The sequence below is a fragment of the Cornus florida genome, unplaced genomic scaffold (genome assembly GCF_030987335.1).
Source record: "Cornus florida cultivar Cherokee Brave unplaced genomic scaffold, ASM3098733v1 CherokeeBrave_3.0.0_Hap2_Chr06, whole genome shotgun sequence".
Classification (NCBI taxonomy): Eukaryota; Viridiplantae; Streptophyta; class Magnoliopsida; order Cornales; family Cornaceae; genus Cornus; species Cornus florida.
Genome location: NW_026775576.1, coordinates 47844358 through 47916446, shown reverse-complemented (window position 1 = coordinate 47916446; position 72089 = coordinate 47844358). Strand labels below are relative to the sequence as shown.

Sequence of the window (72089 nt, the reverse complement as noted above, 5' to 3'; positions counted from 1 at the left end):
GAGTTGTTTCTGAAAGATTCACCTCAAAGTTCGACAGGCACTTATAGGATGCGTGGTGGCTTGATAGAAGATACAGAAATTGGGGCTGGCACGATCCTGCGCGATTGGTTCCTTGTGAGGGATGGGTAACGCGACCACACCGTGTTTAACCCACTGCTCGAGGGTGTTGCCAAGTTCCTCCATTTGCACTGGGCCTGGTTCCTTGGGTGCTCGAGGGTTGGTCCCTCGAGGCTTGGTGGGCCTGGTGCGATACCAGGGCTTGGAGTGCTCGAGGGTTGGTCCCTCGAGGCTTGGTAGGCCTGGTGTGATGCCAGGGCTTAGGGTTTTCGAGGGCTAGTCCCTCGAAGCTTTTGACTTTTCAACTTGCCACGGGGACCTTGGTTAGGATTGTATTGACTTGTCAACGTGCTATATCAGCGTTTGATAAGTGACACCCACACACTTTAGTGACCTTAAATTGAACATGACCTCAAAACATTTTTTTAAATACAAGGGTTAATTACAGCGACACCCCCTGAGGTTTGACATAATAACAGCTATATATAAGTTGGGCTATTTTTTAACGATGACACCCCCTTAGGTTTGATAAAGTTATCAAAGACACCCCAATGGTCTTGAATCACGGTGAATTGGCAATATTGCCCTTTGACACATTCAATTACTAATTTATCCAATTCAATTATTTCTTATTGACTAAAATACCCTACTCATAATAGGACCAAAATACCCTACCCAAACCAACAACCACCACACCCACCACGACTTGTTCACGCCCACCGCTACCATTTTACAGCCCTACCTTAGCCACCATCGCAGTCGCCACCAACGCCCACCAATACTGCCCACCATTTTCGTTCTCTCTCTCCACCCACCACTGCAACCTATGCCACCACAACCAAAACCCTTTAATTGAACCCATGAAAAACCCACAAAAAATCCCAATTAAACCGACCATCATCGTTGCCGCTACTATTGGTTTCCATCAACGACTCTTGAGCTTGACAGTGTTGACAAAAACCCACCACCATCGAACAAAACCACCAAAATCTCTTCTCAACCCAAGTTTTGTAGCAAACCCAAGGACCCATCCATCGTATTATCAGAAAGATTCAGAATAACCAAAACAAAAGCTTTCTTGATATATGGAGAAATAAATTTGTATATGATTTTAGATAAAATAAACCTTGCCGAGATCATAAGCTATTTATATAGGAAATGAGTGAAATTGTAATTAGATTTCTGATTATGTGACAATGATTATGAATAAGGTGTTCAGAGACCCCTGCAACTTCGCCGGCATCTATTGCGATGACAAAGGTGATTGCATTGAATCCCGGTGATTCGAGGGCCGGTGCGCCCGGTCTCACCGAATGGCTTAATCCCGCCATCAGTAAGCTCTCCACTCTCGCTGAATTCATCGTTGTACCAAGTCGCATCTTCGGTTCGGTCCCTCCGTTGGTGTCCAAAACCCTAACTCGGCTCAACCTCAAGTATAACGAACCCTCCAGTTCTTTCTCACCGACCTTACTCCCTCTTTCACTCCAATACCTTTCTCTTGTCCTGCTCAGCTTTCTCCACAACAAACTTGGCCCTTTCAGCTTCTTGTGCTGCGATTGGTGTTGCCTCAAGCTTCTTGTGCCGCGATTTGCTCGCGCCTGCCATTTGTTATGGGTCAGATCAAGATCGAGCTCCATGGTCGTGTCCTCAGGCTTTGCGCCACCAGTCGACTAGTTTGGTGAGGATTGAAAGGTTATGGGTATAGGGTTGATAATGAAGGCGATTGAGAGTGATATGGTGTTGGCTCGGTGGATGGAATTTAGTGATTGGGTATTGGAGTAAATCAACAGTGAAACCCCTTGGCGGGTGATGGTGGGTGGTAGTGGTGGCGATGGCAGGTGATGATGGGTGTAGTGGTGGCGATGCCGCTGCTCTACACTCTGCTCTTCCATATATATATATATATATTGGCAATAGTGTATATATATAAGGACAAATTTGACTTTTCATGACTTCTGATATTTTACAATAAAAATGAATTAAACATTGAAGGGCAATCTCATCTTTTCTAATGTTTTAAGGGTTTGTTTAGATCAAAATGAATTAAACATTGAAGGGCAATCTCATCTTTTCTAATGTTTTAAGGGTTTGTTTAGATCAAAATTATCACAGGGGGTGTCTTTATCCAAAAAACAGCTAAGTTGTATATGGCTGTCAATATATCAAACCTCAAGGGGTGTCTTTATAATTAACCCTAAATACAATATATGAAAAAGGAGTGGATACTGCATATTTGTATTTCCTAGAGAGAGAGAGAGAGAGAGAGGTGCGGAGATTAAATTCGCGGGTCAAAGTGAAAAACTTTTGAAGCTTCGGTCTAAATAAAATACCTGAATAGAGTAATTGACTTGGAGACGAGTAGGACCAGTCATCTCCTCAATTGTGAATATAAAGGTTCAAGAGGGGTGTATATTGTATAACATTTAAATATGTGTGTGTGTGTTTCCTCGACTCTTCTCTATTGCTATATTCTGTATGCCAATCAATAAACCTTTCATGGCTGCAATATTGCTCCTTCATGGCTGCAATATTGCTCCTTGCGCTATTAATGGCTAGCCTAGAAACAAAAATAACAGGTTTCTCTCTCTCTTTACCTAATTACTATCTCTATATCTTTATATATAAATATGATTATCTATGTACTGGAAATGTTGCATGCTAGTTTAGTTAAATATTTTGTTTCATTACCATTTTTACCAATGCACATCAACTCGATCTAACAGTATGATCTTTCCTTCCTAAGAGAGAGAGTGTGTGTGTTTTGAGTTAATTTGTTATAAGCACCCAACATAGGTAATATTTTCATTTTATATCTTAATTTTTTAAAATTTTATGAAGATGCTCCACTAAAATTTCAATTCGTCCTCACTGATTTTTTTTTTTTTTTTTTTCATTTAATACTTCAAATTTTTGAGAATTTATGAAGATGCCCTCACTAAAATTACAATTTGCCCCATTGAATTTTTTTTTTTTTTTTTGTGCATTTTATACTTTAAATTTTTGAAATTTTATGAAGAAATCCCTATTGAAATTACAAAAATGGACCAACTATATAAGTTCCCCCCCCCCCCCAAAAAGAAATTTTCTGTTGTGAGTTTGTGCTCATGCAATCTTGGAATCTCACAGATCATGAAGCCAAAGTTGATTGTGTTTCTTGCCTTCTGTTGCTATTTTTGTAGTATTCATCTTTGGCCCTTTTAGAATTCTAAGCAAAAGGAGAATGTACCCAAAAAAAAAAAGTGGGAGAGACACACACAGAAAAAATTTCTTCCACATGAATTAATCAAATTGACATATGAAGTAGTGAACAATGTACAAGCTGTTAGAAAAGACTTTCAGTACATGTCCTACTTACTTTTATTGTAGAATGTACAACTCTAAGGCCATTGGGATTGCTTTGTCCTTTCCTTTTAAGTCCAATGTACTCAACGCTCAATTTCAACTGTAGGTGCCCAATCTATAGGGGCTATGGTGGGAATGGCAACAATTTGCCAACCAAATCAGATGTTGTCCAGCTCTATAAATCCAACAACATTGGAAGGATGAGAATCTATGACCCTGATCCAACAGCAGCCCTCCAGGCTCTTAGAGGATCAAACATAGAACTCATCCTCGGCATCATTAACCAAGACCTTCAGGCCTTCGCAACCAACAATGCAGCAGCAGTTGAATGGGTCGCGAAGAACGTCAGAGATTATGCTTCTGATGTCAAGATCCGGTACGTCGCTGTTGGAAATGAAGTCCAACCTGGTGAAGAAACAGCTCCATTCCTTCTTCCAGCTATGCAAAACATCTATAGTGCAATAGAATCACTTGGGCTACAAAACCAGATCAAAGTGTCAACAGCAACAGACATAAGACTCCTTGGCAATACCTTTCCACCCTCAAATGGCTCATTTAGTGAGAGTGCTAGGTCATACATGGAACCCATTGTTGGCTTCTTGGTGAACATTGGGTCACCACTCCTAGCCAATGTGTACCCATACTTCATCTATATGTACAACACAAATGATATTGGGCTTCCCTATGCTTTATTCAATGCACCAGGGGTTGTGGTACAAGATGGTCAGTTCGGGTACCAGAATCTCTTTGATGCCTTGTTAGATGCTTTCTACTTTGCTGTGGAGAAGGTGGGCGGACAGAGCTTAGAGATTATTGTATCGGAAACTGGCTGGCCATCGGAAGGGGGTGCTGCATCAAGTGTTGATAATGCAGGGACTTATTATAGGAATTTGATTAACCATGTGAAGGGAGGGACTCCAAAGAGGTCTGGGAAGGCCATAGAGACTTATTTGTTTGCCATGTTTGATGAGAACCTGAAGGGTCCGGAAGAAATTGGGAAACATTTTGGCCTCTTCTACCCTAATCAACAGCCCAAATATCAGCTTAATTTCAACTGAAATTGATAAAGGGGACTAGAAAATATCTATATGTAGTACATATATCTACAGTAATAAAGAAGAGCATGTACTGCTCCCCCTTGTTTTAGAAATAACTGCTCATATTTTGCTTGTGTAAACTGCAGTTTTCAACGAAATGACAATATTATCTACACCAATATGCTTTAATTTCAGGGTCTTCTCACAAAAATGAAAAACTTCTAACCTGACTCAGCATATCAGCTCAAATTAAGACATACTCAACACAGTCGATACATTCATCAACAACATTCCTAATGGTATACGCAAGGTACTCTTGCTCTTGCCTATTTTGATATAAGTAAAAAAACATGCAAGCAAATTAAAGAAAACAACTTTTCTTTATTCATTCACGTACTTAAATAAGTGACTTAACTCTTCTTTAATTTATAGGAAAATGATTCTTGCACCGAATATTTGCAGTGAATTGTTAGACCAACTACTTTTAATTGATCATTTATGTAATAAATGAGAAAGTAGGGCCCTTCGGTTACACAATTCACTATAAGTGTTCGGTGTAAGTATCACTGTTCTTATATATAAGTAACATTATTTTTTTTATTATACTAGTAAAACTTCCAACCCCGAAATTCAGATAGAAACTCTTATCAGCTAATCTAATCTTAACCACGTACCCAACAAACTTGACCCTCAAATTTTGAATTTTATTCTTCTGATATTAGTAAAGAACGTAACATTCCCTTCCCCTTAAACATTTCCCTTGTCCTCGGGGAAAAAACAGGAAACTGATTCTTATTAAAATCACAATCTTCCCAAGTCGCATATATCCGTCTGTCTAGAATTGCTTGTGCGTTCGGAAACATCTACTCATCTTCTATGCTTATTGAAGGTAGTTGAAATTGAATGGGAATGTTGGACACAATCCTCTTCTTAAGCAAGGAAACGTGAAATAGTGGGTGGATGTGAGCCATATATGGCATTTCCAATTTATAAGACACACATCTCCAATCTGTTGTAGTACCTTAAACGGACCAAAATATTTAGGAGAGAGTTTTAGATTCGTTCTCATAAATATAGACATTTGCCTATGCGGTTGCAACTTCAGATAAACCCAATCACCAATTTCAATACAGCCTATATTTTTTTTTGTAAGATCAACTGATATTCTATCCTTTGTGATCATATGGCCTAGAAATGATACATTTTCCCAAGTCAAAATTCACACTTTATGTGGCATACAACTTCTTCTCTTTATCTTTGCTAACGTTAGACTTTGAGAGTACGTAGACTGTGATTCATAGATGAACAGAGAAAGAAATTGTCAAGAACAGTGTAGACACTAAAATTTCAGTGAGCTTTGATTTTGACAAATGGACCCATTAAATATGAGACTAATGTTTAATTAAATTATTTAATTGGCCCAAGCTTGGTCCACTTAAATTATTTAATTAGCCCAGCCCAGATGGTTAAATAAAATAATTATTCCTAATAAAATATATTTAGAATAATTATTTTTAAGGATAATTATCATAATATAACTGGCCCGGCCCAGTTATAATTTTATCCTTATAAGGAGATGACACGTGTCATCATCCTATCAACCCAAGAAGTCTATAAATAGAGGCCTGGAGGAATAAGGAGGGACACAAATTCAAAGTCCAGAGACTCAGAAGTCCAGAAGGTCCAGAAATTGAGAGAATCAGAAATCCAGAGGGCCAGAAATCCCGAGGGCAAACTTGAAGGCAAAGAACACCAAGCACATCCAAAATCGTGCCATTCTTCATCAAATTCAACAAATCATCTCTGAAGACGAAGTACAACAAACACATCCAAAGACGTGCCGTTCTTCCTCAAATTCAACAAAGGACACAAATTCAGAATTCAGAAGTCCAAAAATTTAGACACGAATTCAGAAGTCCAGAAATTCAGACACAAATTCAGAATTCAGAACTCTAGAAATTCAGACACGAATTCAGAAGTCCAGAAATTCAAACACACAAATTCAGAATTCAGAAGTCCAGAAATTTAGAGACTTAGAAATCCAGAAGGTCCAAAAATTAAGGGAATCAGAAATCTAGAGGGCAAACCTAAAGGCGAAGAACACCAAGCACATCCAAAGTCGTGCCGTTCTTCACCAAATTTAACAAATCCTCTCTGAAGACGAAGAACAACAAGCACAACAAATCGTGTCGTTCTTTATCCAAATTCCACGGTGATCAATAACAAGCACAATCAAAGACATGTCATTCTTCATCCAAATTCCACGGTGATTCAAGATCAAGCTCATGCAGCCCTTGGATCCAACCAACCAAAAAAGAGATCGAATCGGAGGACCTTATTCTTTGGAATATTATTATAGAGGATTATACTCCATCTTTATAAATTAATAAAATATTCTATTTGCTCCATATTTTGTTTCTATTTCAGATATACAAAATTTGTGTGTACAAATTTCTGGCACGCCCGGTAGAACATCCTCTGCCTCTTATCTCTCTCCTACATCAAATCCTCAACAAATTCATCATCAAATTCTATGATTTCCAACAAGATTCAAACGAAGAGTAAAAATACCCCCAAAGACATCGCCGTCATGATGGACAACATCAACACTACCACAAAAGGTGGCAAGAAGGTTGCAACTTCGTCAAGTGGTACAAATAACTCTGCACATTTAATGATGTGAAGCATAGTCAAATCATCCGTTCCTGCTAAAAAATAGCACGATACGATAAGAGTCAATTCCGCCAAATCTGTCATAAGTAACAACTCAAACTCATACCGCCTTCACCTCACTGGGGACAAGAAGGAAGGTTCCTATAACCTTAAAGGTTGCTCAAGTCACAAGTTCAAGTTCCACCTCACTGGGGGCAAGAAGGAAGGTTCCTACAACTTCAAAGGTTACTCTAGTCACAAGTTCAAGTTCAAGGCTGGTCCACCCAAAGCCAAAGATTTTTTCTGACTCTATCACTATGCCAGTCATGATGACGAGTACTAACTCGTACGAAGAGCAATTGACGACTATGGCCCATGCAATTGAAAGATTACAACACTCCCTCAAGGAGCAAGATCTGAAAATTGCCTCACTGACAAAAAAGTTAAAATTGCGTGACGACGATGTTAAGTCAAGCAAAGACCGAATTCCTCATTCTAATTTTATGCCAGAGAACACTCCAATTGATAATCAAAATGACGTGTCCGCCAATCCAATAATTGAAGCTGCCTCCATCACCTCACTTTCTGTCCAACAACTTCAAGACATGATAGTGAATCGCATAAGAGAATAATACAGTGGCGTTCCTCAAAGTGCTCGCATGTACTCAAAGCCTTACACAGAAAGAATAGACATTTTAACAATGCCGGTGGGGTATCAACCTCCAAAGCTTCAACAATTTGACGAAAAAGGCAATCCCAAGCAACATGTTACACACTTTGTTGAGACTTGCAGCAATGCTGGTATAGACGGAGATCTCCTTGTCAAGCAATTCGTTCGTTCCGTCAAAGGGAATGCATTTGATTGGTACATAGACCTCAAAACTGGAGGTATTGACAGTTGGGAGCAAATAGAATGAGAATTTCTTAACCATTTCTACAGCACTCGTCGTACTGTTAGTATGTTGGAGCTTACAAATACAAAACAAATGAAGAGGGAACCCGTGGTCAACTACATTAACCGTTGGCGAGCTCTAAGTCTTGACTGCAAGGATCGTTTATCTGAAATTTCTACAGTTGAAGCATGTATGTAAGGCATGCGCTGGGAGCTTCTTTACATCCTACAAGGGATTGAGCCTCACACATTAAAGAGCTTGTTACTCAAGCCTACGACATGGAGTTTAACATGGAAAATCATGGTGCTAGAGAAGATGTTCCTGATATATCCAATAACCTTCAAGAAGGTGAGAGAAGTGAGTCCGAAGAAGAAGACAATATACTTCCTAACTCGAATGACGAAATAGCTTCATCTTTCATTATAAGCATCATCTCGAAAGACTTGCATCAAGAAACACACCATGCTATAACAATGACTTCAACTGAAAGTGCTAAATCACAGGGGGCATTAAGTCAAGGAAACCAAGAAAAAAATCCTCAAAGTGACGACGAGATAGTCCATACACTTCAGCATAGGTTTGGATTGCCGTCTAATTCTTGCAAAGTTGAAGAATAATAAAAATTAAAGTGCTCCCAGATACGAGCTTAAACTGTCGATGATGCTCCCAGATACGAGCCTAAACTGTCGATGACACTCCCTGACATGAGCTTAAATTGTCTACCTGGAAAAAAAATCAAGAACTCCTTAATACAAGTTTAAACTGTCTCCCAAACAAAAAAATGACACGAGCTTAAACTGTCTACCTGAAAAAAAAAAAAAAAAAAAAAAAAAAAAAAAAAAAAAAAAAATCAAGAACTCCTTGATACGAGTTTAAACTATCTCCAAAAAAAAAAAAATAACACTCCTTGACACGAGTTTAAATTGTCTACCTGAAGAAAAAAAAAAAAAAATCAAGCACTCCTTGACAAGAGCTTAAACTGTCTACTTGGAAAAAAAATCAAGAACTCCTTGATACGAGTTTAAACTATCTCCCAAAAAAAAATAACACTCCTTGACACAAGTTTAAATTGTCTACCTGAAAAAAATAAAAAAATAAAAAAAAATTCAAGAACTCCTTGATACGAGTTTAAACTGTCTCCAAAAAAAACAAAAAAAAACTCTTTGATACGAGTATAAACTGTCTGAAAGAAGAAAAAAATTGAACTACGTGATGACTTGATTCCTGTTCAGGGTACGTAGGCATCTTGGAGGCCTGTTCCAAGTTCAGTCCACCATTTAAAAAAAAAAAAAAAAAAAGCCTCCTCAAAGTTGCAAAATGGTAAAGTCACTCATCATGCGATATCAAAAAGTGCTCGTCACACTTGTCAACTTAGCACACCACCAAAGTATAGCTGCAAGGAAGAAATTTTGGCCCGCCGCCAAAGTGTAGCTGCAAAGAAGAATTTTGGTATGTCGTCATAGTTGTAGCTACAAAAGAAATTTTGATCCGGCAAAGTGTAGCTGCGAAGAAATAAATTGGTTCGCCGCCAAACTGTAGCTGCCTAGAAAAATTCTGCTCGCTGCCGAGGTATTGCTGAAAGAGAAATTTAGCTTTCCGTTAAGGTGTCGTTGAAGAAAAATTCTGCTTACCGCTGAGGTATTGCTGAAAAAGATCTTTGGCTTTCTACTGAGGTGTCAAAGAAAAAATTTCGCTCGCCGATAGAACCATGAGGAATTTTAGTGGCTGGGCACCAACATTCGAGGAATGCTTTGAATACATCTCCATGGTGATCATATGAATATAGCTCACTGATAGAACCATGAAAAATATTAGTAGCTGGGCACCAACATTCAAGGAATGTTTTGAATACATCTTTATGGCGATCATATGAAAATAAGGAGGCGAATAGAGCATTATATAGTTATTGTTTTGATATAAAGTCGTAGAAACGCGCCAAAACATCTTCTAACCACTCCCAATATAGTTCGGTGTGTGGCAATTCAGCAGAAAGTATACAGGAATACTCCATGATACTTTTTTCGCTTGAATGTTGAGACCCAAGAGTGAAAACTGGTTTTCCTCAACTATTCTCTCATGAAGTGGAGAATTTAATATCAAGGCTTCCGAGACAATAGATTCTTCATTAATCTGATCAAGACCAAAGTTGGTGAGATCGCCTATAGCCTTGCGTGTCCAGTAAGAAGAACAATGTTCATTGTCGGGATCAGGCATTTGAATGCGTGTCCAAAGAGAAGAACAATGTTCATTGTCAGGATCAGGCATATGAATGGCATTGCGACCAAGAAGTGAGTTGGAGTTGGCGTTGACTGCATGGAACAACTTCTATGTCGTTTTTAGATTCGTAACAAGAGAACTGATTCTTAGGAAGTCCTGCATTAAAAAAAAAAAAAAAAAAAAAAAAAAAAAAAAAAAAAAAAAGGAAAGAAAGAAAGAACGAAGTTCACGTCGGGGTAGTGCGTAAATCAGTGATAGCACTGAAGAACTCCATCAACGAAGACCGGCGAAACCCAGAAGTTTAGACACCATGAACCCCGGCGAGCTTCAGTTCAGAATAGATTAACCACCATTAACAGACCCAAAAGATCCAGCGGACTCCGTTTAGGCAACTCAGTTTCGGCGAAAAAAATCTGGCGAGAAGATCCGGCGAGTTTCAGAGATAAAACAAGTCCGACGAAGCTTTAATCTGTTAGACCCAACTGCAGCTGCCAGAAACTTCAACAACTTGAGCTCCATGGGTGTGAGTTGTGGTGTCCTTTTAGTAGGAAAAAAAAAGCGTGAACAAGGAAGAAAAAAAAAAGAGAGAGAGAAATCACACCGATTATTCAAGCAGAGACCGCAATCTAATAAGTCTTCAGAGACTTTAGAATTGATGGCAAAACTTATAACATTGGTGGTATATATAGGCAACAAAATATCTCCTGTTTGTACTGGGATTTGTATAATTCAGTTCAAATAAGAAAATAAAATTCCAATCCAAAGTTGGATAGAAAGGCAAAAGAGGAAATCTTACAATCCAAAGTTTGATTAAAAAAAAAAAAAAAGAAAAGGGAAAGTTCAACACTTCAAGTCCCATTTGAAAAAGAAAACAAGTCCTGTCAAACTTGGGACTCGAAGTGGGGGTAATTTGTAGACGCTAAAATTTTAGTGGGCTTTGATTTTGACAAATGGACCCATTAAATATGGGCCTAATGTTAAATTAAGTTATTTAATTGACCCAAGCTTGGTCCACTTAAATTATTTAATTAGTCCAGCCCAGATGGTTAAATAAACAGATAATTATTCCTAATAAAATATATTTGGAATAATTATTTTTAAGGATAATTATCATAATATAACCGGCCCGGCCCAGTTATAATTTTATCCTTAAAAGGAGATGACACGTGTCATCATCCTATCAACCCAAGAAGCCTATAAATAGAGGCCTGGAGGAATAAGGAGGAACACAAATTCATAGTCCAAAGACTCAGAAGTCCAGAAGGTCCAGAAATTGAGAGAATCAGAAATCCCGAGGGCAAACTTGAAGGCAAAGAACACCAAGCACATCCAAAGTCGTGTCGTTCTTCATCAAATTCAACAAATCATCTCTGAAGACGAAGAACAACAAATACATCCAAAGACGTACCGTTCTTCCTCAAATTCAACAAAGGACACAAATTCATAATTCAGAAGTCTAGAAATTCAGACACCAATTCAGAAGTCCAGAAATTCAGACACACAAATTCAGAATTCAGAAGTCTAAAATCTAGAAACTTAGAAATCCAGAAGGTCCAGAAATTGAGGGAATCAGAAATCCAGAAGGCAAACCTGAAGGCGAAGAACACCAAGCACATCCAAAGTCGTGCCGTTCTTCACCAAATTCAACAAATCCTCTCTGAAGACGAAGAACAACAAGCACAACAAATCATGCCGTTCTTCATCCAAATTTCACGGTGATCAACAACAAGCACAACCAAAAACGTGTCGTTCTTCATCCAAATTTCACGGTGATTCATGATCAAGCTCATGCAGCCCTTGGATCCAACCAACCAAAAAGGAGATCGAATCAGAGGACCTTAGTCTTTGGAATATTATTACAGAGGATTGTACTCCATCTTTATAAATTAATAAAACATTCTATTTGCTCCATATTTTGTTTCTATTTGTAGATATACAAAATTTGTTTGTACAAACAGGATTAAAAATTCGGTTAATAAAATTCATCAATCACTTCTTTCTCTTCAACTGAAAATGCATCACTGGGAATTCATAATGGCAATATTCTATCCAGAAATCTTTCTCAGGGAAACTGATCCTAAAAAATTAAATTTAATAAATTAAAATAAATAAATAAATAAATCTATCCTTGGTGGTGGATATTTGTTTTTTTCAGTTACTTTCTTCAGTTGTCTATATGGTTATAAAGCCCCCAAGAATTTGAACTTTCTGGTTAACCGATAACACTGAACCACCATAAGGAGATACACTACACCAATAGAAACTCTTAATTAGCTAATCCTTCTTCCCAATATATGCATGAAGATGATAAATATGTTCAATAAAAATTCTTCCTCAAGCTCAGATTGATCAAAATCCGTGTATCTGATTGTGTTAGTGATGAAGATGATAAACGGTTAACAGGATACGCGTGTCATTTTATTCATAGATTGAGTAGCATATATCATCATAAGGCTTGTATCTATGTCCTACTTTCCTTACTCTAAATGGTAAGAGGTATGCGTGATTTCGACCTTAATTTGGAGCTAGAGCTGCTAATTTAATAGCTCATGTGGTCAAAAACCAAAACTACAAGAGAAAAATATAAAAAAAATCTTATAATGGGAATATTGTCACTTATAATGTACATGATCTGAACTTTAGTAATTATTTGAACTCCAACTTAAAATGACTTCACAAGCTGATAAGTACTGATAGTTTGATGTGTTGATAGTTTGATTTGTTGTTTTACTTAAAGGACAACTGAGTTGTTGAACTTAAGTGTTTGATTAGAGACTCTTTGTCTTAAACAAGCATGAGCAAATGCCGCAATTGACATATATAATAGAATTTTCTTAATTTCAAATTATACAAAAATTATAAACCTTTGACATGTTAAGGTTCTACAACATTTAGAGATAAATGCAATCATATATTAAATGTTGAGAGCAAAGTGTGATAAAATTCATTCGGGAAAGCAAAGCATATTACAATGCAACATCTATTGGCTACCAGAAACCAGTCCCCAGAATATATTATCATGCATAATGTCTGGAAAGATGGAGTAATCAATGTCAGGGATAACATCTGGGATAATGTCTAGGATATAGCTGAATCAAGGTGCAAGAACATGTCCTCCTCTTGATCACCGATTTCATCTTTAGGCCCATTGCTCCCAGTTGTGGGATGAACAAGGTCTGCCATTAACATGTTGTAGGTGGGATGATGAACCGGGAAAACATCTGGGATAGTGTCTGGGATAGCCGAAACAAGGTGCAAGAACATGTCCTCCTCTTGATCACGCATTTCATCTTCAGGCCATTGCTCTCAATTGTGGGATGAACGTGGTCTGCCATCAACATGTTGTGGGTGGGATGATGAACCGGGATAACATCTGGGACAATGTCTGGGATAGCTGAATCAAGGTGCAAGAACATGTCCTCCTCTTGATCACACCTTCCATCTTTAGGTCCATTGCTCTCAGTTGTGGAATTAACATGGTCTAAAGGCTTATTTATATTGTCGGTGGGATGATGAACAGTAGGCATGGAAAGAACTGATGGCGCTCTAGGAGATCCAACCACCTCACATATCACACCCTGTCGTCCATTTTTTGATTTTTCTCCATGCATGTATAGCTTACACAAAACGCAATCATCCAACTACAAAAGATAAATTGAATAGATTAATTCGTGAGAACGATACACTTGTGCATTGTAAGCTCAATTGATGAAAATTAATTAAGGACTTGTAGGACATACCTTCATGTCATTTGGTCCCTCGCTGATTCTTGGAGCATTCAGTAATGTAAATTCTTGCATCATCCAATTGGTCTTGTGCCAGGATGTTTTCCTTTATAGAAAACAAGTTTCTTCTTATGTCCGACAATACGCCCCTTGTAGCTCACATCCTTGTCACCAGCACTGGCCTCCCAGAATCCATCAATGGCTGTTTGGTTTGGTAGCTTTCCATTTTGACACCTCCGATCCCTAGTGCAGAAGTACCATTCCTTCGTCCCTAGTGCAGGCTGCATCGCTGTAGATTACAATCAACCAATTAGAATTTTTAGGCATCTCATAATATACTATATATGGTCAACATTTACACTGACAAAATTGTACCCCTAAGTTCTTGCAGTTTGATGTACATTGCACACACACAATCATATTCAATGATCTGATTACAAATGTCATATGAATATCTATTACTTAAAAAGTTTTAGGTGGTTGCAGTCACTCTTGGTCCATAAATGCATGTGTAAAGAGAAAAAGATGAACATTGTTGTCCTTTGATTGATAGTGTACATGTATGCTCAATTGAAACCCTAAGTTAGTGATAAACATTTTGAGGGTTTAATTAATCTTTCAATAACCAAACCAACCCTAGAAGGACATTGCTCACACACAGCCATATATATCAGAAAAACCATCATTCTATATAGCACATGCGTGCCTATTTTATCCCTAAGTTCTTGATGTACGTACATTGCACACATACTAAGACACAGGGACACAATCATATTATATAGAGTAGATGCCAATTTAAACGCCCAAGTTCTTGACGAATATTGTACACGCACTCAACCATGTACCACTTGGGCAATATATTATTGTGAATTCTCATAACTTTATAAAAAATAAAAAAAATAAAAAATAAATTAAAAAAATGCATATTTTTTTGGCAAGTAGATTGAAAATGCATGCTAAAGATATAGAGAAAAGTTTCAATTGTTAATGAAAAAGGCAGATAAATACAGACATAGAATGAAAGCCTTGGAAGCAAGAGTTCACCAAATTTCCGTACATGGGACGAACATTGTGGAGATGGGTCTCTAGAGTTGAGATGAAAAGGAAAGTTTGTAATGAAAATAAGGATCAAATAGGAGTTTATGAGAACAAGAGAAAAATAAATGACAAGAAAATAAAAATAGTGCACACACAAACGAGACAAGGATTTACATAGTTCGGCTGTGCCTACATCCAAGGGGAGAAGACAGAACAATATTTCACTATAAAAATATAGAGATACAAGGCTAAGTGTCTCACACCTAAAACAAAACCCAATTACACCTAAGACTCTTACACACTTTGTTTTGCTTGATATTGAACAAAACACACTCAAATTTTGGATGCCTTAAACCAAGAAGAGTCAAGGCTATTTATAGCCAAAATGGGTTATCAATGAATGCTTGTAGAAGCTTGCTTCAACTTGGTGCCCAAAAAAAATTGCTTCAACTTGGTGCCCAAGAAAAATGCTTGGTTACCAAGTATAATGCTTAGTGAATACACAACTTAGCTCCCAAGCATAATGATGTCATGGGTGATGTTTGAGCCACAATATTCAACAAATTTTCACCTTAGCGAAAAAATTTAAATGAGCCACTGTATCTCTGCAAAACAAACTGTTTTCTCCACTAAGCCCCTAAGGGCAATTTCAACATTTGAGAATACCAACCAAGTCCAAGCAATGCTTGAACTTGAGAGCCGGAATGGACTTTGTCATCATATCCACTGAATTTTCAGCTTTGCCAATTTTCTTCAATGTAGTAATTCCTTCTGATATGATATCCCGAATAAAATGATATCTAACATCAATGTGTTTGGTTCTCTCGTGATACATTTGATTTTTGGTCAAATATATCGCACTTAGACTGTCACAATAAATAACAGTTGAGCTCTGCTGCAAACCCAAAACACTAACCAAACCTCTCAACCAAATGGCTTCCTTCACTGCTTCAATGGCCGCCATATATTTTGCTTCTGTAGTAGAGAGAGCAACTGTAGATTGCAAAGTTGTTTTCCAACTAACTGCACAATTAACATGAGAGAGTAAAGACGTATCCTGTCAAAGATCTTCTTCTATCCAAATCACCAGCATAATCGGAGTCCACAAAACCAACAACACTGCCAAAATCATCACTGCTCTTCTGATAAACTAAGCCAATATCTGCAGTACCTTTCAAATACCGAAAATCCACTTCACGGCTAGCCAATGCTCTTTTCCCGGATTATCCATATATCTCTTAATTACACTGACTGCATGTGAAATATCAGGGCGAGTGCAAACCATTGCATACATCAAGCTACCAACTGCACTAGCATGAAGAACACGTGACATGTGCTCCTTCTCCTCTTCGAACTGCAGTGATAAAGCTGCAGAAAGACGAAAATGAGCAGCAAGTGGTGTGCTCACAGGCTTAGAATTCTGTATATTGAACCGCTCAAGCACTTTCTCAATATAACTCTTCTGAAACAAACTCAATCTGCCAGTTTGGTGATCCCTCTGAATTTCCATGCCCAAAATCTTCTTCGCTACACCGAGATCTTTCATCTCGAATTCAATATTCAATTGAGATTTTAACTTGTTGATTTCTGACATGTTTTTTGCAGCAATAAGCATTTCATCAACATAACAAGTATTTAAAAGAACCATCTGAGAGCTTCCGGTAGTAGACACAACTGTCATAGATACTTATCAAATAGCCATGTCCAACCATAAAAGTGTCGAACCTCTTGTACCATTGCCTTAGAGATTGCTTCAACCCATACAAGGATTTCTTCAACAAACAAACGTGGTCTTCCTTTCCCTGAACAATGAACCCCTCTGGCTGATGCATATAAATTTCTTCTTCAAGCTCACCATGTAGAAAAGTTATTTTGACATCAAGTTACTCAAGCTCCAAGTCAAATAGAGCAACCTTGGCAAGTAACACGCGGATAGAGGTGTGTTTCACAACTGGTGAGAATACTTCATTGAAATCCACACCTTCTCTCTAACTCTAACCTTTTGCCACCAAACGTGCTTTGTACCTTGCATCTTCAACACCTGGAGTTCCTTCCTTTTTCTTGAAAACCCATTTGCAACCAATAATCTTCTGGCCTTTAGGAGGTTTCACCAACTCCCATGTCTGATTCTTGCGAAAAGATTCAATCTCCTCAGTCATAGCAACAATCCACTTGGCAGATTCATTTCCTGTAACAGCTTCTTGGTAGGTAGAAGGCTATTTATCCTCAATATTTTCTGCCATAGATAAAGCATAAGTAACTAAATTTGCATAAGCATACCTCTTAGGAGGTTTAATCTGCCTTTTCTGTCTCCCTGTAGCAATATTGTACTGTTGCTCATCTGGTACTTGATCATCCTGCATGTGACGACCCCGGTTTTTAGGCCAGCGTGTCTTGTGATGAACCGAAGATTGACCCGATAACGGATCCGATATGCGGAAGTAAAAACAGAAAACAAGACTCTAAGAAGTTAAAATGACCTTCCATGAGGTCATAAAACTTAATGAGAATTGACGCGAAAGCAAAAGTCCAAAAATATGACAAATAAGCCCCCAGGGGCAAAATAGTCATTTTTAAAAACTGTGGACTCGGGTGCCACCGAGCACACCGCTGAAAGGACAACAAAAAACTAATCAGGATGGACTCAAGAATCACTTGATTCGGAGTCCGGATGAAGAAAATATGAAACTCCAAAGTTTCATAAAATCAAACTTTTGGTTTTGAAATCAATGCGGCAAGGGTAGTTTACATGGGTTGAAATGGTCCTTTTAGACTAAACTAGATGCAACTGAGCATACCATTAGATAGACCAGGAAAAATTAATGAATCTAGACTCAAGAATCACTTGATTCGAAATCCGGAAGAAGAAGATATGAAACGTCAAAATTTCAAAAAAACCATCTTTTGGGTTTAAAAATAGTGCGGCATGGGTATTTAACAAGGGCTAAAATGGTCTTTTCAGATATAATTGGATGCAACCGTGCAACCGTTGGATAGACAAGCAAAATTTAATAAACTTAGACTCAAAAATCACTTGATTTGGAGTCCGAATGATGAAGATATGAAGTCTCAAAGTTTCAAAAAAATACTCACTTTTCGGGTCAAAAATCTGGGTATGAATAGTGTTGTAACAGCAAGCCACATTTGATTTTTTTCCCAGAACTGAGGCTATGAACGGACCCTTAAACGAGTTTTTCTGGAAAAACACGAAGAAGAAACCCCCCTTAAAATCATGTTTTCTACCCGACAATATGGAAGAAACCAAAAAAAAAACATGATGTAAAGCCCCTAAAATGCCCATTAAACAGCATAGGTCAAGATGGACACAAAAAACTGCTACATGAAATTTTTCAGAATCTTCCCACAACTGAGAGCAAAAACGAGCTAGAAGATGAATTTTTCTAGAAAAATACAAAAAAGAAACCCCCATCAAAATTGAGTTTTCTAAGTGACTCGCAAGAGAATTAAAAAAAAAAATAACTTAGAATACCCGAAATGCCCCTCCATGAAATCTGGTCATGGAGGTCCAAAAAGCTGCTAAAAAAAAACAGAAAGCGGAACTTTGCCATCAATTTCCAGCTCCAAGACGAGTTTTTCTGGAAAAACACGAAAAATAAACCCCCCCTAAAATCATGTTTTCTAAGTGACCATGTCAAAAGAAGAAAATAAAAAAGATGTGAAAGGTCCAGAATGCCCCTAGATCAGATTATGCAAAAAAAATGCGAAATGAATTCACAAGAGGCTCAAAACACAAACGATAAGGTTTTGCCCGGAAACGACCATACACGCAAACGTAACTTACCTATTTGGACGTGCTACAATGATCCACGACTTAAAAATACCACCGATACAAAATTCGACCCCCCAACGGACAAAAAGGCAAAAATGGAACTTGGAATGAAAACTAGGAATCCAAAAATACAAAACGGGATCAAATGACCGTTTGGCCTTGGCCACACTTCAAACATGATTTATAAGACCCTATGAGAGAATGAAAACGGAATTCCCACACCCGATGCAACCATGGTGAGACAATGACTTGGCATTTTTTCCATATTTTCCTAACATTTCAAGAAGTTAGAAGTTACAAAAAATTCAATATACATGTCAATAGCCTCCGGCCTCATTTCATACATGTTGAATACATTGAAATGAGTGCACTTAAGTACACATTACATACATGGAATCAAAGAATACAAGTTTTACATATAAGTCTACAAAATGACATTTCATGCTAACATTTGCATGAAATGGAAACTTGAAAACTACACGACATCCAAGGAATGCTGAGTGTCACGAACCAAGTCTTCGTACCTGAAATATGCCCCAGTAACGTAAGGGTGAGCAACGTAAAGCTACTCGTAGGAGATAAGCATGCATCGACCTATCATTTTACAATTTCATCACCTTAAGGCGAAACATGTCAAAGGGGCTCATGCCACCTAATGTCTATGTCACAGTGAGACTCAGGGCGCATCCTAAGCTATCATGGAGCATAAGCAATAAGAATCATGATACATATACACATATAAAACAAGTCAAGTTTGGGATAATCTAAAGAACACGATAAGAATTATACACGGAATCAAGAATAAAGCATAATATCTATGCAAGTATACAAGGATGGAACATTCCATATAACATGACAATAAGTATGCTCAGACATATGTTAACAAGAATTACATTATCGATACAATTAACATGACAAGGAGTATACTTGAAATCATGAATGGGACATAATATCTATGTTCCAATTGAATCTATAGGATCAATCCTAAACTACATTAGAACATCAAAACACAAATTACAATTTCAATGCCATCTAACCAACATTAGAACTTCTAATACAACGCGTAAAGCATGATTTCTCTAAGTTAACATCTTGCAACTTAAAATGGGAAATCAACAAAGAAACAACAAGTCACAACATCATCTAGTTATCAACTTGAAATGAAATGTGAAATCAACTAAAGTGGATACTTAGACGTCACGCCGGTTCAAGCCGACAATGTGGTTACTTTAGCGTTACTAGCTCACGGGTAACCTCCCTATGTGCGCACTAGACTATATAGAGGGATTATCCCCCGTACTAGAACCACGTCCTAGCCGTAGCCAAACAACGACATCCCCAAGTTTCTAAAATCAACAAGTTGTGCAACAACGTATATATCAGCATATATATAATAGATAATCAACTATCTACCATGCACAACCAAATTTGGAAACCTATACAATACATGCTCTAAGTCCACAACTAATATGATATGATAGATGTCGAATCTTCAGCGTGCAATTCGTTACACGCTATGCATGAAAGATATTAAATACGAAATGTGCAAATCATTACACAAGGCAACAATATATTCGATAAGGAAAACATATTCTCATGAGTATAAACATAGCAACTATGTTATCCAATGCTCAAAACATAACCAAATGAATATACAACAAGTCCAAGTCCATGATTTGAATATAGTAACCACTTCTAAAACACAACTAGATCGTGGAGCAAATTGATAGAATTTAAATAGATAAACACAATTAAATTCTCTAGATTCCGATTCAATTCTAAATAACCTCAATTTAATACATGTTAAAGGACATGGCATGGTCATCACCTATATCCATTCTAAAACTCAATTAGGTTGTTAGAACAACAAAGTAGAACTTTAATTAAATCATGCTAATTTAAATCCCAAGGTTCTAAAACAACTTCTAATAGTCCCAAATTAATATATGCTAGTAAACAAGTCATGATCAATACAATTATCAAGTTAAAAACTTAATTAAGCTAAGGAGACCATTAAATAGATTTTAATTAATTCTTTTAATTAAAATCCCAAGACTTTCAAACTTAACCAAATATTCTCAATTTAACATATCTTAGAGATCATGCGAAGGACTAATGTAATATCACATTACAAGTTTATTTCATTTAATTTACGATCATGTGAATTAAACTTTCACTAAAGTTAAATATAAAATAAAAGTTGCAATTCTCATGCAATTAATCCCAATTTAATGTACGTGAACAACCATACCAAAGCCTAATTTTCTAGCATGCCACAAATCAATTCCAAGTTGTATATCACCATGAGGATTAAATCTTTAAAAAGGAAATTAATTAAATGAAAGGTTTCAAAACCTCACCGAATATTCTAAATCAAAAATATGTGAAGCTATATGGCATGTAGATCAAGAATATCAAGTCGGAATTCAAATGGAGTGAATAGTGCACTCGGGGCAAATTAATTAATCAAGTTAATTAATAATTACTAATTTTTAAAAACAATTCCAATTTCTCTCAATTTAATCTATGTTGAAGAGCATACTAGGGCCTAATATAATATGCTAACACTTATTGATTTCAAGCTAGTTAAGGCCATGTGAATTAATCTTTCACCTAAGATAAATATTAAATAAAAGCTTTAGTACTTATTTAAATGCTCTAATTTTAATACACAACAATGAGCATATCATGGGGCAATAAAATATCATGCTACATGTTTAAACCAAGTCACGAGCAACCGGGAAAATTAGATCCCATACAAGAAAAATAAATAATAAAATCTCTAATTTTATACTTAATCATGCAAACAAGTAGTATAAGCATCACAAGCATGCTATATAACAAGAATTTAAACCTATAACATCCCCTACCTCAATTTGAGATAAAAATCTCAAATCCCCACTGAAACGAAAGTGCTCCGAATCTGACGATACCAAGAGGTTTTATCGGGGAAAATACTGTGAACAAGAATCCGCAAGAAGCCCCATAAAAATCCCAACTTGACTCCAAACCCGAACTTGAAAAATCGTCGAAAATGGATTCTAATAAGGGCATAAGATGCGCGGCGTCAAGACAAGCATTAAACGTTAAGGCCGAAGACTTTTCATCAAAGAAAAGTGAACCAAAAGAGGAGAGAGAAGATGGCAGCCATGGAAGGCTGTAGGATCTGGTCCAGAACGTGTGGGGAAGAAGAGGAAAATTATGTTTTAATTTTTCAAACCCCCTATTTATAGGAAATCACAAAAAGTGCCCCGAAAGGACCCCGCCAGGTCTGGAAAAGTGGATTTTGAGCAGAAGCGCTCAAACGGCAAAACTCTATGAACGAAAAAGATTCAAAATCAGAAAATATGAATAATGGGAGAAACAGCGTCGAAATTTGAGTCCCGAACAGAAAGTTATGCCCCGAACAAGTTCGGCGGCAACCGAGGCCAGAAATCCCTAAAACTGGGGAAAACGACCAGAAAGAAATTCTCAGAGTCCACGACTCGACAAAATGTGAAAATGAATCCCGTACGAGGATCTAGGCTCTAGACGAGACATTTTGCGATAACTTTCGTTAATTGCACAATGACCCCTACAAAAAGGGTTAACTGCAAAACTGCCCCAGAATGAAAATATCTTCCAAAAGATATTTTCTTAGATACCCCTGAAATAAAATATCTTCAAAAGATATTTACGAAAAATACCCCAAGAAATGAAAAAGATTCTAAAAAATTGTGCATCCATGCCCCTGTGGGCACCGGGAGCAACCAGAGTACTTTCTTACAAAAGTAAAGATACGTATTTCGAGAAAACCACTCAAGATGAAGGCACGTGAAGTCAAAAACCAACTCTGAGCATGAGAAGTGAGGTTGTGCCAAAAACTGATAAACAGAGATAAGACAGAATAGGGAAAAGGACGAAATAGCGCATAGTGTCGAAAAACGAAAAATGTGAAAATGACTCGGTCCTCAAAGGAAGTTGTCAATCCACGGAAAAGAGTCTCAGGAACCAATTCTGAGCACTCGAGATGACACTAAACAACACGAAACAGAGCTCAGAAAAGAAAATTAAACGAAAAAAATTCATTCGTAAAATTTCAGGAAAAATGAAAGGAAGGCAAATGACCAGGTCGTTACAACCTACCCTCCTTAAAGGAATTTCATCCCCGAAATTAGGAACATACTAGAGAGAACAGAATAATGACTGAACAAAAGGTCAGATCAAAGGACAGCTCACAACGCATTGAAGGACAAATCCTGAAGTCTAAAGATCAACTGAAGGAACGCGAAACCATGAACTGAGATAACACCTCATGCGAACCAGCACATTAACTCAACATCAACCACCGAGAGAATCCCAAAACAAAGGAACGTTGAATCACGATGAAAGGAGAGAGTGACAAGGCAGTACGAACAACAACCAGAACCCACCCACACTTACTCGTCAGCAAGGTAGCATGACGGTATAAGGCACTAGTCCGTAACATACCCCAAACCAGGTCAACTCTGAGAAAACTTTTGATACGGATGACATCAATGTCAGAATGATCATTACCAAAAGCACTGCGAGAACCAGGCATCTGCGAGAGTGGGGTATGGTCCAATAATGTCTGGCCAGACCATCTTGGCCAATCCCAAAACTCTGACAACAACGCCCTAGGCACTGCTACGCTTAAGGCCTTAGATCTAGAAGCCACAAAGGAAAAGGAAATGAAACGGTGTCTCCCTGGCACACGTCTCACTCCACCAGACAAGCATTGCGATTCTACGCTCACATGAGCCTTACTCGCATCAACAAAACAGACAAGAAGGTTCCCGACCTAGGTCCTTACAGAATGAATTTCTCCTATCCAAGGAAGAAACTCGTGAAACAAGAATGCATCCAAGGAATACGACAAATCCTATAAGACAATGTCAAAACCTGACATAAAGGAAGTGGCTAGCATGCAACATCGCAACGGACTATCTACTCAAAGTGCCACATAAGCAAACATGTCAAACAAATATGCTTTTAAACACATAAGCATATAAGTACAGAAAACATGTCATCACACCGAGCATGTTATCAAACAAAGCACGTAAACATGTTATAATACCAAAACATGTTATCATAGGCATATAAATAAATCAAGGTACACCAACAAAAGCATGATATGCACCCAAAACCCGTCGTCCTAAGATTTTCGAACCCGGACACTCTGATACCACCTGTGACGACCCTGGTTTTTAGGCCAGCGTGTCCTGTGATGAACCAAAGATTGACTCGATAACAGATCTGATATGCGGAAGCGAAAACAGAAAACAAGACTCTAAGAAGTCAAAATGACCTTCCATAAGGTCGTGGAACTTAATGAGAACTGACGCGGAAGCAAAAGTCCAAAAATATGATAAATAAGCCCCCGAGGGCAAAATAGTTATTTCTAAAAATTGTGGACTCGGGTGCCACCGAGCACACCGCTGGAAGGACAACGAAAAACTAATCAAGATGGACTCAAGAATCACTTGATTCAGAGTCCGGATGAAGAAAATATGAAACTCCAAAGTTTCAAAAAATCAAACTTTTGGGTTTGAAATCAATGCGGCAAGGGTAGTTTACATGGGTTGAAATGGTCCTTTTAGACTAAACTAGATGCAACTGAGTATACCATTAGATAGAACATGAAAAATTAATGAATTCAGACTCAAGAATCACTTGATTCAAAGTCCGGACGAAAAAGATATGAAACGTCAAAATTTCAAAAAAATCATCTTTTGGGTTTAAAAACAGTGCGGCATGGGTATTTGACAAGGGCTAAAATGGTCTTTTCAGATATAATAGGATGCAACCGTGCATACCGTTGGATAGACAAGCAACATTTAATAAACTTAGACTCAAAAATCACTTGATTTGGAATCCGGATGATGAAGATATGAAGCCTCAAAGTTTCAAAAAAATACTCACTTTTCGGGTCAAAAATCTGGGTATGAATAGTGTCGTAACAGCAAGCCACATTTGATTTTTTTCCCAGAACTGAGGCTATGAACGGACCCTTAAACGAGTTTTTCTGGAAAAACACAAAGAAGAACCCTTAAAATCATATTTTCTACCCGACAACGTGGAAGAAACCAAAAAAAACACGATGTAAAGCTCCTAAAATGCCCCTTGAACAGCATAAGTCAAGATGGACCCAAAAAGCTGCTACATGAAATTTTTCAGAATCTGCCCACAACTGAGAGCAAAAAACGGGCTAGAAGATGAATTTTTCTGGAAAAACACAAAGAAGAAACCTACCTCAAAATTGAGTTTTCTACGTGACACGTGGAGAATTAAAAAAAAAAACGCAACGAAGAATGCCCGAAATGCCCCTCCATGAAACCTGGTCATGGAGGTCCAAAAAGCTGCTAAAAAAAAAACAGAAAGCGGAACTTTGCCATCGATTTCCAGCACCAAGACGACATTTTCTGGAAAAACACGAAAAATAAACCCCCCTAAAATCATGTTTTCTAAGCAACCATGTCAAAAGAAGAAAATAAAACTGATGTGAAAGATCCAAAATGCCCCTAGATCAGATTATGCAAAAAAAAGTGCGAAATGAATTCATAAGAGGCTCAAAACACAAACGATAAGGTTTTGCCCGGAAACGACCATACACGCAAACGTAACTTACCTATTTGGATGTGCTACAATGGTCCACGACTTAAAAATACCACCGATGCAAAATTCGACCCCCTAACGGGCAAAAAGGCAAAAATGGAACTTGGAATGAAAACTCGGAATCCAAAAATACAAAACGGGATCAAATGACCGTTTGGCCCTTGGCCACACTTCAAACATGATATAAGACCCTATGAGAGAATGAAAACAGAATTCCCACACCCGATGCAACCATGGTGAGATAATGACTTGGCATTTTTTTCATATTTTCCTAATATTTCAAGAAGTTAGAAGTTACAAAAAATTCAATATACATGTCAATTGCCTCCGGCCTCATTTCATACATGTTGAATACATTGAAAGGAGTGCACTTAAGTACACATTACATACATGGAATCAAAGAATACAAGTTTTACATATAAGTCTACAAAATGACAATTCATGCTAACATTTGCATGAAATGGAAACTTGAAAGCTACACGACATCCAAGGAATGCTGAGCGTCATGAACCAAGTCTTCGTACCTGAAATATGCCCCAGTAACGTAGGGGTGAGCAACGTAAAGCTACTCGTAGGAGATGAGCATGCATCGACCTAACATTTTACAATTTTATCACCTTAAGGGGAAACATGTCAAAGGGGCTCATGCCAACTAATGTCTATGTCACAGTGAGACTCAGGACGCATCCTAAGCTATCATGGAGCATAAGTAATAAGAATCATGATACATATACACATATAAAACAAGTCAAGTTTGGGATAATCTAAAAAACACGATAAGAATTATATACGGAATCAAGAATAAGGCATAATATCTATACAAGTATATAAGGATGGAACATTCCATATAACATGACCATAAGTATGCTCGGACATATGTTAACAAGAATTACATTATCGATGCAATTAACATGACAAGGAGTATACTTGAAATCACGAATGGGGCATAATATCTATGTTCCAATTGAATCTATAGGATCAATCCTAAACTACATTAGAACATCAAAACACAAATTACAATTTCAATGCCATCTAACCAACATTAGAACTTCTAATACAACGCGTAAAGCATGATTTCTCTAAGTTAACATCTTGCAACTTAAAATGGGAAATCAACAAAGAAACAACAAGTCACAACATCATCTAGTTATCAACTTGAAATGAAATGCGAAATCAACTAAAATGGATACTTAGACGTCACGCCGGATCATACCGACAATGTGGTTACTTTAGGGTTACTAGCCCATGGGTAACCTCCCTATGTGCGCACTAGACTATATAGAGGGACTATCCCCCGTACTAGAACCACGTCCTAACCGTAGCCAAACAACGACATCTCCAAGTTTTCAAAATCAACAAGTTGTGCAACAACGTATATATCAGCATATATATACAAGATAATCAACTATCTACCATGCATAACCAAATTTGGAAACCTATACAATACATGCTCTAAGTCCACAACTAATATGATATGATAGATGTCGAATCTTCAGTGTGCGATTCGTTACACGCTATGCATGAAAGATGTTAAATACGAAGTGTGCAAATCATTACACAAGGCAACAATATATTCAATAAGGAAAACATATTCTCATGAGTATAAACATAGCAACTATGTTATCCAATGCTCAAAACATAACCAAATGAATATACAACAAGTCCAAGTCCATGATTTGAATATAGAAACCACTTCTAAAACACAAGTAGATCACGGAGCAAATTGATAGAATTTAAATACATAAACACAATTAAATTCTCTAGATTCCGATTCAATTCCAAATAACCTCAATTTAATACATGTTAAAGGACATGGCATGGTCATCACCTATATCCATTCTAAAACTCAATTAGGTTATTGGAACAACAAAGTAGAACTTTAATTAAATCATGCTAATTTAAATCCCAAAGTTCTAAAACAACTTCAAATAGTCCCAAATTAATATATGCTAATAAACAAGTCATGATCAATACAATTATCAAGTTAAAAACTTAATTAAGCTAAGGGGACCATTAAATAGATTTTAATTAATTCTTTTAATTAAAATCCCTAGACTTTTAAACTTAACCAAATGCTCTCAATTTAACATATCTTAGAGAATATGCCAAGGACTAATGTAATATCACATTACAAGTTTATTTCATTCAATTTACGATCATGTGAATTAAACTTTCACTAAAGTTATATATAAAATAAAAGTTGCAATTCTCATGCAATTAATCCCAATTTAATGTACGTGAACAACCATACCAAAGCCTAATTTTCTAACATGCCACAAATCAATTCCAAGTTGTATATCACCATGAGGATTAAATCTTAAACAAGGAAATTAATTAAATGAAAGGTTTCAAAACCTCACCGAATATTCTAAATCAAATATATGTGAAGCTATATCGCATGTAGATCAAGAATATCAAGTCAGAATTCAAATGGATTGAATAGTACACTCGGGGCAAATTAATTAATCAAGTTAATTAATAATTACTAATTTTTCAAAACAATTCCGATTTCTCTCAATTTAATCTATGTTGAAGAGCATGCTAGGGCCTAATATAATATGCTAACACATATTGATTTCTAGCTAGTTAAGGCCATGTGAATTAATCTTTCACCTAAGATAAATATTAAATAAAAGCTTTTGTACTTATTTAAATGCTCTAATTTTAATACACAACAATGAGCATATCATGGGGCAATAAAATATCATACTACATGTTTAAACCAAGTCATGAGTAACCGGAAAAATTAGATTCCGTACAAGAAAAATAAATAATAAAATCTCTAGATTTTATATTTAATCATGCAAACAAGTAGTATAAGTATCACAAGCATCCTATATAACAAGAATTTAAACCTATAACATCCCCTACCTCAATTTGAGTTGAAAATCTCAAATCCCCACTGAAACGAAAGTGCTCCGAATCCGACGATACCGAGAGGTTTTGTCGGGGACAATACTGTGAACAAGAATCCGCAAGAAGCCCCATAAAAATCCCAACTTGACTCCAAACCCAAACTCAAAAAATCATCGAAAATGGATTCTAATAAGGGCATAAGCTGCACGGCGTCAAGACAAGCATTAAACGTTAAGGCCAAAGACTTTTCATCAAAGAAAAGTGAACCAAAAGAGGAGAGAGACGATGGCAGCTATGGAAGGCTGTGGGATCTGGTCCAGAACGTGTGGGGAAGAAGAGGAAAATTATGTTTTAATTTTTCAAACCCCCTATTTATAGAAAATCACAAAAAGTGCCCCGAAAGGGCCCCGCGGGGTCTGGAAAAGTGAATTTTGAGCAGAAGCACTCAAACGGAAAAACTCCATTAACGAAAAAGATTTAAAATGAGAAAATATGAACAACAGAAGAAATGGCGTCAAAAATTGAGTCCCGAGCAGAAAGTTGCCCCGAACAAGTTCTGCGGCAACCTGGGCCAGAAATCCCTAAAACTGGGGAAAACGACCAGAAAGAAATTTTAAGAGTCCACGACTCGACGAAATGTGAAAATGAATCCTGTACGAGGATTCAGGCTCCAGACGAGACATTTTGCGATAACTTTCGTTTTGCACAATGACCCCTATAAAAAGTGTTAACTGCGAAACTGCCCCAGAATGAAAATATCTTCCAAAAGATATTTTCTTAGATACCCCTGAAATAAAATTTCTCAAAATATATTTACGAAAAATACCCCATGAAATGAAAAAGATTCTAAAGAATTGTGCATCCATGCCCTTGTGGGCACCGGGAGCAACCAGAGTACTTACTTGCAAAAGTAAAGATACGTATTTCGAAGAAACCACTCAAGATGAAGGCACGTGAAGTCAAAAACCAACTCCGAGCATGAGAAGTGAGGTTGTGCCAAAAACTGACAAACGAAGATAAGATAGAATAGGGAAAAGGACGAAATAGCGCATAGTGTCGAAAAACGAAAAATGTGAAAATGACTCGGTCCTCAAAGGAAGTTGTCAATCCACGAAAAAGAGTCTCAGGAATCAATTCCGAGCACTCGAGATGACACTAAGCGACACGAAATAGAGCTCAAAAAAGAAAATTAAACGAAAAAAATTCATTCGTAAAATTTCAGGAAAAAGGAAAGGAAGGCAAATGATCGGGTCGTTACACTGCACCTCTTCAATATCGGGCTGAACTGGAGTGTTGACTTGTTTCTCTGGAGCTTCAAAGTCATGCTCCATCTGCTGCCTAACACCCTGAGATTCACCTGTAACAAAAGACTCCTTTCTCGAGTGAAGTAAAACAAACTCATCAAAAGTAACATCTCTGCTGGTAATAAACTTAGGTGACTTAGGATCAGGACACCACAACCTGTATCCCTTCACCCCGAATGCATAACCAATAAAAATACATTTCTTGGCTCTAGGCTCAAGTTTTCCTTCATTAATATCAGCATAAGCAGGACATCCAAAAACTCTTAAATTAGAATAATCAGCAGGAGTACCAGACCATACCTCTTCAGGTGTTTTGCACTCAATAGCAGTTGATGGTGACCTATTCACCAGATAGCAAGCTGTGTTGACTGCTTCAGCCTAAAATCCTTTAGACAACCCAGCATTAAAAGGCATACAACAAGCTCTTTCCAAGAGAGTTCTATTCATGCGTTCTGCTACACTATTCTATTGTGGAGTATTTCGAACTGTATGGTGTCTGACAATGCTTTTATTTCTGCGAAAATCGTCAAACTCTCCTGAGCAAAATTCTAAACCGTTATCTGTTTTGAGACGCTTGATCTTTTTTCCGGTCTAATTTTCAATCATGGCCTTCCACTGTTTAAATTTAAGGAACACTTCATTTTTTTGCTTCAAGATATAGATCTAGACTTTTCTGGAGAAATCATCAATGAAAGTCAACATATATCTAGAACCACCAAGAAAGGGAACTCTAGATGGACCCCAAAGATCTAAATGAATGTAATCAACAATGCCCTTGGTCCTGTGAACAGCTGTACTAAACTTAAGTCTTTTCTGTTTGCCAAAGACACAATGCTCACAAAAATCCAGCTTTCCCGTCTTCTGTCCACCTAGCAAACCTCGCTTGTTCAATTCTGTCAAACCCCTCTCACTCATATGCCCTAAATGCATATGCCATAAATGGGTAGTTTCTGAATCTTAATCAACTGAAGAAGATACTAAAGCAGCGCCTGTCACAGTACTGCCTTGCAAAAAATAGAGGCATTTTCACTGTTTTCCATTAAGCATAGTAAGAGCACCTTTAGAAACTCTCAAAACTCCACCTTCAGCTGAAAACTTATAACCATTAGAGTCAAGAGTACTAAGAGAAATCAAATTCTTTTTTAAATCTGGAATATGCCAAACATCAGTTAAAGTTCTAACAATACCATCATGCATCTTAATTTGGATTGTGCCTATGCCAACAGTCTTACAAGGATTGTCGTTTCCCATTAAGACAGTACCACCATCAACAGAACAGTAAGTAGAAAACCAGTCCCTTTTGGGACACATGTAATAAGAACAACCAGAATCAAGAACCCATTCACTACTGGAGTGACAATCACTGACAGAAACTGAAAGAACATTTTCGACATCCAAGAAACTTTCCTCAGCAACCCCAGCAATATCAGAAGAATTACTAGTGGATTTATCCTTAGACTCCTTTTTATCCTTTTTATCTTTCTTTTTATTTTTCAATTTTGGACAATTCTACTTAATGTGCCCTTTTTGATGATAATAATAACATTCAGTATCTTTATGAGACCTAGATTTAGATCTCGATTTGCCCTTACTACCAGAACCCTTTTTCTCACTTCTTTCCCTCACAACCAGACCCTCGGCCTGTTCATCTCCATTATTTCCAGACACCTTTTTTCTCAACTCTTAAGAGTTCAGTGACGATTTAACATCGGTGTCTTTTCTATAAAGCAATGTAGCAACAAAATGCTCATAAGAAAGAGGCAAAGAACACAACAAAATAAGGGTTTGATCTTCTTCATCAATTTTAATATCAATATTTTTCAAATCCATAATAATAGAATTGAAATTATCAACATGTTCTTTAAGAGGCATACCTTCCTTCATACGAAGGGTGTAGAGTCTCTGTTTCAAGTAAAGTCTATTGGTGAGAGACTTCGTCATGTACAGACTCTCCAATTTCAGCCACAACTTTGCCACCGTGTCTTCATCAATAACTTCACGCAGCACATCATCAGCTAGATTCAGGAGAATCGCACTGCGTGCCTTTTCATCGACTTTATCCTTGTCTTCATTGGACATAGTTTCCGGCAACTTGTCCTTCCCAAATGGCACCTTCTTTAGACATTGCTGGGTTAGCAGGGCCTGCATCTTGATGTGCCAAAGACTGAAGCTAATTTTGCCATCAAATTTCTCAATCTCGTATCTGGTCGACATCTCAAAAAACTCCCCAAAAAAAAAAAATCTCGGGGAATAGTACTGTATCTATGAACAGTATCTGTATACAATACACGAACCCGAGCTCTGATACCAGTTTGTAATGAAAATAAGGATCGAATAGGAGTTTATGAGAACAAAAGAAAAATAAATGACAAGAAAATAAAAATAGTGCACACTCAAACGAGACAAGAATTTATGTGGTTCGGCTGTGCCTACATCTACAGGGAGAAAACAGAACAATATTTCACTATAAAAATATAGAGATACAAGGTTAAGTGGTTCACACCCAAAACAAAACCCCATTACACATAAGACTCTCACACACTTTGCTTTGCTTGATATTGAACAAAACACACTCAAATTTTGGATGCCTTAAAACCAAGAGGAGTCAAGGCTATTTATAGCCAAAATGGGTTATCAATGAATGCTTGTAAAAGCTTGCTTCAACTTGGTGCCCAAGAAAAATTCCTTCAACTTGGTGCCCAAGAAAAATGCTTGGTGACCAAGTATAATGCTTGGTGAATACACAACTTGGCTGCCAAGCATAATGATGTCATGGGTGATGTTTGAACCACAATATTCAACTAAGTGTTTTGATGGAGGGAATTGATGAAAGGGTTTGAAACAGTGCATATGTGAATGGGTGGACTGGTTTTCTTGTTTTGTTTGTGATCTTGAGGTTTAAGACGAAGCGGGGGTAAAATTTCTCCAAAACCCTAAAAGAAACCCTAAAATTTCTCCCATAAGACTTTAAAAAACCCTAAAATTACTCACCAAAGGAAAGGACAATGAAAACATGTGTAGATGAAGAAAACAAAAATTAGGCATTGAGATGCATGTTGAACAGATCGAAGAAATAGAAAACATGTGTAGAACGTATGAATAAGAGTTTGAATTTGACAAAAACCATCAATATATATATCCAATAGAGAAGTTAAGAAAGAAAAAATAAATATAGAATCATCTATCATCTCATACATACTAACGTATAAACAATTACATATATAAACACATAGATCGAGAGAGAAAAGTATATAACCTGCAAGCTGATCAGGGCTGTAATGGTAAAGGTTGAGTTCATGTCTTCCAACTTCTGATTCTTGACTTTCTTCTCTAAGTAATGAATGATAAGCTCTTCATCACGGGGACAAAACCTAAAACCAAGCGGAAGAGAATCAAAGTATTTCTGAATCTTGATGATGCTGCTGTGCCCATTAATATTAGCTACTGATTCCTGTTCTTGTTGTTGCTGATTCATTCTTCAAATTCACGCTACTCTCTATCTCTCTGGAATTTGATTAGACTGAATGAAACGTTTTCCTTAATCCTCTGTGTGTGTGTGTACATATACATACATATATATATATATAGATATCAGGGAGAGTTAATTGAAGAGATGAGATTAGTTTTAGTGGGAGTAAATGTATTTCGGTAAAATAAACCTGAACCTGAATATTAATGACCAATTGTGTTGACAAAGTGCATTGTCAAATTTACCCAAAATATTGATGAGATGCATATTCCTAAAGGGACTCTCTCACTCCTAGCTAATAATTATAGTCAATTGTCTAATTCAATAATTTTTAATTGGCTATTTATACTAAATACAACTGAAAACTTCATTTTCTTATTTGTTATATAATTAACCAATTAAAAAAATAGGTGTAGCAATTCATTTCAACTATTACAAATGCCAGTTTGGTTTGTAATTTGGAAAACGACAAAAAAATTTGCTTAGTTCAGTTTTCTATAAACTTAGTTATAAAAAAGTTTATTTTTAAATAATTGTCTTTTATAATTCTCTAAAAATAATTTTTTATTTTTTAAATTCTTAAAAATTATTTTCAAAATTACAAACTAACTAAACCCAAAATTTCTCCCCCCTCTTTCCATGTTCAGGTCTCCTCTAACCACACCCAAACTCCCATGCCCTCATATGTCTGATGACACCCAATGTTAACGTTGTTGATGCTATGGAATAATAGGGCACTCTGTTGAATAAATTTGTGGTGGTGGTTGTGGTGGTGGGCCTATGGTTTGTGATTGAGAGGAGGGAGGGAAAATGGTTTTGGTGAGAAGATTAAAGTGGCATTGGCTGTTGGTTTTTTTTTTTTTTTTTTTTTTTTCCGTCAAACCCATGAATTTGTTCTCAATAATATACTGAATTCTTGTTCCTAAAATGAATAAAGAAAAAGAAAAAATTGAAAATGGTAATTCTTGTTCCTAAAATGAAAATTTTGAGGTTTGAGAAGAGATACTAGGTTAGTTTTGGGTTTTGAAAATATGTTGACACTTGGTTTGCACATGACACTTGGTTTGAGGAAGAAGTTGGAATCTTTGTAACTTAAAATTACAAAAATAATTTTAGGTTAATTGTATGTTGGAGGGTGTTGATATATATATATATATAGATAGAAAATATACAGACACTTGGTTTGCACATGACACTTGGTTTGAGGAAGAAGTTGGAATCTTTGTAACTTAAAATTACAAAAATAATTTTAGGTTAATTGTATGTTGGAGGGTGTTGATATATATATATATATATATATATATATATATATATCAACAATCAACATCCTTTATTTAATTCTCTACACATTTATTCTTCGCAGCACACTAAAATTTTAAATTTTATTCTATTTTATTCTCGCCGCAATTATATTTCACTCACCAAAATTTAAAAGCAAAACTTAAAGGCATTAAGGACTAGATTCCATGATAATAGGGGTCATACTTTATCAAAATTTTAATTTTCTATTCAATCTATTCTATTTTTTTTATATGAAGAAATTATTCCATAATTCCTCATTCATCTTTATGAATATGGATGAAATACAGTATTTCATTATTGCTCACTAATAATAGTGGAATCATTGGCGCAGGGTCAAAAAGGAATTTTCACCCAAACCAATTGATTAATCAATTCAATAAATGTGATGAAAATTGGGTAGAAGAACAAATGTGTTAAGAATCAGATTTAAGGGCATTGAATTGAAGAATAAATGTGATGATAATAAGATTTAAGGTCATTTAGTAGAAAAATAAATGGCTGAAAATCAAATTTAACTGCGTTGAATTAAAGAATAGATATGTTGAGAAAGAATCAAATTTAAGAGCGTTGAATTAAACAATAAATATGGTAAGAACCAGATTTAAGTGCGTTGAGGTAACAAATAAATGTGGTGAGAGCAAAATTTAATGGCTATGAGATTTAGATTCTTGAATTGAAGAATAAATAGACTGATGATAACATGATGTAAAGATGTTGAGTTGAAGAAAAATTTTTGTAAGAATAAGATTTAAGGACATTGAAACGAAAAACAAATGTAGCAAGAACCAAATTTGAGGACTATAAGGTAAAGAATAAATTAAGTGAAAATGTTTTTTTTTTTCTTTTTTTTTTTTTTTTTTTTTTTTTTCTCAAACTTACAATCAACCTACAATTATTTTTTTAACTTAAGTTGCAAAAATTTAATCTTCTTAATTTTCGGGGTGAAAAAAATAAAAAATAATAATAATAATAATCATCTCTAGTCTCTCTTCTCAAACCAACAATTATCAACCAAATCAATGAATCCATCTATTGTCCATTATCAGTTTTTTTCTTCGTTTTTCAAGAACAAGATCTCCCATTATCAATTTTGCTTTTTTTCTTTTTCGTTTTAGGAACAAGAACTTTAGTATTTTGTTGAGAACAAATTCATGGTCTGACGCCACAAATTCATTCAACGGACTTGTCCTGCTCTACTGCATCAACAACCTTTCAACGAGAAAGACCTTGGGTGTCGTCGGAGAGATGAGGTCGTCGGAAATTGGGTATAGTCAAATAACAGATCAGAGAAAGATTAGAAGAGATTTTGGTTTTTGTTTGAAGTTTGTAGTTTTCGGATTTGCGGTATAACTTTTACCAAAAATATAAAAATTCTACGTAAAATATTTTTTCACAAATATTTTTTTACTTTTTGGTGTTTAGTTGTTGTAAAATATTTATGAAGAAGAAAAAAAAATATTAAAATTTAACAAAAATAAATTATCAACCAATTTTCGGCATGTCATTTTACATGCCCCGTTCGATGGACTTGACCTTAACTTTGATATAGTCCTTTGTAAAATACCGACAAAATAAAAATAAAAGAATATTTTACCTGAAAAATATATATATTTTTCAAAAAATTATTTTAAGTCGAAACAAACTGATGTTGTCAAAAATGAGAATGAAAGAAAAAAAAAAATTTATTTAAGAATATAAATTTTTGGGACAAATATTAAGATTCGATTTTGTATGAGGAGATAATAATAAAAAATAAAAAGACATTAATTTAAAGGATATAAATCTTTTGGGAATTTATTTTAGGATATAAATTCTTTAGACTCGTTATTAAATTTTTATATTGATTAAATTTTAATACTAGTAGGAAATAATTCTAATATACTTATATAAAGAAATTTAAAATTTTGAAACCCTTTCAAATTGGAGGCCTAAGCGACCATCTGTGTCTCCTGAATATAAGCCTGTTAGCTAAAAAAAAAAAATAAAGGACAATGCTTGTATTCAATCTAGGTTGGTTAAACTTATCCTACCTGTTGACGTAACCCAATAGAATTTCAACAGCCGTCCAAATTTTAAAAATGGGTATAACCCATCTATTCGGGCTTAACCTGTTTTTTATTTTTTTTTTGCCTCCTCTCTCTCCAACTCAAGCCCTCCCTCCTGAATAAAAAACGAATTATACCATAAGAAATAATTTATCAAGTAGTCACCATAAGAGATCGAAAAAGGGAGGTCATCCGCATACCTGTGAGCATGAAATTTATTCACACATATCATAACGGCCGCTGGATACGATTTCAAGTACGAAAAAGGTTGTTATTCAAGAATAGCATTTCTTGTGAAATTGTATAAAGCAACATAAAATGCAAACGCAATTTCGTGAATTATTTCAAATGTATGCAAATAGACCTGCTTATTTCAGAAAGCAACACCATGATCCTGATAGTCAGTTTCATTCTTAATATGTAAAGCATGTTCTTTAACAGGTTTTAAGAGTCTTAAGATTTAAGTGGAGACACCTGAAAGCTGCTAAACATTAACTGAGACTAAGCTGAGCAAAATATGGATCTCCATCATTATTTATCCCGGAAAGACCTTCAAATAGCTGAGGAACCGAAAAAGTTCTCCTTCAAGCTTTGAAAAAGTTCTTCTCCTTCAAGCTTTCAACAGTCTCCTTGACGCTCTCCTCTAGAGGGATGAAGTCAATGCCCAAGCTCGTTTTTGCTTTCTCCTTGGACACCTGGTACGTTGGCACAAAGGGCTTGTCATCCTCACACCTGCAAAAGTAAACATAAAGTAAGCAGATGAATGAAATTCGAGCATATATATACAGATTGATCATATTACTAACAAAAGGGCGAACTCAATGTTGAAAATGGTCATTTTGGTTTTCATAACGAAATGGTCAAAGCTCTAGCTAACAAGGATGAGGACGTAAGGTTCGAGACTGAGATTTAGTCAATTTGTGCAAAGAGACTGAGACTGAGACTGAGATTAGGTATCTCTTCAGTCTACCCCTCCCAACACCTCTGGACTAACATTGGTTGGTAATATGAAATTTAAGACAGTTTTCAACTATGAAACTGTATTCAAAAAGCATCTCGAAGACATTCACTCAACTTCATAAATCATAATAGCATCAATATTAGAAGCAAGACCAACTGTTGATATCCTGAACATAGAAACTTTAAAAGAAAGTCTTATAATGTGCTTAAAACTTCTAAATAATATCTTAAAACCGGAAGCAAAACCCTTCCAGAAAAGGATCACAGTTCCCATTGGAAGTGTCAATTGGAATTCACCTTGTGAACTTCATTTAATTAAGTGTTTAATCCTATGATTTTCATGCCATAGCATCCTCTTTCTTTTCCCCGTTCCTTCCTCTCCAACTATAAATTATTTCCTGATCTATTGAAAACTGAAATTAATGGACCAGCATTTCGTGAATGAATTATGGCATCCTCTGTGCAAGTTTTAGTGTTTGTCAGTGCACACCCATGCTTGATCAAAATTTGGAGTATAGGCATGTAGCTATTTTCCCTGGATCAAATGTCAAGACTGACTTGTATATGTCAAAACCTAAACTTTAAACAAGTACACATGAATTTAAAAATAAAATAAAAAAATAAAAAACATTTTAAGTTCGAAAGTAATCTTGATTTGTAAAATTTAATGTTCTTAGATTATAGCAAAAATTCTCAGTTAATGTTAAATAAGAAAAACTAAAAAAACTATGAACCATATATTGCAAAAGAATCTAACAGCAAAGCGCACCAATAAGTTACTATGGGAACTACTCACATTCTATGTTTGGTCTAAGTTTTTGGGTGCTTTTGGTCTTCCATGTGTGTTCTCAGAATCCACAGTAGACTTGTTAGAGACTTGGAAAGGGTGTACAGTGGAGAGCCGAGTCAGAGATGCTTGGAGGGCCACTCCCCTTTGTGTTTGGTGGGTCCTGTGGTGTGAGAGAAATCGCAGATTTTTTAAGGGAGAGGAGTCTCCCATTTGGGCTGTTAAATACGGTATTCTTACTTCTTTATTCTTTTGGATAAAATTCAATGGACTCCCTTCTTTATTCGTTAGTGTCGTCTTGGACAGCTGTTGTCTTCTTTGGGAGCGCTCCCCTTTTGAGCGCCTTTTATAAAATCTTACTCATCAACAAAAAAAAAAAAAAAAAAAAAAATAGAGATCTACTATAAATGAGTTTTTAGGAAATCGAGTCATGTGCTGGCATATTCCTCAGCAAAACATGATTGTAATCGTGTCATAGTGTCATTGAGTTGATCAGAAAACTTCAGATGAAGAAATGACAGACACAAGAAGGGAAAGATGATGCATATTCAATTGCTTGAATAGGTTACAGGTATTGAACACAGATTGACCTTAGGTTGCTTATTTCAGTTATGGGTTGGGATAAAATATGTTTTATGATGCACTCTCACAAATTAGGTTCGTGCATTTACATTCATGGTTCTCAAATTTCAAATTTTTCATAAACTTATTTGGAATCAAAATTATGATTTTATAATGCATGTTTTTGAAAAACGATGTCTAATTTTTTTCTAAAAAGTGTTGACAAACTTCAACGTAGGAATTCTAGAGATTTTTGGATTGATCAAACTAAGTATCGATAGGTCAGTGCACTCATAAAGTAAACAAACCCATGGATAGATCCAAGTGCCGAAACCAATTATGAACAGAATTTCCAAAACAGTGTTTTAGAAGGTTTTAACTACAAAAAACACTTTGGACTCTTTCCTTGTCTATAAACATGAGTTTAGGTCAGACTAAACATCATTCTCAAAAACTCTCTTAGGGTTTTAACATTCATATACATTGGTGAGAGATTTGTGAGAAGATCAAGAGTGGGAATTGGGTTTCACGTATCTTTATACTCATGGGTTTTTATATATTTTTATATATTCAATCTAGGAACCATATAGATTGTGTTTGGATGATTGGATATACTTCTAGGCTGGCTGAGAAATCAATTTGCTATAATCAATTGACAATTCAACAGAGCGAAGACAATGAACGATCAATAGAGAAGCAGGTTCAAAGGCACTGAATATTGTAGACTGAGTAATTGATGACCAGGAAATCTTCAAGGGCAGCACTGGAGATTTGGAATTAGCTGTGTTTAAAGATCAACTAGGAGATCAAGGGTACTAAACTGTGAGTCCGTGACCAACGTTGTACATATCTTTCTCTATAGTGGATTGTTCTCCGTGGTTTTTTTCTCTTGTTAGAGGGTTTTCCACGTAAATCGGTTGCCTCTTATTCTCTCTTTACCTTTATTTGCTTATTGCTCATATTATATTTGTGAATTGGAATTGGATTGATAATCATTATTTTCGTGATCATTAACTAGTAAATTGAGATTAACTTAAAAGAGTTTAAAGAATTGAATAATTGATCAGGACGATCTTGTGCATTTCATATTCGATTGTTATTGTTACTGTACTGTCTCAGTCGAAGCACTCTTCAATTGGTATCAGTCCATATCAATTGTAAAAATCATCAGAAGCTCAACATCTGCACAATTTTTCGGCATTGATATTGTTGTAGTTCAATTCCCAGAAGACCAATTATAGTCATGAATCTTAGTTATATGAAGGATAAGTTATTATTATCAACAGAATAAAAAATATAAGAAGAAAAACGCAAGCAGATACACAGTAAGATATCACATACAAAGAAGGAAGCAATCCAGCTAATGCTTTATTTTGACATAAAAGCTGGATACAGAAATCAGTTTTAGATATGTTAGCAGGCAGTAAGGTGTCAAATACTCCTTGGCTTGAAAACTGCTCAGGAGAAGAAAGGTTGGAGAATCAAGTACTCCTTAACAGTGCACCAAATAAATAAATAAATAAGAGAGAGAGAGAGAGAGAGAGAGAGAGAGAGAGAGAGAGAGAGCTAAATTTGTACTGGGAGTCTACAAATTGCGGGATTTTTAGAAGATTTAATATGGCTTCCAAATTTAAGTATTATGTCGGTCTCAAATTTTAATGCAGAGCAATGCAGAACAAACCAACCTTGGTTTAAAAAATAAAAAGGTCAAAGAGAAGCAAAATAAGTTAGAACTACAACAGCAACCAAACTACAAAGTATATCACCCAACAGATGTATCCCAAGTTAACCCTATTGTTAGTGTAAAATGCATTTGTTTTTATTTATCTTCACAAACAATAAAATTATCTCTTTTTGAAATACGACTGAATATTAAAATCTGGCCTTCCTCGAAAGTTGCATCATCATATCATGTTACTTTGGCTACTCAAAGAAGTAGGATACCGCATGAATACTATAAACAATATGAAAAGATATAAAAGCTGCCATTTCACTTAGCTTCTTACCTCGTTGACTAAATTATATCTGTCTCACATGCCGTAAATCACATATGAAGATGCAACAAATTTGAAGATACAGAAAGGTTCACCATAAAAAAAGTTTAAGGAAATCAGGAAGATCAGAATTAATCCTACAAGACTTAATGTATAGCTGATGTATGAATGAAAATATGTAAAACTTTCTTCTTCTTCTGTTGGACAATTGAGAATCAAATCCCCGAATGCAATCCCTTCCCCCATATAAAAGGAAAAAAAAAAAAAAAAATTAAATAAACTATCAGCATCAGTAATATAATAGTTCAAGCAATAGATTCAGCTATTTGGGTAAAGAGATTTATGCAGACTGCAACATGCATATAGACCCTCGACTTCTAAAGAACCTTACAACTTGTAAATAAAACTTAATAAATCCTAATCGAAGAACTTACTTTTCTGGAAGTTGAAGAGCAGGAAAAAGCCCACGTAGTATCTTCACAATTTCTGAATAGTGTACAACTCTCTCAACCAAACAATACCTTCCACTGGCAGAAGGAACCTCAAATGCTTGAATATGTGCATTGGCAACATCCTTAACATTAACCCATCCAAAAGTAGTATTTGGATAAGTTGGTGATCCTACATTAATTAACGATATGAATAATCAACCCATATATTCCATAGACAAAGAAATCTTAACCTAGTAAGTTGAATATTCTAAGAAATTTAGATGTAAATTTATTACTATTTCAAATATAGATTGCCGTGTAAACAAGTGCTTCAAGTTCCATTGTCAAATATTTCTGACGGAAGCAAATATTAATTAATCTTCAATTCCGTATTACTTATTTTTTTTGTCTCTACATAATGTGTTAAAAATAAATTTTGATTTTGAAACTAGGGGAAAGGTGAAAAAGAAGGGTTGCATAAAGCATTATGGGGAAATGGTCAATTCAACATAAAGATATGTTCCAATTCACATAGATGTCAGCATGATAGGCAACGTCATTTAGAAAAGCCAGTTTTTTTAATTTTAATTACTATTTTACATGTTTCTCTTCCGAGATATTCATTGAGTTGAAACAAAATAAATATCAGTCTTTATGTAAAAGAGTAGATGATAGATATTAAAATGATTGACAAAGAAAACTCGCCATTTATTATGCTTAAAATAGCAGCTGCACTTGTATTCAATGTAGGCTGTAACAGAGGACCAATAACCATCGCCGGATTTATTGTAACCATGTCAATACCCCTCTCTTTCACAAATTTCCAGGCAGCATCTTCAGCTAAAGTCTTTGAAACCACATACCAAAGCTGGCGGAAGCAACAAGAAGAAAGGTGTAAGGAGAGACATTCAACACATTAGAAAAAAAAAATGAAATATCTTCAGTGCAAACTATGAGAAAACAGACAACCTATTACCTGAAAATAGACAGTTCTGACACAACAGATATTGGCTATTGTACAAAATTTCAGACAGCATATATACCTATTTCAGAAAGGGGGAATTAGCAAGAAACAACAATTTCAGTGGGCAAAAGCCATATTGCAACGATGGATGGAAGATTATTTCCGTTCCACGTCCTTTGTCTTCTTCACTTGGTCAGACACTACTACAAGGAGCATTAATCATTATGGTTCAGAACATGAGCTGGAAGATGATACACCACATACTTTGGATGTGGTACTGCAGTAGTAGGCTTATACATATGACAGACAGAATGTGACGGGCATAGTTCAACTGTAAATAAATTGCTCATCACCCAGAGACAACAATGAAAAGTAGTATCATAAAAGTTCTCGTAGTCTAGTAGTTATAAATATTTATTATATTGGTATTAAAAATGAAAAAGCTTTGAACTAAAAGTAACAAAATTTATATTGATCTCTGATTCTCTTGATTGAAAGGCCTCCCATATTATTCTTCTCTTAAAAGATATGCTGAAGAAAAAGTGGGTAAAATTCTTTTGAGTCATTCAATTTCTGGAGTGAAAGTTTCCATTTTCTCTAACCTCAGTCAAATAAGATATTCTAATACTTCTCTAGAAGTCATTAATGGAAGAGACCTGTGGAGGAGTAGGATCAGATGTAGAGCATTAAATTAAAAGCCAAGTGCCCAGATTTGGAGTGGGATGGACATGGTTAGATGGCATTGCTTAGAACACCTTAAAACAGTGTATACAGGTTTTCAAACCTGTTTTACAAGGTTCGGCACTTTATAAGAAAGCCAGCTCAGACATCATGTTCTACACAAACCATTAACCTTCCTTTTCTTTTCAAATCCGGATGGTACTTTGAATTTTCAATTTCCAACATTCAGGCACTAAGGACATGATCCATAACTACCAATTATATATTCAAGCCTTTTAAGATTGAGAGAGAGAAATTGCATAACACACTAAAAAAGTCACATTGATGATTCTGCCGTAGGTAGTCCATGTGCTTATGACATTGGAGGCTTAAACAGAAATAATAAATTGTTGATTTTAGTTTATTTCTCAAGACCGGTTGGCAATAGGTGTTCCACCTTCCCAGAGCTTCTAGTGCTTAATTTCAGTATGAAGAATCTTTTGCTAGAGCAACGCCTAAATTTGAGGAGAAATTTTTCAAATTCTGTCAGTTACTCTCCTTGGTCCTCGAGATTTGTCTTGTGTGATTAGAGATTTTGGACCTCATTAGAGATAGAGATGTTTCACTCTCTTGAAATAACAAGAATCGATTAGGACTTGTTAGCCAATATGACCATCTCATGTTCACTAGTAGAAACTCTGCCTAGATAATTTTGTGTTTGGTAATCTTCGTCCTTTTTTTTTTTTTTTTGTGGATAAGTAATAATTGAAATAAAAAGGCATTCAAGAGGGGAACACATCCCTTATACAAAAGTGGAACCGGGTTTAAGGCCCCAAAGACGCCAAAAAAATAATTAAATCTTCGGAAAAGGAACAGGACTTCCTCTTCACATAACTGAAAAAAGAACGTATGATGTGAAGTTTCAGAATTGCCGCGGACGATTCTTTCCCTTCAAACATTCTACTATTCCTCTCCTTCCAAATACACCACCAAACACAATGTGGTACAACTCTCCAATAATCGCGAACAGCACTACTCACATGGCATCCTCTCCAAATACGAATCAAATCCTTAGGATAACGAGGCATAACCCAACGCATACCAAACAGACAAAAGATAAGATTCCAACAATCCCTCGCCATAGGACAATGCATGAGAATATGAGCAACTGACTCACCATCTTGTTTGCAAAGGCAACACCAGTTAACAAGACAGTTGCCCCTTTTCCTTAGATTATCAATCATCAGGATCTTACCCCATACAGCGGTGCAAATAAAGAATGCCACCCTAGTTGGAGCCATAGAACGCCAGATAGTCTTCCACGGAAAATCAACGATATCAAAATCAGAAAGACATTAAAATAAGGATCGAACTTCGAAGTGACCATGGGAAGAGGAAATACATCTCATGTCATCACAACCTCTGCCAACTGCCTCCTATCGATACAGCAAATCCAGAAAAACACATACCTCGTCCACCTCCCAATCCTGAAAAGATCGTCGAAAGTGCACGTCCCACGTAATCCCACTACTATCAAGCCGATAACAGTTGGCTACGTAGGCATATCTATCAACTGCAATACTATATAATCTGGGAAATAAACAAGATAAAGGCCAGTCTCCACACCAAAGATCCTCCCAAAAGCATACGCATCTACCATCACGAACTTTGAATCTGATATGAGTAGAAAAAAGCATCCCATCCCTTCCGAATGAATTTCCATGCCCCTACTCCTCCCACGAGAGAGACCGGACGAGTAGACCAACCACCACTCTCTTCCCCATATCGGCATGAAACAAGCCTTTGCCAAGGGCGATGTCTTTCCCTCACGTACCTCCACATCCATTTTCCCAAGAGAGCTTGGTTAAAGGGGACCAGTCTTCTGATACCAAGACCACCAAACTTCATTGGCTTGCAGACTTGTTCCCAATTGACAAGGTGATACTTAAATTCTTCTCCTCTTCCACCCCAAAGGAAATCCCTTTGAATTTTTTCAATCATAGCAGCAACAGAGCATGGAATTTGGAACATAGATAAAAAAATATGTGGGAAGGCTCGATAAAGTACTCTTTATAAGCGTAACTTTCCCCCCCTTAGACAAGTATTGCTTTTTCCATCCTGCCAATTTCTTCGCATACCTATCAATCACAGGGTCCCAACTCCCCACCATTCTAGAGGAAACCCCTAAAGGCAAACCCAAATACGGAATTGGAAAAGAACTCACCCTACACCCAAGAACTGCCGCTAAAGATAAGATATCCTGAACATCTCCAACCGGAACAAGCACACTTTAAGCCACATTAACCTTCAAACCAGAGACAGCCTGAAAACAGGCCAAGATGCACCTCAAATATCTAAGCTGAGACACATCAGCATCACATAAAAACCAGGGTGTCATCTGCAAAAAGTAAATGAGAGACCTCCATCTGATGGACAGGATCTCTTCCCACCATAAAGCCTTAATAAGATCAAGATCCTCTGCCCTTCGCATAAGTCTGCTTAATTCCTCCATAACAATAAGAAAAAGGAAAGATGACAGGGGATCTCCTTGTCTTAAACCCCGAGAACACCCTAAGAAACCAGCAAGAGGCCCGTTCACAAGAACAGAGAACTTGACAGACGAGAGGCATGTCTAAATCCATTTCCCTACCCTCTATTTATTTATGCTTTCTCAACTCAATAATAATACTCATTTCCATTACAAAAGAACATTGTAATAACACACTTCGATTGATGATCTTATATATACTACAAAGCTGATACGGTAGACCTTAGACATTTGTTAGTTGTGCAACAATGTCTCCCCGAGGGGATCAATGCAATGATACTTCTAATTCCAATATAAGACCTGGAGGTCCGTGGAGCATAACCACTTAAGCATTTCCTTTAAAAATCAGCATATTTATTATAATCTTGAGCCTCATTAATTAAATAAAATTCATTGCTTTAAGAACTTTGCTTACACTTTCACCAAATTGCATCTTATGCCTATAACAATCTTGTTAAGTGAATACCAGCGGAACTTAACTAATGTAGTTCTCCAGGCACATATGCTTATAAAACTCAAGCAAGACATACCTGAATTTAACCACTCGAGTCTCTTCAGTTGAGGCTCAGCATTCCTGACCATCTAATTTTTTACGCAATTATATTTATTGTTTCTCCATCTTTTCTTACTTCTAATAAATAATAAAGCATATATTTATTAAAAAACAAATCTTTTTGATAAGTCATCAAACAAAAATGATTTCATGAAAATGTGTTCATCAATTACTAGAAATAGAAGAAAATGTGTTCATCAATTACTAGAAATAGAAGCTAACATTATCAAAACATTATACCAAAGGCAACAAAAATTTCAATTTCTTACAAGATAAGGTAATCAACTCAAAATAACATGGATGCACAATGTAGTTTGGGGTTTAAAATTGATTTAGTTTTTTTCACCTTTATTGAGATGTTGGTGGTACAACTCAACCTAACCTAACAAAGCCTTTTTTCTAATTATTTGGGGTTGGCTAAATAATTATTGTTTTGTAATTCCTCTGCTCTAGCTAAGTCATAAACTCAATCAAACATCTTGTTTAGTCATTCCCCTATTTAGCATTTGCATTACCCCTCAATGTGAACCATTTTATTCTTCCAAACTGATTTAGTTATATTAGTCTTCATTGCATAGAATCAAATTATCTTTATCGAATATCTCTATCAGTCTATCTCCAAGGGATGCCTACTTCAACAGTTCCATAAAAAAATTGTTTCTCAGCTACCCAACATTTTGTCCCAAAAGACATAGTTGGTCTAAACTTGTCAAAAAAAATAATAATAAAATAAAAAGCACTCTTCCAATATGTAAATTTAGAGATATTTACCGACCACCTAGGAAGCTCATTCATGCCTAAAAGGGCAAAGAATCTGTGTCGGACACCGACACGCCAAACGTGTCTGAATTTTTTTTTAGAGTAGATTACACTCACAACCCCTCAGGTTAGGTCAAATCTCACATTTTTGAACATTTTGGTTTTAACTTTCAATCATATTTGGAAGAGTTAATCCGTATTTCACTTGCACCCCAAATCATAGTTGTTAAAGGCGCACCTAGGCTCCAAAAAAGCTCCAGGCTCGTCAAGGCTCAGCTAGAGCGCCTCAACCTACTACAGGCCAGGCCCTTCAATCAGGCTCACATAAAGCCCTCAGGCTCACGTTTTTTAGTAGAGGCTCCAGGCTCAAAAAAGACGTGCCTTGTATTTTTTAATCATTTATTCATATCATTTTCTTTTTTACTTATTGACTACTAAATTAAAAGGTTTTATATCATATACCGTATTGTTTAACCTTATGAAATATTTGACAATATTCATAAATTTATGGTTCACTACTTACATTAACTGCAATTACAGCTTAATTATGAATATATATAATAATAAATGCATTATTATATATATGCACCTTACTTCAATCAGGCTCACGCCTTACACTGCGCCTTGCGCTTAGGCTCCAGGAAACCTTTGGCGCTGCGCCTTTAGCCTTTAACAACTATGCCCCAAATGTCACTTTTTAGTGGTGTCTACCTTTTAGGTGTAAAATGTCTATGCTACCCTTTTGACTTGCTGTTGACTTTGTTTCATATATAAAATGACTCAACTACCCCCAAGAGACCCATTTTAAATGACAAAATATCCTAAAATTTAACTCCACCCTCTCTCTCTTCTTCTCTCCCTAAACATATATATATGTATATATATATATAGTATATATGACATATATATTATATACTTTTATCTATATATAGATATACACACAATTACTATAAAACTAAAATGAAAAAAAAAAAAATACAATAAAATCCAAAACACTTCAATAAAATCAAAGAATCAAGGACCAGAGGCAAAATCCAAACTCCTCAATTCTTACGGAAAATCCAAAAAATTGTGATACAATCAACAATGGTGATAGCGAAACCTTTTGGAGAAGAAAAGAATTTGATTAGAGAAACACAGCCAAAATTGTTCACCACTGTATTTTGCCGTAAATCGTCAAAATCCAAAAACCAACCAACTTCACCGACTTGAGTCCGTCACCGATCCAAGCATCAGACGAATAATGAAATCACCGGAGGTCGATCAGATTTCTTAAAATTTAGGACTCTATGATTGCAAATTTAATTTGAGATTGATGTGGGTTTCCTTGATTGAGTTCTTGTTAATGCCTCGGATTGTTAATTACACTATTTGTGTGTGTGTGTATATATATAGTGTATATATGTGTGTGTGTGTGACTGTGTATTAATTGGGTGTAGGGAGGGAAAAAGACTATTTGTGTGGTGTCCCTAAGCATTAACTGATGAGCGCTGAAAAGTGCCTATTTAAACCTCTTAAACTTAGGTATTCTAGAATCTTTATCTATCTTATTTTACCGTTTTGTATTGATTTCGTGTTATTTCCATTTTCAGGTACTTATCCCCAAAATAAGCTAACTCAGCCAAATAAGAGCATAATTGAAGCAATTCTGGGATGAATCAAAGAAAGGAACAAAGGAGAGCAAAAGGAAGCAAATGGTGAAATTTCAGCAACTTCGATCGATCTCAAGAAAAGTTCGATCGATCCAACTTTCATCGATCTCAGCACTTCAAGATAGATCCAGGCCATGATGTCATTTTCAGAGATCCCAAAAGTTCGATCGATCCAACATCATTCTTTGATCAATCGAACTTTCTTGTCCTTATCCATATGCCAGATCTTATACAGCTGTACCACCCCTACCAACCACTTCTGTCCTTTTCCCAAAAATATCTTCAAAATATCTCAAATTTGTTTTTATCCAAAAAGGCGCCGTCATTAAGGATCGATCCAGCCTGAGTTCGATAGATCTCAGCCATGTTCGATCGATCCAAGTCCAAGGTTCGATCGATCGAACTTCCTCCAGTGCGAAAAAGTTAAATTTCCAGCTCACAAAATGTTGTCCTTTATCTAATCATTGGGGAATATTTGTTGTAGGACCCCAGCTCATTTTAGGTGTCATTTGACCTACTTATAAAAGGATAAGGATTACTTTTTATATCATATCATACCATATACACATACTTAGAGAAGATAATACTTAGTAAGAAAGCAAAGGAGAGGAGGAGGCTAGAGACACCATTGGAGACTCTTCATCAACCAAGGAGCAGATTTCTTCCATGGAGCTTGCCCTTAAGGGTTGGAGGACATCATCCATGAGTGGCTAGACGTCCTCTTGGGGCTAGAGTTAGCCCTAAGCATGCTTTCTACTTTTTGATTTATGTATTTATGAGGGGATTTGTATTGTGATTCATGTCTTGACACTTTTATATGTATAGATCTTGTTTATTCAATGATTTATGTGGATTAATGCTTCCAATTGATCATTTCATTCTATCCATATGTCTATGTATGCTAGAATAGATGTTCATGTGTTTGTCTCTGTTTCTTGTGTTCTTGATGCATCTCTATGTGTATTAATGCTATAGCTCTAGAGATTGTCAAGACATAGTGCTTAATGTCATGTTCTTGTGGTATATTTGATGGTTTATACTCATTTCTTGATGAATTGTACCTCTCCCTTAGTTTAATTAGTTAATTTCATGTCATTAGCTTAGTTGTAGTGTAGTTGTTAAATAGGAGGACAATCCATGCTTGTTGTTGATGTTCCATACTTATGAAAGCAAGTAACATGTATCTCTAACCTTGTGATGTGTTTGGATTGTGAGCTTAAAGAAAAAATTAATGGTTTAATTTGATATGTTGTGCTATCCACCATGTTGTTTAGACAATATATGCTTAATTTGTCATCCATGCTTGTTGAAATAACCACACACACACTTTGTTGCAATACATGTTTTTCTCCTCATTAATCATTCATTAAAGGTATAGAAAAGTATGCTTTGTGGTGATCTCTATACCCCAAGATCTCTCTTTTTTTCATTCTCATTATTGCATTATTGTTTACTTTAGTTTAAATTGCATCTTAGTGTAATTCAACCACCAACCACTATTTTGATCACTCGACCTACTAACCCTAATCTTGATTCCTCAACCTAGTACGACACCTCAATTCCTTGGGACGATCCCTTCTCACTCATACTACATAGTATAGATGTTAAGCGGTTTATAAATTTAAATTATGGTGCCCACTTGACACTAATTTCCAAACTCAAAGTTTTGTGCATTGTTTTGTGCACACCCTCGTAGAGACACCATTAACCATTGTTCATCAAATCCCAAATAAAGATTCACAATCCAATCACAAAAAACCTCCATGATTGTTGAGTAAAACCAAAGCCGCAAGACCCAACTGCAACCCAAAGTCTTAACCCATCTCTCTGGGAACATGGTTGGCCGCCTTGGTCTGATAATACGTTGAGATATTAGGAGGGTTGGGGTTTTAGAGGGTATCAACCATGGACGTATAAGGCATGAATGGAGAGAGAAGATGACTCTTGGGCCTGGCAGCGTCGACGTATCGTGCTGATCTCCGACACATCTATCTATCTATACATAAGTATATATATATATGCATATGTATATGTATAGTTTGAATATATATATATATACATATATATATTGGGGTATTTTTGTCATTTAGGTTTATAGATATTTTGAATTAAATTGTATTAAAAAACTAGGGGTAAATGGGTCAATTCGCATGTGTCAGAGCTAGTTTGGGGTGTAATTGAAAATTAAAACCAAAATGTTCATTTAGGTGAGATTTGACCTCCTAACATGAGGGGGTGTCAGTGTAATTTACCCTTTTTTTTTAATATTTGGGCACGGCGCGAACAAGCGTCCATCAAGCGTGTCCCATTCTTGGGGAATTTTTTTTTAAAAGGCATTCTTGGGAATTTTTAAGAAAGTTTTAGAAAGAAAGCTGGGTTGAAGTGTAAATATAAGCAGTTATATAATAACTTGGTCATTACATAATTACCTAAATGTTGTTTTATAAAACAGATTTATATTAAAACAATCAGATATTTATGCTTATATTTTTCCCACCGACCAAACTTCGCTACCGGTGGATATTGTCTCTCTAGCTGTCTCTTCTCTTTCACCTCTTTTAACTCTTTTTCTTCAACCTCCTCTTTTCTTTCTTCTTCTTCTTCTTCTTCACAAACCCTAGATACTTCTTTTTTTTCCTTTCACAACAAAATTATATTTGCATCTCTTGTTTCCATGAACTTTTTTCTCTTCTATGAATTCTTTCCTTAATTCTTTAACTAAGCAATAATTCTTTTTCTAACAAAACCCTAATCCTCTTTGTTTCTTTGTTTTTTTCTCTTTCTTAACCCTTTACTCTTAATTTTTTTAAGTAAAATACTATCATATATATATATAAATATATATATTTATTATTCGTCGTGTCCTCACCGTGTCCGTGTCCTAATATTTTAGGATTTGTAGTCTCACCGTGTCCGTGTTGTGTCTATCCATGTCCCATATCCGTTTTGGTGCTTCTTAGCCGATCATACAATATGTAGAAGCACTCCTCCATTAATCCATCTTAAGTTTAATTCTATAATTAACATCATCATCTCCAAATTATCATTCCTTGTACAAAATTGAATCTAAAAAACAAAAATGTTGGCATTTTGGTATCTCATGACCCACTTCACTACAAATGCCCCTTTCTTGTTCTTTCAAGATCCTCCTCCTTCAATCTGAATACATTCAATATTCCACATCCTTTGTGATGCACTCTCCCGATCATCACTAATACAGCTTTTAAGCATACCAGGATGCAAACCCTCCACAATCTCATCCCTATAGAAGTAGCTTCCTCTTAGAGGTGAATCAGCATTTCCACAGCCACCGGAATGCTCATCAAAGAATGGTGGCAATGCACCAAGGCTTAAACAACTTAAGGAACAGGATTCAATTCCTTATAAAAGTAACTTCCTCTTAAGAAGTGAATCAGCATTTGCACCCACCTGGAACCATCAGAACACACCAATATAACAGAAAGGTTCTTGAAATTCCCACCACCTTTGTCTAGTACTCTATCTGGCTCAATCTGAGATGTAAAGAATAACAAGAACAGTGCTCCAATAAAATGAGAAACCTTAACCCATCAAAACCATTACTTTTGGTTCACCCATCTTCTAAACAACATTGCTGTCAGCACATGGGAATTGAAGATTCCACTTTGCCAACTAAAGCTCTATCTAGACTCATGATTTGGATTAGGCTTGATCCAACTTGACCTCTCGTTTTGAGGTCCCTTCTTTTTTGCCCGTCTAACCGTCTAACATCCAGAAACAACCCGATCTGCACCGCTGCACTTTATAGACAATTTATCTTATCAATACTCCTTGCATTAGTAAATCTTTTAAACATTCCAGCCACCCCCATTAGGGATTTCCCCTTGTATTGACAAAAATCACAACTTCCCTCTTGAGTTATCCATATCAAAGGACCTTCCAGACATTGCCCCTTGAGGAGCGCCACACTAGCAATTTGTATTACATGAACTCTCATAAATGTATTAATAATTGTGTAAGAGTATTGAAATATGGGTCCAGCATTTCTTATTACACATACTAAGCAAGCATGTCTGAGAATTTAAATTTACTATAAATTCCTTTTTTTGTTACGTTATTGTTAGAGGATTTAAATATTACTATTACACCATCTTCAATATCTTAAGCTTTTAGAGTAGTTGACAAGATCCTGAGTTCAAACCTCACCTTTACCTAATAATTAAAATTGAAAGACAAGCTTAAGCATTTATTAGAGTAGATAGTGGTTAACATGGTATTAGAACAAGTAAGGTATTGAGTTCAAACCCCACCATCATCCTAAACCCGTGTTGGACAAGAAGGCCACACATGAGGTGGCGTGTTAGAGGATTTAAGTACTAAAGTTACACGTGCTCTAACAACTTAAACTTTCAGAGTAGATGTTGATTAACATGCTCATTGTCACCTTGATAATTAAAATTGAAACACGTGTTGGGTCAAAAGGCCACAAGTGAAGGGGCGTGTTAGAGGATTTATATATCAATGCTATACTCTCTAATATTAGTTGTATCCCCGTTTACAGGTTTAGATATCTAGTATATCTGACATTCAGACATGTAAATCACAACCGAATAAAAAATCCAAGTCTATATAACATAGCAAGCTTTCTCAAACTACACTTATCACAAAGGCACTTCTAGACAACTCACTGAATGCATCGACGAAATATTCACAAAGTTGGAGGAGGGATTGTGACCTAATCACACCAATTTCACCAAGTCTTCACCTCCTTTTACCAATTTTAATCTAGTGCCTCAGCATTCACTTCCATGATCGACCTAGGAACATATTTCAGGTACATCTTCATTATTTCAGCTTCAGTCAAGAAAAGACTTGAGAAGACTCAGCTGTACTTTATATCACAGGTTTAGAGAAAGAATTCAGGTATCATATTATGAATTGGGAGATCTGTTTACCCCCACTGCATTTAGGAGACTTAGAATGAGGAAGTTCAGACTAGTTAACAAGGGGATCTGGATTATCCTTCAAAGATGCTTGAGGAGGAGATTGGTTTGGAGTATGGGAGCAAAGTAACACATGCATGGACGTGGGACTCAAAACACGATACGATATAGATATGCCGACAGATCAAATCTTAAAATAATAGGATGGTGCATGTAATGGCATGGACAAGACTATATATAAATATAAATTTTTATTTCTATATAGCTATTGAATAAGATAATTATATAACTTCAATTATTTTTTAATTTCAATACTAAGACTAAGAGTTATATAATTTAGAAGATGAAAATATGTTATTTTAATACTTAAATATGCTCTAACAACGAGTTTATATAATTTAAGTATTAAAGTTATACTACATATGTTATTACTCTCCTACTTTGGCATTATAATTATATTTTTTGTCGTGTATGAAAAAGTGTATGTCGTGAGAAAGCTGTCCTGAATGTTAGAAATCAAGAGAAGAGACCTCTCGATTGCACTGGATTGGAGGATGCTTGTTTGAAGTTGTGTCAGATTTCCGGAGAGTGGAATAGTTTGGATTCTATCTTTTTTAGAGCATTATAAGCTTCAAATTTAGAGTCAGCGCATGCCATTTCTGACATTAGCATGGGTATCTTGGTGTATAGGAGGCGAATGATATTTTGGGATGGAATCTGAACAAAAGTGGCTAATTTAGATGAGATTCCGTTATAAAGCGTTGTTTTGTTCAAGTACCTTCTAAGGTATCTTTGTTTTTTTTTTTGGCATGGCCATTGCTTCAGAGGAGATCTTAACTAGGGACAACCTGGTGAGAAAGGAAAAACTTATTCCCAATTGATATTGCATGTCAAAGAAAACTGCAAATAATACATATCATCTCCTTCACTGTGAGCAGGACTGGGCCATTTGATGTAGTATACGTCTCTCTTTGCCTCCTTGAAGTAGTAAAGGTCATACCTCAGTCTGTGGAGGAGCCGTTTGGGAGTTGGCTAGCGGCTTTTTTTATACAATTCAACAAGCTTCGAAGGTTGCTCCCCTATGTCTCATTTGGTGTTCATGGAAGGAGCAAATGTGCATGCTGCTTAAGTCTGAAGATGTACACCTGTCCTTTCATAGATTAATTCATCTAGATACTTCCCAAAGTTCTGATGTCTAAGAGGTCTTCTTTGCACTCTTTTCTTGAAATTTTAGGAGTTTTAGGAGTGTAACATAAGGTTAAGTTGGTTGCTCCTAAATACTTTCAAAAGTATACTTCGGGTGTACACGGATTGAATCTCCTCTGCTTCCATCTATGTTACAATATTTACTTATTGAAAATTCAGAAAATTGTAAAATGTATTGTATTGAATGAATTACAATGAATGATACAAGAGGTATATATAGGCAAAACCTAATGGGTTAGGTGAAGTTAGGCAAGGTGTGAACACAAGCTTGGTGTGCTTCTAGAAAGCATGCTACTAGAAGGTGACAATGTTGACTATACAATGTTGAATCTAACATTCAACTATTTACAGCTAGAAGTCAGATTTACTATTTTGTAGTTGACAGCAATAAATAACCTTTTTCAACACTCCCCCTCAAGTTGGATTGAAGATGTCTTCCATTGCCAGCTTGCCAACCAAGTAGTCGAATTGTCTTTTGTGTAGACCTTTTGTTAGTATATCTGCAATTTGCTCCGTAGTTGGGACATATGGCATGCAGATCAAACCATTCTCAAACTTTTCTTTAATAAAGTGCTTATCAACTTACACATGTTTTGTTCTATCATGAAGAACGAGATTGTGGGCAATCACGATTGCTACTTTGTTGTCGCAGTATACTCTCATAGGTGAGGTGCTCGATATTCTTAAGTCATTTAGCAGTCTCCTGATCCACAGAACTTCACAAATCCCATGGGCAACTGATCTAAACTCAGCTTCAACACTACTTCTAGCCACCACGTTTTGTTTTTTACTGCGCCAAGTAACCAAGTTTCCCCCAACACAGGTGCTATAGCCAGAAGTTGATTTTTGATCAGTAACGCTCCCAGCCCAGGCTGCATCAGTGTAGACTTCAATTTGTAAGTATCCCTGTCTCCTGAATATGAGGCCTTTACCAGGAGTTCCCTTTAGATACCTCAGGACTCTGTATACCGCCTTGAAGTGTTCTTGTCCTAGTGAGTGCATGAATTGGCTCACTCTGCTTACTACAAAAGCTATGTCAAGACGAGTATGAGATAAGTAGATAAGTCTTCCAACAAGTCTCTGAAACTGTTAAATATTCACCACATCCTCCTTTCTTGCGGGCTGTTTTCTTGGTTGGGCTCGGTTGGAGTCTCAGCTACTTTACATCCAAGTAAGCCTGTTTCACTAAACAAATCAAGTACATATTTGCATTGAGTGACAAAAATACCTTCCATAGATCTGGCAAATTCTATGCCGAGGAAATATTTCAATGCTCCCAAATCCTTGACTTCAAAATCTTTAGCGAGACCCTCCTTTAATCTTTCAAGTTCAATACTATCATCACCTGTGAGGATTATGTCATCTACATAAACAATCAAGATAGCAATTTTACCTTCTCTTGACTGCTTATAGAACATGGTATGATCTGCTTGACTCTGACAGTAGCCATAGTTCTTTACAACCTTCCCAAATCGTTCGAACCATGCTCTTGGAGACTGTTTGAGACCGTACAATGATTTCTTCAGCTTGCAAACTTTGCCTTCTCCAAATCTCTGTTCAAATCCTGGAGGTGAGTTCATGTAGACTTCTTCTTCTAAATCTCCATTCAAGAAGGCATTTTTAATGTCTAACTAGTGTAGGGGCCAATTGAAATTTATAGCCAAGGATAACAAAACTCGTATTGAGTTTATTTTGGCTACTGGAGTAAAGGTTTCTTGGAAGTCAATTCCAAAGGTTTGTGTAAACCCTTTCGCTACAAGCCTTGCCTTATACCTCTCTACGCTACCATCAGCCTTGCATTTTATTGTAAACAGCCATTTACACCCTACAATCTTCTTATCCCTTGGTATTGAAACTACTTCCCAAGTACCATTTTTCCTCAAAGCATTCATCTCTTCCATAACTACTAACTTCCAATTCGGATCATCTAGAGCTTCCTTGATGGTTCTTGGCACAAACAGGTTAGATATTTTAGAAGTAAATGCTTTATGGCTATTGGAGAGCCTGCGATAGGATAGATAGTTGGTAATGGGGTGTTTGGTGCATTCTCGGGTTCTTTTCTAATGGCTATGGGAATGTCAAGATCTGTGGGAATCGGTTTTGGTAAGGCAGTAGGAGGGACAGAATCGGAGGTAAAATCAAATGAAAATGATGGAGGAGTTATGATAGGAATAGAAATTGGAAGGAGAATGGGATTAGAATTACCTGAACTACCCAGAGGACCTTCACTTGGAGATTTTGATTGACCTTGTGGTTGGATGATCTGTTGGTCTTTATTTCCTCGCTGATTTTTTTCCCGAGTATAAACCAATAGCTCAGGTTTAATTTGATCTTCCTGTAGTATTTCTCCCCCTGTTTGTGATTTTTCTGCATTTGGCAAACCTTGACTTGGAACTTCATTTTCAATATCTTTTGTTGAAAAAGGTTATTTATTGTTGTCAACTACAAATTAGTAAAGCTGACTTCTAGCTGTAAATAGTTGAATGTTTGTAGACATTAAAATTTTAGTGGGCTTTGATTTTGACAAATGGACCCCTTAAATATGGGCCTAATGTTTAATTAAGTTATTAAATTGGCCCAAGTTTGGTCCACTTAAATTATTTAATTAGCCAAGCCCAGATGGTTAAATATAAATGTAATTATTCCTAATAAAATATATTTGGAATAATTATTTTTAAGGATAATTATTATAATATAACCGGCCCGCCCAGTTATTATTTTATCCTTATCAGGAGATGACACGTGTCATCATCCTATGGATCCAAGAAGCCTATAAATAGAGGCCTGGAGGAAGGGAGAAGGGGTACAAAAATTCTGCATTCAGAGATCCAGAATTCCAGAGAGAAATACAGAAGCTCTCATCCCCTACATCCAAATCCAAAGGCGAAGAACACCAAGCACATCAAATCCTGCCATTCCTCACCCAAATTCCAAGACGATTCAAGAACAAGCTCATGCAGCCCTTGGATCTAACCAACAACAAAAAGGAGATAGAATCAGAGGACCATTCTTTTTGTAAAGAATATTACAAAGGATTGTACCCCATCTTTATTTATTAATAAAATTATATTTTGCCCATATTTTGTTTCTATTGCAGACTTACAAAATTTGTGTGTACAATGTTAGATTCAACATTGTATAGTTAACATTGTCACCTTCTAGTAGCATGCTTAATAGAAGCACACCAAGCTTGTGTTCACACCTTACCTTGTGTTCACACCTTGCCTAACTTCACCTAACCCATTAGGTTTTTCCTATATATACCTCTTGTATCATTCATTGTAATTCATTCAATACAATACATTTTACATGGTATCAGAGCAGGGACCTGATCTCTGACTCTTACCGAAACTTTTTTTCTACTTCCAGCAGTCCTTCACCATGTCAAAAATTTCATCTGATTCCACTTCTTCCACTGCCCCATCAAAAACTCCTACAATCCATGCTTCTAACTCTGATTCACACTCTCTCCAAATCACCAATATTCAATTGAATGGTGATAACTTCTTGCGTTGGTCTCAGTCTATCCGGATGTACATCCGTGGATGGGGAAAGATTGGTTACCTGACAGGAGATAAGAAGGCACCAAAAATAGAAGACTCGGCGTATTCAACCTGGGATGCGGAAAATTCCATGGTCATGACTTGGCTCGTAAATTCCATGGAGGAAGATATCAGCTGCAATTACATGTGCTATCCGACAGCCAAGGAACTTTGGGACAATGTTAATCAGATGTATTCTGATCTAGGAAATCAGTCCCAAATCTTTGAGTTGACACTAAAACTTGGTAAAATCCGACAAGGAGAGGACAAAGTCACCAAGTATTTCAATTCTTTGAAGCGGCTGTGGCAAGATTTTGACCTGTTCAATGACTACGAATGGAAATTGCCAAAAGATTGTGATCATAACAAAAGGATGGTGGAGAATAATCAAATTTAAAAGTTTCTTGCAGGTCTAAATGTCGAATTCGACGAAGTTAGGGGGAGAATAATTGGCCAACAGCCTTTGCCCTCAATTGGTGAAGTCTTCGCTGAAGTTAGACGTGAAGAAAGCCGTAGAAATGTCATGCTAAGAGAAAAGGGAGTTGTTGCACCTGTCAAGAACTCAGCCTTGGTTGCATTCGATCCAAGTGCGAAAAAGGTATTTGCCACCGATCAGAGAAGGCAGGATGAGAGGCTTCGGGTGTGGTGTGATTTCTGCAATAGGCCACATCATACCCGAGAAACCTGCTGGAAAATCCATGGAAAGGGAAAAGCAGCAAGCCGGGCGATAGATCTAATCGTTCATTCCCTTCAGCAAATGAAGCTGAAACAGGTCCCTTCTCCAAGGAGCAAATGGATCATCTTCTCAAATTGCTAAAGTCCAATTCTTCACTAGGTACTCCTGGTGGTTTCCTTGCTGAAACTGGTAGAAATCCTAATGCTTTATCTTGTAGCCTAGACTTTGCACCATGGATTATTGACTCCGGGGCGTCTGATCATATGACGTCTCTTTCTCACCTTTTTTACACTTATTCACCTTGTTCTGGGAATGAAAAAATTAGGATTGCCGATGGTAGTTTTTCCCCTATTGCAGGAAAAGGCCAAATAAAAATCTCAAAAAATATAATTCTGAATTCTGTCCTTCATGTTCCAAAATTGGCCTGCCGTTTGTTATCTGTCAACAAATTATCTAAAGACTTAACTGTCGAGTTATCTTCTTTGATTCTTATTGTGAATTTCAGGACCAGAACTCGGGTAGGACGATTGGCAGTGCTAAGATGATCAATGGTCTTTACTACTTCAATGACAATTTTTCCAGTAATAAAATAGCTCATGGTTTTAATAATAGTATTAGTTCAATTTCTACTCGTGAACAAATACTGCTTTGGCATCTGAGACTAGGACATCCTAGTTTTCCTTATCTAAAACATTTGTTTCCTAGTTTGTTTAAAAATTTGGATTGTTATTCCTTTCAATGTGAGAATTGTCATTTATCTAGAAGTCATCGAACTACTTTTTTTTCAAAACCATATCGTGCTTCAAAACCTCTCTACTTGATTCACAGTGATGTGTGGGGACCCTCAAAGGTTACCACAGGGTCTGGAAAAAAATGGTTTGTAACTTTCATAGATGATCACACTCGATTATGCTGGGTTTATTTGATGAATGTGAAATCTGAAGTTGAAAAACTGTTTAAAGATTTTTACAAAATGGTCGAAAACCAATTTCAGTCAAAAATTAGTATACTACGCTCCGATAATGGAACTAAGTATTTCAATGAACATTTGGGAAATTTTTTAAAGGAAAAGGGTATTTTACGTCAATCTACTTGTCAGGATACTCCTCAACAAAATAGAATTGCAGAAAGAAAAAACGAACATTTACTTGAGGTAGCTCGTGCCATGATGTTTTCTATGCGTGTGCCAAAATATTTATGGGGAGAGGCTGTTTTAACAGCATCCTATTTAATTAATAGGATGCCTACCCGTGTTCTTAAATATGTCACACTCTTAGGTTATTTCAAACAAACCTTTCCCGAATGTAGAATTAACTTAGATTTACCATTGAAATTTTTTGGCTGCATTGTTTTTGTTCATATACCTAGCACGTTTCGCTCTAAACTTGACCCGAGAGCTGAGAAATGTGTCTTTATAGGTTAAGCTCCACATAAAAGAGGATATAAGTGCTATAATCCACAAACGAAAAAAATTCATGTGAGTATGAATGTTCAATTTCTTGAAAACAATCTTTTTTTAGCAAAAATTATCTTCAAAGGGAGAGAGAAAGGGAAGAAGACAATTTTTGGGAGACTATAGGCCCTTTACCGAATCCCATTCTCTCTGAAACTGTTTTTCCTGACTTACAAAAACAACTTGTTAAAGATATTGAAATATAAAATATATATATATATATATAACAGTGACCTGATTATCTCGGAACCAGAAAATAAGAATTTTGATAAGCAAAATAAAAGGAACAGAAACAATAATTCTATTATTTTGCTGAAAATTTCTACTCTTCTACTACTGCAACTGTTAACATCTCTAGTTTGTTTCCAAGGACTCAAAGAACAATCTTGACAACAACATTGACAACCACATAAAATTATTCATTGGAGTTGCTGTCAGCTGTAAAATTATAGAATGTCAAGAGAATTGTTTAGTCAAAAAGTAAAAACAACTTCCATTTTGAAACCAATGCAACCCACTTAAGATTTAGAAATATGAAATACTGATACTTCTATTTTATTTGATCAAGGAGAAAATCTATAATGAGGTTTGACCTCATTACAATAGTCATGAATTCTCTGCTGTTTGACCAAATGTCAAAATACGCACCAGATAAAAGAGGATACAGTCAAAAATTATCACCAAAATTCAGTTACAATAGATCACACGCTCCAGACAAACTTTTATATTCCCTGTCCTTTGACCAAATTCACGAAATCAAACTATCATCTTTCACCAACTTGTATGATTTTGCTTTAAGGTATTTTGATACAATGTTTTTTATAGTAGGACCACTTTAATATGGGCAACATCATGATGTTGCTCCAGCATTGTTTCCGTGCTCAAAATGTGACATTCTAAAGTGGAACTCTTGACAAGAACCATGGAATCGACCTCATAATAGACTTGCTCTTTGATCTAGATGGTATGTGGACGAAGTATCAAGTGATTGTTCTTGTTAAAATGGCACCATTATAATGATACAAGTGTATGAGAGATTGTGCTTTCACATGCATGATCAGAATCATGAAATAATAATAATAATAATAATAATAATAATAATAATACAAGTGGGTACACACCTTTGATGCCTTACAAACCTCAGGATCAGAAAACCAAGTCTCATCAACCACCACATCAGGAGTCCGAGGCTTCCCACTGTATGCAACTGCAGCAATAGAAGACGTCACAACCACTCTTTTAACAGATGGAGATCTTGCACATGACCCGAGGACATTAAGTGTTCCCTTTACTGCAGGTTCAATTAGTTCTGCCTGTATAGGAGAGAGAGAGAGAGAGAGAGGTTGAGTAATTAGTACAACATTAATTATTTTTACTATGAAGGTGATAAGAAGCCAATTTATTGAAGAAGAACAGATTGAATAATACCATCAATGTTCATATAACATTATAATGATCACTCTTATCAATATTATGATCAAGACCTTTCCGTATGTCACATGGGAACAAGCCCACTAGCAAAGAAGACTATGTAAAGATCAGCACACTGTTCTTTTTTACAATCCGGAACTAATGCAAGGAGCATTACCTAAATGGCAAAACATATCAATATCAATCCCAAAAGTTGTAATTTGTAAAATGAATGCTGTGTTCAAAGACATTGTCTATAGTTCCCAATCAGCCTTCACAAGTAGGATATAGTTTCCACTTTCCAGTCATGCAACTAGGACTTGGAAAAGAATACAAATAACTTCAGAGAAAGAAAGAGAAGTGGTGGGGGTGGGAGTGGGAGATCGCTGGGGGTTGAATCCAAAGTGGAGGTGGATGAACTAATGCACCACTACCATCACCTCTTTATTAATCCACGACCCAAGAGCCATGCACTTCAGGGTAGTACAGATTTCAGGCCAGGTCATCTCTTTTCCCCCATTTCTCTTCATAATCATTTGACTTCCAGTTTAGCCCTGAAAAATCTTACATCACCTGTCTAGCTATCACCAATTCAATGATGAAACCAATGTGGTCTTTGATAGGATTCAAATCTAAACAGAGTTAATACCAAGGAATGTTGGACCTTTTTCAGTACCAACTAATCAGTTTTCATGAGCTTAAATTAGGGTTCTGGTGCTATGTTTTTGGTCTATAGACCAAAATGAACAGCTTCTGGGTACTTATTTCCGTATCCAGTTAGGAACTAGCCACACCTGATCTAAAGGAAAAGATGAAAGGATTATGAAGGATTGGTTTTGGGATGAAGGGTTCCTTTTGATCCGGGAAAATATAACCCTAAATTAAAACCTGCTTCAAATTCCATCTACATATAGAAAAGATCATTACCCAATGTGATCCCTGTTAATCAAGGGTGCTGGGAGGGATGGAGCAAATACCAACATAACCTTTGGAATTATTTGCAAAAAGTGGTTGCTCTAAGTATTCAAACCCGCATTACCACAATTGACAGCCCGAGAATCTTTTTTTGATAAGTAAGATATCATTAAAGGCAGCCCGAGAGTTACCAGTGCACCAATCAATGACCCATAAATATGTCCTACCTATTCTCCAGAACACAATGTCAATCAAAGAGCACCAGAGAAATATAAAAAAAATTAACTACTACTGTGAGATGGAAGAACGTTTGTAACCAAACAACAATGGAAAGTTTTGATACCATACCAACTTGTATGATTAAAACCTTAATAATGTAAAGGAGGCTGAATTCCAGGCTTACTGACTCATGCAGAAGTTGGTGGCAAAGGCCATCAAAAACAACAATTATAGACTCTATCCAACTTTCATCTTCATCATCATCATCCTTGAATATATCCCACATGAATTCTCTTTCTCCATTCTTTTTATTCCTATTATATTTTATTGTTTATATCTTTTTATTACAGACTTTATCCAACTTTCCCAGTTAAAGTTTAGAAAGGACAATGTAGATATACATATCTTTGTTTAAGCATCAACACTGCTGGTATCAGGGTGGAGGTGGTTTTTGGCCAAGCTTAGACTTCGATTTATTTATGCAGAAGCTGGTACAGCAATTAACTTACATTTTGTATCTGTCTCACTTCTCTCTATAATCAGACCAAAAGTTTCCGATCAGTATTACTAGTCATTATACTGTAACAACAACATATAGATCCCTACTTTTAAAGGAAAACTTTACAAATTTATTGTTGTTTCGTTTTTGGGGTTTCTTGCACCATTTCATCAGATAATGCCAGTTTAAGCATACGTGAAAGACATAACCATATAAACAAAAATGGAATACAAAGAACCTGCGGATCTGTGACTGCATGGTAAAAAGGAGATGCTGTATGGAAAACCCCTTGACACCCATCAACCATAGCATCAAAGGAACCTTCTTCCAGAAGGTTTGCTTTGAACATTTGAAGCCTCTCCTTAGCTCCATCGAGTGCACGTAAATGGTCTGTCTTCTTTGGATCGTCTGCAAGAGTATACAGATTGGACTCAATAAAAAATGTGTTAAAATCAGCAGCCAGTCTGATACAGTTGATGCCAGAGAGATGAACATAATATAGACAATATTCCATAGCCTAGCTTCGAGAAAAATGAGAATGTAAAAGCAAGGCCATCTGCTTGGATCGTCTTTTAAGGCAAGGATGGTTTGCTATACTGTGCTGGAGCAGTTTAAGAGGAGATTATCAAGATGGAAGAAAGATTATTTATAAAGGGAGTAGCCTTAAATTTATCAAAGAGTCCACTATCTAGCTATCCAACATATTTCATTCCTATCATTACCATTGTGGTAACAGTAGCAAAGAGATTACAGAAGCTTCATAGAGATTTCCTATAGTGATGATAGGAAGAAAGTTTAAGTGTCAGTTGTGTTGAAGGATTTATATATTTAAGTTACATCCTTTCTAACAGCTTAAGCTATTAGAGTAGATGGTAGTTAATATGGTATCAGAGCCAAAGGTCTCGAGTTTTAACCTCACTGTCACCCTAAAAGAAGGCCACACGTGAGGGGGCGTGTTGAAGGATTTATATATTTAAGTTACTCCCTCTATAACAGCCTAAGCTTTTAGAGTAGATGGTAGTTAACAATTTGCATACTAGGACATAGTGTGTTTCTCTTTACATGAAGGAGACTTGGGTCTACAAAGCTCAGTGTATTCAACCAAGTTTCATTAGGGAAGTAACTGTATAGAATTACAGAAGAGGCCGATATGTGAAGAATGTGGAACTGAATATGGTCTGAGAGGGTTGCTAGATACCATATGATGTTAACAGTTCTCATAGGGTGGGCTTTGGAAACAATATTTGCAGAATGCAAGCTGACTTCTCAAAGTTTGCTGTGTTTTCCTTCTCTACTGTTTTTTTGAAATGCTTCTAGCATATACCATTTGCTTCTAGAATCTAGCCTTAATGATTGAAATTTCTAAATCATGGTATTTATGAGTAATAATTGAATCAAGTCTTCTTGGCAAGCAGCCAACCATTGGTTGCCAGGAGAGAAACTTTCACCAATAAGTTTGCTGCAACCTATTCAGGATTTCATTCTTTAAAGGCTACAAGCCTATCCCTATAAGCTTTTATTGATGTATTCCTTCATCAATGCAAAATGAATGTACATGCACAGCATAATTTAACTCTATTATTCAAAATTAGGGGAATTGTTTGGTTAGAGAGACTTACCCTCTTTGCTAGCCAAACACTTAAGGCTTTGGCCTTCACTGCAACTAAGAAATTATTTTGGTCCAAGAAAAAGTGTCCATCTAAATTTTCATTATTACTTCATTTTAAATCTCTGTCATATCTTTTAGAATTTTTTTATTGTAATTATTTTTAAAAGTAGAGAAGTTACTACGGCTAATTACAAAGTCTGCTGCTGTAACGGTATTGCTCACGTTGTGCTAACATAATACCCTTCACTTACATCACGCTATTGTAGTAGTGGTTACTTTTTTGGATTCATTTTTGGCTTTCTATAATTAGTTTTGAATTTATGGATTTGCTAAAGTTGAATCAAATCTGTCCATTGTTAGTATACTTGTATTAAAGGAAGAAACACCAGTAAAAAGAAAAATCATATGTAAGCATGGGCAGAACCAGAAATGTTCGTTTGGGGTCATGGGGTGGCAGACTAGTAACATGAAATTAAAATTTTAAAATTTACAAAATAATTATAACAATTTTTATTGACAATACAATTCTAAATTTATATTCTTAAAAGAGCTTGTATATTATGACAATACTCTCATTGAATCTGCATCCTTATAAAGCTGACCTCACAGCTTTGCAATCTAATGGTCATAAGGGTGCAGAGTTTAATGGGATTGACAGCATGATAGTGTTTTTTATATTCTTAATCAACTAAAAATGAGGTATATAAACGTTTTGTATTTTTTTTTCTTAATAACTTAGGAATGAGGAATATATAACCTTAAAAATAAATAAATAAATAAAATGAGAATACAACTTAATTGAATAGAGACTGAAAACTGATATGAGATGCAAAAAATAAAGAGAAGAACATGCTGACAGTCAATAAATGAGGTTGTGAAGTTTCGAGTGAACTCTATCATACTTATTTTCTTTGTAGAGCCCACCAGATTATGTCCCTTAGCACTCTATCATGAAACTATGTATAAATCTTTTTGAGTACTTCTTCATTCTTCTATTAATCGTCTTATTAAGTATATGGTTTCCATAGTGCGTGGATCTACCAGCATAAATGTAAATTAAAGAAAACACACACTCAGTACATGGATCTACCTGCATAAATGTAAATTAAAGCAAACACACACTCCCATTATCGACAACATGTCTTTAGTAGGAGTCGAACCCTCAACCTCCCGATTTAGGAAGGAGAGATCATACCATTGGGCTAGGGGCCCTTTTGGTCATATTGAAGTGTCATTCCTTAGCCTTTTTCGATTATCCATTCCCATAATGGGGAACCATAAATAGGATTTTTAAAAATATTTGGGAGGTCTATGTGTAATTTTATTTTGCAAACTCACCATAAATAACCATTAATAGGCAAAGCATAAATAAGATTCTGAAAATACTTACCAAAAAATAGATAAATAAGATTTTGGAAAAATAATTGGAGGGCTAGCCTCCCTCTAGCTGGGCCACTCCCATATGTCCTACTTTTTCTTCTATTGACCAAGACCTGCTATCAACTACCAGTAAGACATTTCCACAGTAGTTCAAAATCTCTCAAACTTCCAACTTAACCCTTTATAATTTCTAATTGTATATTTTTTTTTATTGAATATTTATATCCGATTTTAATTTTTTCTAAAAGGGTTAAAATTATTCTATGAAATAGTAATGTTATTTTTTATTTGAAAACAAAAATTAATAATTTTCTTCTGCCTCTAGAAAGACTAATCAAAATAATAGTTGAAATTTATAAATACACAAAAAATACTAAAAAAAATACCTAAAATTTATAAACCAAAAAAATTCAATTTCTAAGAAAATATCAAGCATGTTTGAATAATTAAAAAAAAAATTAAAATCAATCTGTGCAGAAAAAAAAAATTAATTCTAATTTAATATGGGTATAAATGGAAGATTGAGAGGTCCAAAACTTATATTGAAAAAGGTTACAAAGGTAGGACTTCATGGTCTTATATAAACTTTATACGACTTAATAATCTTTAAAAGAGAAAAATAGGATTTATTGATAATTTTTCCTATATTAAATTTTGGGTACTTATTCTTAATTGGTGCTGAAACAACACTACCATAATAAAGAATGCCCAATCAAACCTAAGTTTATACTTACCAGGACAAATTGAGACTGGATAATTACGAATTGACGTTATTGATTATGTATGTATAATACTGAAGGAAAAAAAAAAATACTGCAAAAAATATTAACCACCCGTGTCTTCCAAACATCATATAAGCAATTACAAAGCCAAATGATCTATTCAGTATCTCAAAAACCCTATACCAATCAAATGTTATGATCAACCCCATACATACATATATATATATGTGTGTGATTGCATGCCAAGATCAGGACTTGATTCTTATTCAATTCTCGTCAAACTAATATAATTAAAATTTGAAAATAATTATGAAGTATAATTTCAAAGAGTGTTAAAAAAATTATGCAAAAATATTAACCACCCATGTCTTCCAAACATCATATAAGCAATTGCAAAGCCAGTGATGTATTCCAGGAAACCCTACATGATGAACAATATAATTGGAAATTGCATTTCGATTCTCTTGAAACTAATACAATTGAAAGTTGAGGAGCCGTGATGAAAAAAAACCATATGATGAACAATCGATATAACCCAGATTCTATGATTGATTGTTGGAAGATATATACAAAAATTAAAAACTGTAAGGATTCAGAGTCCAGAGAGAGAAAGATAAAACTGACTCGGATCGCGAACAGAGGCTTTGACAGTGTAACCACGTTGGAGTAAGAGCTTGACGAGCCATGAAGCTATGTACCCAGACGCTCCCGTCACGCACACGGTCTTCCCCGCACCACTCATTTTCGCAACCTCTCTCTCTCTCTCTCCCTCTCTCTCTCTCCAATGGAGTACTCCGTATATACTAACATAGGAGCTACTATATTAGTATATATACACACCAATAAAGTATATAAAATCTGTCTCTCTCTCTCTCTCTAATGGAGTACTCCGTATATACTAACATAGGAGCTACTATATTAGTATATACACACACCAATAAAGTATATAAGATCTGTCTCGCATATTTGTTGTCATTTATTGTATGCCCATATTTGTGTCGTTGACTTTACATACAATTCATATCCATAAACTCACTTGAAAATGCACGTGAAATGAAATCATAATATTCAGTAAATAAAAAAATTGTGACATAATTTACTATGTTCAATAATTCTGAAACATTTTAATATAATTTTCTGAAACACTTTAATATAATTTTATGAAACACTTTAATATAATTTTGTTCTGTTAATTTATAATCTGCATCGGTGTAACAGTTTTTTTTTTTTGTTGGCTTGAACTTTATTTTGTTCAAAATTTGAAAACAAAGTAATTGAATTATAAATTGAACAACATTTTCTCTTTATCTTTCAATTTTTCTAAATTGAATAAAAGTTATGATTTATATGTCTTATTAGGTTTATGATATTGATAGATTTATTTGAAAATTTGATTACATCTTATTTAATATTATATTGAATTAATTACATTGTCAACCTCTTGGGTTTGTCCAAATATCACATTGAAATATATTTCAAAAATAACTATCACTCACGTTACAAACGTTTGGTCCGTTTTTCACTCACACCCCAAAAGTTACTTTTGATTTATGTTAGACCACTTTTTACATGTTAAAAAGACATTGTTACCCTTTGACTTTACAAAATCCCCAGTTTTGGTGATGACTATCATAAGAATCTATTAGCTAATCCCATGATCCAATGCATTAACTAAGAAGATACAAACCCGACCCGAAATCTGAGTCAAAATGTGAAAGTTAGAAACCCTATTAGCCTACATGGACCATGAACGAAGCTCCAAACGAGTCTATATATAGTCCCATAGTCGTTAGAGGAATAATTTCGATACAATTCGGTATTTTTGACATATGAAACATGAATATTTCTTACTAAAATGGTCATAACTTTTTATATGTATGGAATTTACAAAAAAAAGGCTAGTACCATTGGGAAGCTTGTTTCAAGACGGTCACTTTGGACATAAGAATGACCTAATTTAGAGTTAAAACAAATGAGTTATGGCCGTTTAAATTCAGAAGGTCAAATATGTGTTGTGAACAGTAAACTCAACCGGTTCAGAGATACTAAACCGGTTCAGCATGGGCAATAGCGCATTTACGAACCAAAAGAAAGTCAATGGAATAGGTTCTGAGGTACTAAATCGGTTCAACCTAGGCAAAACACTAAAAAATGTCTAAAATGGCCCATTTTTAAGATTCAAAGCCTATAACTTCACCTAATATGCATATAAACATGTCTTAGAGGTCCGAAATGAAGAATCTACCCAATTCAAAGCTCCCAAAACATGTCAAGGACAAAAATGATCCAAATTTTTGTGTACAAACAAGATTAAAGCATGCAAAAATTATGAAAAGATGTTAATTGAGGGAGAAAACCATACATTAGAATAAAATGGCCTTAAGGCCTTATTACTTCATTGCTAAACATTAAGAGTGAGCAAGATAGGGTAAAAATGACTCGGTAACTCCAAAACAAGCACATAATACAAAAGAATAAATATTAAATAAATAATATTGCTAAAAGGAAACTAAATAATAATTAAATAATAAATCTTCTGAACAAATCCATTAATTCCCAAACATAAATAATCCTCTAAAATACAACTCATAAATCATCAACATGGACCATAAATAAAATCTCATAATTGAAATAAAATAAATGTCTAAAACTAAATAAATAAATATGAAGTTGAATCCTACAACGACGACACCGGAAGAGTAATGAAGACAAATCTTTGATTTACACGAGCAACCTTTAATCCTACTACTGACTAAGACCTGAAAAATATAACAAATGTGGGTCAAAACCTACGAACAAGCCCTTTCTACAACAACCAAAATAGAGACCTGATGAACTATACATCCCTAGTTAACTCATGCAATATCTACATAATCGATAAATATAAATATACACACTAAAGACTCTTATTGGACTAAGGCAGACTCAACCGAATAGTGAGTATCTCATGCAAAGCACACAAGAGATGGTCATGAGTCCTTCTTATACGAGGGAACACACATTCTTGTATCCAGTTACCCATCTCAACTTGGCAATGTACGCCTCCATCCTAACCACTGATCACGAGATTTCAATCTCCTATCATAGCACATAAAAATAAAATAATATGTAGCTGATGAGCTCAGATTTCTTACATATTTTATCCCCAAATTTATATTTGTTAGTATTTTATTTTTAGTTATTTTATTTTATTAGTTGGCATTTGTGTATTTTTAGTTATTTGTAATAAGTGACTAAATTAGGGGAAAAACTCTCAAAATATAGAGAAGGTGCTGCAGGAAACAATGTTATATGTATTTTCCAGCAAACAGTAACACAAGGAACAAGTTAGTTGAGATGGTGGGGTTTTTGGCTGTTTTCTTGGAGGTCCAAGGTTCAATTCCAGCTCTAACGAAGAAAATAATAGTATAAATTTTCGGGATTTTTACATATAAATGGAGTTAGGGAGCCATATTTACTCATGGATGAAGTCAAAGTCTTGTATTTTCACAAAAATGAGTTTGACCTAAATGATGACATGGCACATGAAGTTTTACTGTTTAAAATTTTTGTTGCCTAAAATGCCCCCTTTTCCCTATTCCAATGCATTTACCTTATTACTCTTGTTTATAAAACATGGTACCTGGAGGCCAAAAAGTGTTACCTTCAGTTAAAAAACGTGGTCCCTTTATAACAAAAGTGGTACCTTCGTAAAAGGGACTTATTTTTGTAATTGAAAATGACAATAAACCCCACACCGCTAATTAAGTTGCACATTACATCCATAAACAGCTCCATTAGCACCATGAATAACACAAAATATTCTCCAACCTAGCTAAGCAAGTATTTAGAAAACATGGTACTTAGAGGCCAAAAAGTGATACCTTCAGTTCAAAAACGTGGTACCTTTAGAACAAAAGTGGTACATTCGTAAAAGGAATTTATTTTTGCAATTGAAAATGGTATTAAACCCCACACCGCTAATTAAGTTGCATATTAAATCCATAAACAGTTCCATTAGCGCCATAAACTACATCTAAATAATTAGTATGGTAGGTTTTTTTTTTCACACCATTTTAATCGGCAAGGCCGTTTGGGACTTTTGAATAACTATTTCAATAATTCAATTGTTAAAAAAATTATGGTATCCAAAGATCATGTTTGATATGGATCTGGGTCATAATTAAATCTTTAGAATTTTTCAATGATAGTAGGGAGACAATTTGGTCTCTAGACCTCTTATACATGAAGACCATTTAGAATTTTTATATAGATCTGGGTCCTAATTAATTGTAGAATGCTACTTATATATATATATATATATATATATATATATATATATATATATATATATATATAAATTGTATGATGAGAATAGAATGATTATCATGAATCCAAACATACATCTTATATATTATAACTTAAAGAGATTAATATGTTATTGAGATTCTGGAATGCCTCAGTCTAGAATTATATTTTTCTTTACATACAATTATAATTATACTGATGTGTTATTGAAATTTTGGAATGCCCCAGTCTAGAAATTCTGGAATGCCTCATCTTATGCATTTAATTATATTTTTTCACTTTGTTTAAGAGTTTGAAAATTTGTCCACGTTTTCAGTTCCTCTCCTTTACCTTTTCCGTTTCGCTTACTTCTTTAAGGTTGGTTAATTTTTTCGTTAATGTGATACAATTAAATGTAGTAACCTTTTTTTTTTTTTTTTTTTTTTTTTTTTTTGATAGTGTGATTGGAGGATCGATTCTTGCCATCAAGACTTTGTATGGGCGAGTGGGGGCTAATATTGCAATCAAGACTTTGTATGGATGAGTGGGGCTTAATAAATGTTTAAACTTAATAATTGTGTTCTTATTTTGCAAAAGATGATTGGTTCCTTTAAATTTAGTGATTTAGTTTTTTATTTCTTGTTGACTTTATTAGATTGGATGGATGATAACTTTTTTGACATTCGTGGTAACTTAAAGTATTTTGTAGACATGGTACTTTACTTGATGGTTTTGATTTAATGAAAAGTAATGGATTTTGATTGTTCTATTTAATAAATATATGTTAGGCTCTTCTATTTAATAAGAAGGTTTATAAATTTTTCAACAGCAGTTTATGGATCTAATGTACAACTTAATTAACGGTGTGGGGTTTAATACCATTTTCAATTGCAAAAATAAGTTCTTTTTACGAAGGTACCACTTTTATTCTAAAGGTACCACGTTTCTGAACTGAAGGTATCACTTTTTGGCCTTTAGGTACCATATTTTCTAAACACTCGCTTAGCTAGCTTGGAGAATATTTTGTGCTATTTATGGCGCTAATGGAGCTGTTTATGG

At 35.7% G+C, this 72089-nt stretch overlaps 1 protein-coding gene and 1 pseudogene across 1 annotated transcript; one reads left to right on the top strand and one right to left on the bottom strand.

Annotated features, from left to right (window-relative positions):
- Positions 1–2575: 2575 nt before the first annotated feature.
- On the top strand, positions 2576–4457 carry LOC132314854 (lichenase-like; annotated as a pseudogene).
- Positions 4458–36592: 32135 nt separating this feature from the next.
- On the bottom strand, positions 36593–67584 carry LOC132311449 (phenylacetaldehyde reductase-like). Its single transcript, XM_059809353.1, has 6 exons — positions 67389–67584; positions 63292–63461; positions 61132–61323; positions 41781–41943; positions 41079–41265; positions 36593–37074 (listed from the first exon to the last, which is right to left on the bottom strand). The coding sequence occupies exons 1-6, from the start codon at positions 67504–67506 to the stop codon at positions 36927–36929; spliced, it is 978 nt and encodes a 325-aa protein (XP_059665336.1). The 5' UTR covers positions 67507–67584; the 3' UTR covers positions 36593–36926.
- Positions 67585–72089: the final 4505 nt, after the last annotated feature.

Bases quoted from the DNA above. Each gene is read 5' to 3' on its own strand.
- LOC132311449 (XM_059809353.1), bottom strand. From the start codon at position 67,506: ATGAGTGGTGCGGGGAAGACCGTGTGCGTGACGGGAGCGTCTGGGTAC. The intron at 63,462-67,388 runs GTCAGTTTTATC...ATACTCTTGCAG, and splicing joins AGCCTCTGTTCGCGATCCGA to ACGATCCAAAGAAGACAGAC. The intron at 41,266-41,780 runs GCGAGTTTTCTT...TAATTAATGTAG, and splicing joins TATTTTAAGCATAATAAATG to GATCACCAACTTATCCAAAT.